The sequence below is a fragment of the Phyllostomus discolor genome, chromosome X (genome assembly GCF_004126475.2).
Source record: "Phyllostomus discolor isolate MPI-MPIP mPhyDis1 chromosome X, mPhyDis1.pri.v3, whole genome shotgun sequence".
NCBI classification, from domain to species: domain Eukaryota; kingdom Metazoa; phylum Chordata; class Mammalia; order Chiroptera; family Phyllostomidae; genus Phyllostomus; species Phyllostomus discolor.
Window position 1 is genome coordinate 84,563,589 of NC_050198.1, and position 72,089 is coordinate 84,635,677.

At 36.6% G+C, this 72,089-nt stretch overlaps 1 protein-coding gene, 1 long non-coding RNA gene and 1 pseudogene across 12 annotated transcripts; 2 read left to right on the top strand and 1 right to left on the bottom strand.

Moving 5' to 3' along the window:
• Positions 1-2,634: 2,634 nt before the first annotated feature.
• Positions 2,635-25,809, bottom strand: FAM122B (family with sequence similarity 122B). 11 transcript variants are annotated; one of them, XM_036017137.1, is made up of 12 exons: positions 24,793-25,809; positions 22,589-22,667; positions 18,477-18,533; positions 17,900-17,943; positions 17,762-17,816; positions 17,389-17,490; positions 16,989-17,074; positions 16,142-16,203; positions 12,947-13,043; positions 5,274-5,423; positions 4,563-4,719; positions 2,635-4,474 (listed from the first exon to the last, which is right to left on the bottom strand). In XM_036017137.1, exons 1-11 carry the CDS (start codon positions 24,888-24,890, stop codon positions 4,572-4,574), a joined length of 978 nt encoding a protein of 325 aa, XP_035873030.1. In that variant the 5' UTR covers positions 24,891-25,809; the 3' UTR covers positions 2,635-4,474; positions 4,563-4,571. The 11 variants fall into 11 exon arrangements, with proteins under 11 accessions (XP_035873030.1, XP_035873029.1, XP_035873027.1 ...); XM_036017136.1 differs by having other exon boundaries at positions 16,142-16,200; positions 22,577-22,667; XM_036017134.1 differs by having other exon boundaries at positions 22,577-22,667.
• Positions 25,810-30,146: 4,337 nt separating this feature from the next.
• Positions 30,147-54,828, top strand: LOC114505490 (annotated as a pseudogene).
• LOC118498488 lies at positions 33,150-49,702 on the top strand. Its single transcript, XR_004900973.1, has 3 exons — positions 33,150-33,161; positions 34,038-34,040; positions 49,597-49,702. It is a non-coding gene; the product is annotated as an uncharacterized LOC118498488 (long non-coding RNA).
• Positions 54,829-72,089: the final 17,261 nt, after the last annotated feature.

The following is a 72,089-nucleotide window of genomic DNA, read 5'->3' on the forward strand; positions in this document are numbered from 1 at the left end:
GTGGGCACTTTGTGAAGTATATGACTGCCTGACCACCGTGTTGTACACCTGAAACTAATACAAAGTAATACTGAATGTAAAAAAAAAAATGCCCCCCCAAAAAGGAAAAGAAACCCCTGAGCTGTGAATAGTTGAACACAAAGAAAGAGCTCAGAGGTATTATAAGCCAAGGATATTTAAAACTTTAGTATTTAGATCATCTTTTCTTTCCATTCATAGAGGCAGCCAGGGCTGGTGGGGTTGGAGGGGCATGAGGGTCGAAGCCAAAAAGATGGGTGGGCTAATGAGGCAGCCAGGGTGGCAGAGCTGGAAATAGGTTACCTACAAGAGAAATGAGCAATTGTTTGGAGGATAAGGGGAACCAGGTTTTCCATTTTCCAAGAATGGAATTATAAATCTGGATAGGGTAGATGCTGGAATTAACTCTGTGCTGTTGAACTGGAATTGGAGGTATGAGTTTGAATTCATGATTGTTAAGCAGATGAACAGATATAAATATGTAGAGTCTGTACATCTGTGCTTAGAAGTCCTTTAAACCATGATGCCTAGAGGCAATGATTATACCTAGTGTTTAGCCTATACCTTGATTTTGAAATATCATTCTTCATTAAAAGGAATCAGGGCTCCTTAAAGACATGGCTGATCCTAAGGTTGGGGCAAAGAATGTATGAATCTGGGACACCTTATGCCAGAAAGTAAAATTCTGCTAAAAAAATTATAGGGACATCTCAACAGAACATAGGAGCTGGTTTGGAGGGGCTCTCACTGTCCAAATCTGATAGGTGAATATCAAAATAATCATGGTAATTGATTAAAACCCATTGACTAAAATAGGAAGGAGTCCATGAGTCCACACTGATATTAATGACAGACAGGAATTTTTTTTTCCTTATAGTAGAATGCCAATTAATAAATGTAATAGAAATGATAGAATTAGAATCACCATTAGGTATCCATAATACCATGAGGGAAGAAAGATCAGTGGATACTAATAATACTGAGTGAAAGTCTGATGAAGAAACAGAATATTTATATATTTTCAAAGTACCTCCACACAAAATATTTTCTTAATTTCAAAGGGAAAACACTAACTGTTCAGTGGAATAACATGATAGACACCAATTTAACCAAAGAATCTAGGTTACCATAACCAGCAACAAGACAGTGACTCCATGTGCTTCCTGCAATGATACACTGAAAACACAGCATCACTTATGTGGTATTTCTGCCCAAAATGAAAACCTGAATTTAAATAACTAGGAAACACAGTCAAAGCTAAATTTAATGACATTTTTTCAAAATAACTGGCCAGCACTTTTCAGAAATATGAAGGTCACAAAAGACAAAGAAAGACTAGGGGACTTCCAGATTGAGAAAAGGCACAAACTATAGACACATAATGATTAAGTGTAACATATAATAATGGCTTGAAGCCTGGACCAGACAAAAGATTTTTTTCCTTTTACTAAAAGACCATTATTGAGCCCTGGCTGGCATAGCTCAGTAGATTGAGCGCAGGCTGGGAACCAAAGTGTCCCAGGTTCGATTCCCAGCCAGGGTACATTCCTGGGTTGCAGGCCAGAACCCCCAGCAACCACACATTGAACCTCTCTCTCTCTCTCTCTCCCCCCCCCTCTAAAAATAAATAAATAAATAAAATCTTTAAAAAAATAAATAAAAGACCATTATTGAGACCATAGGCAAAATTTGAATGGTGTCTGTTGATTAAATGGTATCAAAGTTAATTTCCTAATTTTAATAGTTGTAATGTAGTTAAGTAGAATGTCCAGGTCTTGAGAAAAATTTCACTGACACATTTAAAGATAATGGGGTATATCATGTCTGCAGCTTAGATGGTTCAGAAAAATGGGTGTGTGTATATATATGTATATACACACATATACAAAAAATACACATATATATGAGAGACAGAGAATGATGAAGCAAATGTGCTTAAATGTCCACAATTGGGAAACCTGGGTGAAGGATATGTGGGAGTTCTTTGGGCTATTTAAACAATTTTTCTGTAAGTATGAAATAAAATAGTTCATATATATTTTTATGTTTGTTTCCTTTTTATTGAATTTATTGGGGTGGCACTGGTTAACAAAATTCTGCAGGTTTCAGGTGCACACAATTCTACAGCACATCACCTGTACACTGTACTCTGTTCATCACCCCAAGTCAAGTCTCCTTCTGTCACCATTTATCCCCCCATACCCTTCTGAAAATAAATTCGAGTTTTTGTAACCTAAGTAATGTATAAAAGGCTTATATTTGTTTGCCTATCTACCCCTCCATCTAGTTCTAAAAACAATTTAGTTATATTACTATATAAAAAACAAACAAGATACAATAAATTAAAAACAAGTAAATACATGTGGTCCTGGCAAGAATCTTCTAAATTGTAAAATTCTACAAAATGCTTTTGAAAATTTGACAGATTATGAGGCGAGGTTTCTCTTTGTTTTGGGAAACAGCCCAAACTTCAATATAGCTATTAGTTCCTCTGTGTCCCTGATACCTTTTTATTCAAAACTTGACTGCAGTTAGACACAGAGAATGCAATACTGGGCAATAGAGGCAGAAAATCATTATTAAAAAGAACAAAAGAAATACACATTGAAAATTTCACAGAATTTTATGCATGTATACACACTTTATTAAATTTGTATTGTAAGATATACACAAAGTCAGCATTTCACAAAACTTCCTATTATTCCAAAAGCAGTTATCTTGAAATACAGTGTTTATATAAATCAGTTCAGCAAAAAGAGCATCATCTATAGGATTTTGTTAGCATATCATCTCATGTACTTGTTTTCAAATATCAGTCTGAAATATGATATAATATAGAATAGAAAGAGAATTTTAATTTATACCAATGATTGCTTTTAAATATTAAACTTTATATAAAAATAAAGGGGTACTGTCAATCAAGCTCATCTGAAGATTAGCATCCCTATCTTTCATTTATCTCAAAACAATGCCTGCACAAACTTAACTTTCTAGTCCATTTAAACAATAAATACAAACCTTGGTTTAAACAGTAAAGTGAACCATCTTGCTTGCTAGTTCTCTTCTCATATCATTGGAACAATTTCATTTTCCTGCCCTAATTCTACCCCACCACTGAATTTCAAAAATAAATATCACTTTCCAAAGGTTATTTCTTAAGAGTTCTAAATCACAGCCAAAAATGGCCAAAAGTGTCCCTTTAAGGCAAAAAGACAATAGAATGAAGGTGGATAAGTATCCTATAATATAAAACCATCTCTCTGTATGATATAGGTAGAAACATCTCAACATGGTCCTTTCACAAACAGAATAAATCCTCTAAATACCATCAAAGTAACGTTTCTTTAAAATTGCATACTAGGATCACTTCTTGGCTTTTTAGCTAAGGTCAAGTGTAGTAAACTGGCATACTAGGGAACGATCTTCATAATATACCCATTTATGTTAGGTTTGAAGGAGTATGGCCTTTGCACAGCTGAAGGCAATATGAAAAATTATGACTTTAATGGGCACTATGGTGGTCATTACAATTTAAAATAAACAATACACCTGATGTTATTACAGAACTACTTATGGCTAGGTAAGTGATGCTCTCTTACAATTCAAGGAGAATACATTTTCCTTCAAGCCATACAGTATTACTAGTTTGTGAGTACTGGCAAATGCAACATCTTCCTTTAAGAGTCAAGGATCTTTGTCTCCGAAAGACAAGTGCAGTAGTCTTCATTTCTCACATACATTCAAAACTGGAATACTATGATCCTAGCGGGCAAATTTACATATTGAATACAGACATTCCACCCACGATATCTGAACATTAAGAGGAATCTATCATGACAGACATTTTTACACAGCCTTAAATAATAAATAACACAACAAAAGACTGCACTCATTTTTAAATAGCTTAGCCCAGGATTTTCCCTTTAAATATTAACTCCTGGTACCTCATACTTATTATCATGTAGAATGTTCACAGATCAAATACCTTCTTAAAAGCTGAACTCACAATAACATTGGTTTCTTTTTTGACTCCGGAAAGCTTCCTCATAGATATTAAGCTGCCCTTGCTATAAGACAGCATGCACAAGAACTGAACTCTGATTCCAGTGGCAACACGACAACCAAAACAGTCAGCAGCATCACCCACCACGTGAGAAAACCAATGAATCCAATGACAAAACAATAATCAGAAAAAAAAAAAGCAGCAATCGAGACAGTATGTGGCAACCAGTCACATAAGGACCCTTTTCCTACTCTACCTTATGATATACATGTTTATAGCACAGCACTGCATCTCAAGGCACCTCAGGCCTCCTAATACCATGCAAAACAAGCTGTCAAGCTTCACATATGCTTTTCTAGACAGTGGTTTGTGTGTAAATAGCATTATTCATTCATTTGTAGATGCTCCACACATCTGGTCAAAGCAGGAATTTCTTCTCCTTGACAACACCACCTAGAAACATTAACAATATTTTATATATTCCTTAGGGTAAGAGATTTGGAGAGAAAAATATCAACTATGGTAGCTAAGTCATAAGAACCTGTGGCAACTACTCCAGGTGTCCTGTAAGTACATTTATATTCTCCGCACTAAAATCAATCCTCATGTCATACATTCCAACAGCAAAGAAGCAATATGGGTAGTAACAAAAGCAACTACATGCTTTTTCTGCTCTGTAAGAAATGGCAAGTAAGCAGCTGAAACAGGAAAGGGAAACAAAATAATGTAGTTTAAGCTGATGCAGAAAAATAAAAAATAATATAATCAAAACCAATTCATCTACTGTGAAATAAAGAGATTTGAAACTATGTAGTCAACAGAGGACAAAAAAAAAATCTCTCAAGCAAGAGAATTTCTGATCAACTCTAGCTGTCATACTACTGCTGCAAAAAGGAACCATTCTCAAAAATACCTATCAGGGCTTTCCTTAAACATATAGACTCTAAAATAGGGGCTCTTTGAAGCACTGAGAAATATGTATATATTTGTATTTATATATACATACTCTATGCAATTAAAAATGAGTATTTGAGGTTTAGTCACTAGATCCAAAATGTGATCAGCAAAAAGAGACACAAGTAAGGTCACTGTATTTGTAAAATTGAACTTTAGAGAAGAGAGATGCCAAACAAACAAAAAAGAATGGTGATACTTTAATCCTCATCATGGATCAAAGTTCTCTGCATTCCTCACTGAATGCTTTATGTAGGAAACAGCAGTTAAAACACTGAATCAGAAATAGATGAATCACTTGGGTGAGAGATCATCCACCAAGATGAGCAGAGGGCATGAATTGGAGCATGCTACTGGAGACTCTGCAGTTGTGCTGCCTTTAGCCAGTGAGTCTGAGGATAAGCCATGGTTGCTACTGCCACCACTACTGTCACCCAAAATATCTGAACTGAGGACAAAGCGAAAAGAAATTATAAGCAGGATGCATCTATTAGGGTAAAAGTAAACATAACATGCAACGAGTTTCAAGAATTCACAAGTCAGTAAAGTGTTTGTAAATAATAAAAAGTATAAAAGCAATAGCAATGAACTACATCATGTACTAGATTCAGATACCTGCAAAAGCACAAAGTCATGCCAATGAAAAGTAAAACACTCAGGGTTCTGTATCATTTTAGTGTTCTCCCAGAGGTACCAGAACGTCCAACATATAATAAACAGTCTTCTTGACAGATCATGGTTTTCGTGAGGTAGTTCCCTTACCTTCAGCTCAAGACATTTCTATCCTTCTATTTATCGTCTTACCTTCCCATCAGCCTTATACAGTAAAAGGAATGGTTACTCATTGAGGTAGCTACCCTGAATTCTACGAAGTAGTCTATCAAGTCCATTGCTTCATGGTCCTTCTATTCCAGAACAAAGTATTTCAATTGCCCTAGATTTTACCACTTCCCCACTCCCAAGAGGCTTTCGATTCTAACATGTTTTTCTAATTTCCTTCATTATTTGCCATTTATATTCTTCTCATTTTATGAACTTCTTACACCTCTCCCTTTCCTCTTGCTTTCAAAACCCAAAAGTCTCCCTACCATCTCTAAAAGACTATTTTCTTTGATTCCTTCTATGACTACCCAGTTAAGCTTCTAAAAGGAATGCTTTTTTTTAAAGGATTTTTAAAAAAGATTTATTTATTTATTTATTTTTAGAGAGAGAAAGGAGGGGAGAGAGAGAGAGCGAGGGAGAGAAACATCAATGTGCAGTTGCTGGGGTTCTGCCCTGCAACCCAGGAATGTACCCTGGCTGGGAATCGAACCTGGGACACTTTGGTTCCCAGCCTGCGCTCAATCCACTGAGCTACGCCAGCCAGGGCTTAAGGAATGCTTTTTATATCCACAGACCCAATACCCCCACAGTCCACTCACCTCTTTAATCCTAACAATGGGCTTCTGCTCCTACCCTTCCACTAAAACTCCTGGCCTGGGCATCAAGATCCTCTATAGCCCAGCACAGGAATACCTTACCAATTCAGCCCAAACTCTCGTGGCTCCCAACAACCAATCTGGTTTGCCCCATAAATCTTCCTTTATGCTTCACCACTCACAACCAAGAGCCTTCACAATTTGGCATCAGGACGCCTTTCTGACTTTGATTCCCATCAATCCCACATATTAGCTCTATGCTCTATATTTGGCCCAAATTCACTCATTCATTTATTCTAATACTATTGATTTCCTGCCAAGTAAAGGAAGTATGCTAGATATTAGAAAAACAATAGTGTATAAGATGAACATGGTCCCTGCCCCCATCAAATTTACAGGAGTTCAGTTCACATACACTGAAATAATTATGCTAATAAACATATAATTATAATCTGTGATCAAAGCAATAAAGGAAAGATACAAGGGGCTCTGAAAGTATATAACATGGGTGACCTTATCTACTTTGGAGGAACAGGGAGGAACAAGGCTCCTTAAAAGCGGTATTTGAGCTGTCATCTGAAAAATGAGTAGGCATGAACTAGATAAGGTTTGGGAAGAAGCAAGGGTAGTTCTAGAAGCCAAAAGCAGGCCAGTGTGGCTGTAGTACAGACAGTAAGAACATGATGAGAAACAAAGCTGGAGAGGTGGTCAGGCAGTTTCAGGATTTACACAGACATGCCTTTTATTTTTGAAAAATAAATAAAATGTAAAATTGGAGAAGCAATTATGAATCAGGAAACATAGGTTCTAAGTTTAAGTCTAGTTGCTAGCTCCTTTGCAAATGCCCATCCTAATCTAATGTGCTCTAAGGCTAAGTATTGTGAGTCTTTAATATCATCATTTTTATGAATTTCTAAGTTAACAGATTTCCAGAGTTATGCAACCTGTGGTACATTTGGAAGTTTATGGGCCCTATACCACCCTCAATGAAATATAACTCCCCCCCCACCCGCTTCCTCTACTCTTCTTTTTCCTTCAAAATGTCATTTCTTTCTATTGCCACTTATTTGTTTTTAGGTGGAGACAGAATACAAAGAGGCTTCGGAAAAGTAAAAATAAAAATGGAAACAGTATGTTCTACAGTACCCCTACTCTATGCTCACTGCTTTCAAGTGCATCATTAATAAGCCACTTTTAAGAAAGAAGTTTGGATAATTTAGCTGGCTCAGATATTTTTTGAACCAAAAGGCAAAATGGGTCCAAAGTATGAATTATTCAAACTACTGAAAGAAAGTTGCACAGATAATCTGAGACATTGGAAAATCAAAATATATGTGATGTTTTTTCCTCCTGAAGCATTTGGCCTAGACTAATATTAAAATGAATTTACTTTGCTAAAACACATATTGGCTGGGCAGCCGAAGGACATTCTCTGTGCTAGCTGGCAGGAAGAAAAGGGTTTGGATTAAAATTTGGCCACCAAGAAGATAATCTGAATATAAATAAAGATTTTATTATTCTAACCACCAAACTTACGGTGAGCCCTGGGTTAAAATATTCCCTTTGTAACAAGACCTGCTTGCTTAGGTGAATCTTGTATTCATTCAAAAACATAGAGCATGAGGGTGGTGAACACAATGCAGTATAAGGATGATGTATTATAGAACTGTACACTTGAAACCTATATAATTTTATGAACCAACGTCACCCCAATAAATTTAACTTAAAAACACACCGAACGTGACTCATGCAGAGAAATCTGTCATTTAACACTGCTGATTACTTTAAGAGAAACAAGCTAATGGGGAAGTTACCAAGAAAAAAATAAATCTGAACATTTCATTTCATATCTTTTCAAAAATTTCTTCTCTATTATTAAATATAAACATATATAAAATTTTGTTCATTAACAGAGAAATAGCATACTTACATTTAGTCACCAGTGCAATTCATATTCTGAACTTAGTAAACCTTTAACCAGATATTTTCACTAAACTAAAATCTACTTTTTGTTCTAATTAATCTGGCACTACTACCCATCGTCTGGAAGTACGGACCACAAGTCACAAATTACCCACTGTTAGTAGATCTGCATAAAGCAAGACTTACATATTTTAATCAGATCAATAAACAAAAGTGATTTTCACAGTGTCCACTATTAAACATTCTACCAGGGTTTCTAAAAGCAACAAAATATGGTTCAATTTGAGTTTCTCTCCTTTCCTTCCTAGCTTAAGCTCTGATGGAGATGTTAATGAGCCTTAGACTAATAGCCAAAAGCCAGACAGTGGCAGGAAAGCAAAGGACCTACACAATTCAGACTGAACATAGGAGAACATTTATGCATGACTCATGGACACGGACAACAATAGGGGATGGACTGTGGGAGGAGAGAGGGTGGGGCTTGGTGGAGGTCAGCAAAGGGAGAAAAAGTGTGGACAACTGAAATAGTATAAACAATAAAGTTAAAAAAATGAAAAAAAGGAAAAAAGTGAACTATTTCTTTCCAGTCATTGAATGTACATATTGAGGCAATATCTGAACCACTCAACCAAAAATACTTATGACTGTTAAAGTAGTGCCCTCTGTTTAAAAACAAACAAACAAACAAACAAACAAACAAAACTAAGGGTAAGATTGTAACAGAATCATTAAAACATTCAAACAACAAAACCAGGATGTCCGGTGTCATTCATATTCTCACCCCATCCAGTTGAGCCACTTTGCCTTGTCTATTCAACAAACTGGGTTCTATCAGGTTAATGGCAGACAGGTAAGTGCACTAAAAATTAGTCACAGCCCTATAAAGCCAGCAGATTTTGGTATAAGGTAAGACTATGGGGCGTCCCTTATCCCTTGATGTGGGTTAAACTGGCCCATAGGGCATGTTCTCTGGTCTCTATTTTACCTTAAGAAGGACCATATCTTCCCATATAACTTTTATGTTTTAAGATCACACATTTAAATATGATCATTTCCACAGTCACCTTGGGGATAAGAGTTTAAAAGCATCTGCACAGATGTCTAAACTGCTCACATAAATATTTTCAAAGTGTATACATACATTTCTATTATTAAATAAATCATGATTAAATCTTATTCTTTGTATGTCACATATTCACTATGAAATTTTTTTGCCATGACACATATATTAAAAATAATGTTAAAATCACTAAGATTAATCTAATTATAATGTTAACATAAAACTATAAAGGCTAAATTAGCAGTCATGTTAACACTGATGCAATGGGCGAAAAAAATCACAGAAGACTTTTTCCTTTTCTGTAGGCAAAACAGACTGCCACTTAATCTTCACTACATGGCTAGAGGCCCTGAAAATTCCCAGGGCCTCTAATACGATAATCTTATTCCCAAAAGAATAAGGAGCATACCATGAAATGCCATGAATTAAAAGAGTCAAAGCACCATGCAAAGGTGTACTTCCAAGCTGTGATCAAATTCTTGATGTTCATGAAGACTAAATGGAGAGTGACAAAATTCTTCCCTTGTGGTGACATTGTTCCCCAGATATGATTGGCAGAGGTTTCAGAATTTTCAGTTCGTAAAAAAATATAATATTCAGAACAGGCTTACTATTTCTTTGGGCAGCAGTGGGCATACTGGACAGTGATTCCAAATGGGTCCGCACTCAAACTTCACACTTAATTTATACTTCAAAGATGTCAAATTTTAAAGGCTATTCTCTAGTATATAAATTTTAATTTAAAGTGTTAAAACCCCTCTTTTCTTTGCAGAGCAGTACAAGGAACGAACTATAACAATTTAAATGATCATTTACTAATGATCTGATACCTTTTCTACTCCCTAAAAGGTATAAAGATTGCTTCCTTAGTTTTGTTATCAAGTAGATGGCTACCTTTGACAATAAAAACCAGAACACAGCTACTTCCTGTCTTTGTCCCCATTTCTAAGAATATGGATGTCTTATCAATGCAAAGGCATTAAAGAGACAGAAAAAAGCCTTTACAAGGGCAGGATACCATTTTTATATATCAGGAATAGCTCATATTTGAAATCTCTTAGTTATAGACATCAATGTCTACATTATTAGTATACAAGGTGTCCCAAAAATCTTAGTGCAAACTTGTTTTAATATCCTTGGGACTCCAGATGCTACAAACTCACTAAAACATCACTTAAAATTTTAATTACCTAAATATTTTTGATACTTAATTTTGTGAATTTTGAGTAATACATTTGTTTTTAACATATTATTTGAGCCATATGTTGGCTTCTTAGTGCTCTATGAGGGGCCGTGAATGAAGCAAATCTTTCCAGTGTGAGGGAATACTTTTTGTGTTTATGGATCAAAAGTGCCCTTCATCACCAATGTCCATGTTCCCAGGGCTCTCATAGCCAGTTACAGGTCTTTGGAGAATGGGAGTAGCAAGAGAAATAGAAACCTCATAACAGTCACCATTGTCTACAGCTTAGGTTGTGCTGTCTGGAGGAATAAATGGCTGGATAAGGGGAGAGGGCTTGGTAAATACCATATCTTGTTTTTTTCTTCTTTATTTGCATGAACTTGTTTGACGGCATCCTACACAGCAAGCCTATGACAATTTTTTAAATAAATCCCCTCACCCTATCTAATGTTTTTTAGCTTGGTGAAAAGCTTTTACCTAACTTGGTTACTTGGTTAGTAACTGGGTAAGCAAATCTATTTATAATGTCATGTGCCTATATTAAAACACACTTTACCAACAAAGTGATATGCAGATTCCACTGAGTATAGAGTTTTATCCACTAGTCATCTTGAGAAACTTTAGAGGTTTTCTCTTTGTGACCATGTACACACCTGGAAAGGCACTCTGTACCAAAATTAGCACACTGAGCTACCAAGGGCAGACAGAGATGAGAGAGAAGAAAAATTGTGGCGCTGAAAGTAGCTAGAAAAATCTAAAAGGTATCTATTCCAAGGTTAGAACAGTACTGATCAATGAGTCTAATAAACGAGAATAATCTGACTTCTTGGTCAACTAGAAGTACAGGTTATTTTTTTTAAAAATATATTTTATTGATTATGCTATTACAGTTGTCCCATTACCCCCCGTCACTCCCCTCCACCCTGCACACCCTCTCCCACCCACATTCCCCCCTTTAGTTCATGTCCATGTGTCATAAGTTCTTTAGCTTCTACATTTCCCATACTATTCTTGCCCTCCCCCTATTTCTACCTACCATCTAGGCTACTTATTCTCTGTACCTTTTCCCCCTCTCTCCTCCTCCCACTTCCCTGTTGCCAGCTCTCCATGTGATCTCCATTTCTGTGGTTCTGTTCCTGTTCCAGTTGTTTGCTTAGTTTCTTTTTGTTTTTGTTTTAGGTGTGGTTGTTAATAATTGTGAGTTTGCTGTCATTTTACTGTACATGTTTTTATCTTATTTTTCTTAGATAAGTCCCTTAAACATTTCATAAAATAAGGGCTTGGTGATGATGAACTCCTTGAACTTGACCTTATCTGGGAAGCACTTTATCTGCCCTTCCATTCTAAATGAAAGCTTTGCTGGATAGAGCAATCTGGGATGTAGGTCCTTGCCTTTCATGACTTGAAATACTTCTTTCCAGCCCCTTCTTGCCTAGTACAGGTTATCTTCTATAAAACATGGAGTAAGTGGTTTGGAAAAAAGGGAATTCTTGATCCTTATACCTTGTAAGTGGCTTACACGAATCTTTAAAGAACACCATCCTTTTACATTGAATTCCCTTGTGGGCTCTTTATAAAAGATTCTTAGCCATAAACTTTGTGGAACAGAAAGCCTGAAAGGCAATACACAATCGTGTCTAGAATAAGATTATGTATTGTGTGTTGATTAGAAGGTACTTAAAAATTTCAAATTATTACCTGACTACTGCTACTATTCCTTCCCTTTCCCTCCAATAAGTCCATCAGTATCCAAGGGCTCAACTTCAGGTACAGGAAAATAAGTTAATTTTAGCACAAAAACATTAAAGGGCCTTAAGTTAGACATCTAAACTAGAATTAGTAAGGCTAAAAAATATGTGAGTGGGCCATAGGTATCAGGATGTGTTACTATAAAAATGAAACCTTAGTTAGCATTGGGATGAAATACCCCAAACCTTGAAAAATATTTTATAACAACAGATAATGCTATTTAGAAAATGCCATGCTGAAGAGAATACTGGCATTCTCTGCTAAGGCAAAAGGATATAATACAAAATGCAGGCAGAACAGTTACAATCAGTGGACCATTACCCAGAGCAACCCAGAAATGCTCACACCATCCAGGTGCTGACACTTCTCCACACCATTAGCACCTACTGAAAGAGGATGACTTAACAACAGGAGCTAGGGATGAAGGTGTAGGTGCCAAGAAGATACACGCTTCCAAAAAAGTACTCATGATTTTTAAATGATCTGCTTTTCCACATTATCTACACCTCTAGATTTCCCCTCTATGGAGCATGGATAAAAAGCTGAATACATTTTAAATGATCCCAATATACTTTTGATGTGGCTCTTTTTAAATAGATTATACCCTAATATCCTTTTGCTTTTATTTCATTTTTTACCATGAACTGAGATCAGACAATTGTGCAGTCTCTGGAGACAGCATATTAGTAGTGCCTTGGAAGAGCCTCTTGGGCTGGCTTTCGGTCTCCATTTCACCTAAAACAAAAAGAGATAATGCCACTGTAAAACAATTATACAGGCTCAATGCTAAAATAGGCTGATCATTATTTAAACAAAGCTCAGCATACTTCTTGAAGCTGTTACTTGAAAGATATTTTTTCTATGTGTTTAACATACAAGAAATATACTTTCTCATAACCTTAACCAAAAAGTCAGCAGCCCTAAAAAGAAAAACACCTTCTCATTTATTAAATGTATCACACTACAGGTAGTCACATTCCTTTTTTAAATATACTTTATCGATTATGCTATTACAGTTGTTCCCATTTCCCCGCCTTTGCTTCCCTCCATCCAGTATGCCCATTCTCTCTGGCTAGCCCCACTTTACCTTATGTCCATGGGTCATACATACAAGTTCTGTGGCTTCTCCATCTCCTATACTGTTCTTAACATCCTCCTGTCTATTCTACCTACCAATTTGTACTTCTTAATCCCCCATGCTGGTATAAACAAACCTACTATACTGCTAGTTGTATAAAAGTATAGCACACACAATTATATACAGTACATAAAACTTGAAAATGATTATGTTACTGTTTTATGTATTTGTATACAATAATGTTTATCATTATTTTAGAGTGTCTTCTTTGTACTTACAAAAAATGTTTGCCATAAAACAGTATGTTGTGTTATACCAGTGGCAGCCTTATACATCTCGTGTTTACCATGTGTCTTGATTGCATCATTTCCCCTTGTGCTTGATTTGATCTCATGCTGTTTTTCAGAGTAACATGCAGTACAGGATTGTACACTAGGAGCAATAGGCTGCACCATATGGCCTAGGTGTATAATAGGCTACACCACCTAGGTTCATCTCAGTGCACTCTGAGTTGTTCATACAGTGATGAAATCGCCTGATGCTGCATTTCTCAGAAAACACCTCCATTGTTAAGGGATGCATGACTGTGTAAGTTCAAAAGCACACTTGTATCCGAAAGCAATTATTAATTCACAAAAATGGTATTGTACTGGCTACCTCAATCCTACAGATTTTCTCACAACTGGTAACAGAAAAACTTTGCATCAAAGGAGTAGTGTTTAACATTTTGCCATTAGGAGTGCAAACACTAATGACCCTAAGTTATGCAGAAAAAGCCCCTTCCCAAATAAGCTATGATTTAAAACATGCATATAGCCCTAGCTGGTATGGCTCAGTGGATTGACTGCCGGCCTACAAAGCAAGGGGTGCCTGGTTCAATTCCCAGTCAGGGCACATGCCTGGGTTGCAGGCCAGGTCCCCAGTAAGGGGCATATGAGACACAACCACACACTGATGTTTCTTTCCCTTTCTTTCTCCCTCCCTTCCTGTCTCTAAAAATAAATAAATAAATAAATAAATAAATAAATAAATAAATAAAACATGCACATAAATTTGGTTTTGAAGCTTTTTATCTGAGCTTTAAAATGGAATAGTATGAAAAATTTAAATCATGTGTCTATCTATGCTCCAGTAGAAAATTAGTAACTATAAACTTAAACCTGTGCAAGATTCTTTTAAGAAAAAGAGCAAGCAAAAACAAATACAATATTCAAATCTCATATTTATCAATTAATTCATATTATCCTTCCTCTGGAGCTATTCTGATTATTACTAAAATGGAAGAAAGGTTGTATTTTTATTTGCTTTTTCCATACCTTGTTTATATTTATTTATTGGTTTTAGAGAAAGAGAAAGAAAAGAGAGAGAAACATCAATTTGTTGTTCCACTTATTTATGCATCCATTGTCTGATTCTTGTATGTGCCCTTACCAAGGACCTTGGCGTAAGGTGGGATACTCTAACCAATTGAGTTACCAGACCAGGGCGCTTTTTCCATACTTTAATATGCAGTTTTTAAAAGCTACTGCCTGGCTTTCAACACCTCTTTAGCAAAACACTTGAGCCCTTTTTAGCAAAGAATTCCTCCATCTGCTGGTTTATTTTGGAATAGCTTTGAAACTAAACAACCCTACTAACTCCATCTATTTCCCACAACAAATTTAAAATTAATAACAACAACAACAATAGCTTTAATTTCTACATGTTATTTTCACATAATAACTCCTGAGAAGATTCTTCAGATTGTAAATAATTCCTTAAAGAATTAAGGAAAAAAAACTATTCATTTATAAAATAAATTTTATTCACTAACACAAATATTGTCCCTGTATCAGGCTCTATTTTTCAGAACATTACCCTCTTTAATTTTAAGTTGTCTGAAATATAGCACTTTTTGAATCTGTGTGTGATGCTCTAACTGGAAAATTTTCACCAAAGCTGGTAAGTATCATTTACTTACCATGAGGAGAATTGATTTGTTTACTGGCCTTGAAGGTAATCTGCACAAAGAAACCACTTACCAAATTGTTTTATTAAATTGCTGCTAAAACTCTTGTTTAAAATGACATCTAACCCTTGCAATCATGTGGTCATATCCCTGTGAATAATGACTAAAACTGTGTTAAATTTCTTTGCTTTTTTTTAATAGACTCCATCAGGGGCCCATAAGCATCTAAAACTAACATTGAGTGCGATCATTTTAGTTTAGTGCTCAGTGGTTCAAAATAAGGTAATTAAGAGAGCACCCCAATTACAGCAAAAACCCTAAAGGCCTGAATATGAGGCAATAATTCTCCCTTTGCCATTGCCAAGGTATAACTTGGTGGTGGATTATATCTGAGAATACATCTTGTTTACAGACCTATTTGCTGTGACATAAGCATATATTTCTGCAATGTATCAATTTGTACCTTTTATATTCAGATCACTGAAAGGCAAAAATTTTGGAATATATATTGGTAATATGAATATATGAATAAGATTCTGTTATGAAATATAAAACTATAGACAGTATCAAAATAACTAATTTATAAAAGAATTAGTAAAGCATATACGGGGAAGAGTATTGCATATTTTTATTTTTACTGTTGTTCAAATATGGTTATCTGCATTTTCCCTCCACCACCTTCCCCCACTCCACCAACCTATTGCATATTTCTTTAGAAAAAAGGAGCCCTTGAAACTAATTTAAGACAAAAGTTCTAATATGTAGTTTAAGTTCAACTAGGTTTCATATCAGAAATGTGACACTTACCTTTTCTCTTAAGAGGACCAAGAGCACTGGGCCTAATGCACTTGACTGGACTCTGACTCCTGCTTCAAAGAATAAATAAACTGGATGAAGTGTAAGTACTTCTAAGACGCAAGATAAACATTACAGCCCAACAACTAAGTCAAAAAAATTGACATTCATAGAGGGAGAAATAGAAAAATGCCTGTGTTGTAGGTTGAGTAACTCAAACACCAGTACATGATCTAACCTGGCATATGGCAATCTGGTGTTTTAAGCTATCTTTTAAAATCATTCTGCAACACAAAATATCCATAATAGTTTCTTTTAAAAATAGAAACCACCCTGGCTGGTGTAGCTCAGTGGATTGAGTGCAGGCTGCAAACCAAAGGGTCGCTGGTTCAATTCCTAGTCAGGGCACATGCCTGGACTGTGGGCCAGGTCCCCAGTTGGGAGTGCATGAGGGGCAACCACACATTGATGTTTCTCTCCTTCTCTTTCTCCCTCTCTTCCCCTCTCTCTAAAAATAAATAAATAAAATCTATTTAAAAATAGAAACTTTATTAAAAAGTTATTTGAATTTAACTAATCTACAATCTTAAACAAAATCTTTCATTATAAAAGACATTGCCCTATACACACGTCTGTCCACTGAATATAAACTGGTACTAAATCTCAAAAAAAAAAGAATCTGGTAAAATGTTAATAGTAGAATATAGATAATAGGTATATGGCTTTTCACTTTGTAATTATTTCAATTTTCCTTTCACTTGGAAATTTTCCATAATAAAATGTTTGGGGAAAAATGTCATCAGACAGACAATTTTAAAAAGTAGCACTTCACCCACATTTAAAAAGTAGGTTCACCTACCTGGAAAAGTGTCTCGGACTAGGAACAGGACTTGGTGGTAGCCCACTGCTGCTCACAAACATTTGTAAGGATGGTGAAAAACATTGCTAGAAAACACATATTTAATATAAAAATAGTTAGTTGTAATGCTCCAGTTTTCAAGAGATTCTTCTCACAATGACAGAAACAATAGCCTTAGAATTGTTTAGTTGTCTATGTATCTCTCTCTATATATAAATGAGAATACTTGTGTGTGTGTGTGTGTGTGTGTGTGTGTATTTCCAAATTACTACCATAGACTTTCTTGATCTTTCTTCCAGTCATTGGACTTTTTAAAAGTGAGGCAATTTGTGCATACGTGTTATAGACAGTAAACAGCTCAGCGTGTCAAAGAGAGTTAACATGTTGTCAGTGGGCCTACCTTTCCAAATCCTCTGGTGGGTGATGGTGCTGGAGAAACTGGCATGAAGTCAATCCTTTTAGGAGAATATAATTTCTCTGGCTTGTCAAAATCACTATCACTCTGTAAACATAAAGTGTTATTTCATCATAATTCACAGTTCTGCACATCACAGTTCTTCCTTACTGCATACACATGCCTGCATTTTTTAGGGTAGAAATGTATGCTAAAAAGTTGCAATATGATATTTCAGTGGAAAAGCAGAGATCAAAAATGAATCCAAATTTGCAAACAGAAGGGACAGAAATGTATGGAAAATTAATAAAGCCAATGAACAATACAAAGGATTCTATAAAACAAAAATAAATAAAGAAAACAAACACAAAAACTTTACCAGGCTCAAGCGTTCGTCCCATGATTGGCTTATCTGCATTGCTGTTTGCACTTCCCTAAAACAAACAAAAATGAAAGGCCATCAGTGCTCAGACATAAGCATACACTAGGCTGTGCCCTATTCCTGTGAAGCACTAACCTTTCATGGGCAGTTTCTCTATTGATCATATCCATGCCTTCTTCCTGCAAAGATAAACATGAGCTGAAAACATTGTATTTATCCATACAATGCTTTATTTGAAAGAAAGAAAAAAAGACTTTTCTACCTTATCTGACATAATTTACAGTACAGCAGAAATAACATTCTAAGACCATCACCCATGCCACATCTGTATTTTATCTGAACACATAGAAGAATTTTAATCTGCCTACAACTAAACAGTTGCAGCCTGTGGCAGTTTTGATATCTAAATTTTCAAAATGAAAATAAAATCAAAATGTAAAATTCAGCCCTGGCTGGTATGGCTCAGTTGGCTGGGTACTGTGCTGCAAAGCAAAAGGTCGCTGGTTCAATTCCTGGTCAGGGCACATGCCTGGGTTGTGGGCCAGGTCTCTGGTTGCAGGGCATGAGAAGGCAACCGATAGGTGTATCTCTCACACGTGGATGTGTCTCTTCCTCTCCTTCTCCCTCCCTTCCCCTCTAAGAAATAAATAAATATTTTTTTAAAAAGTAAAATTCAGAAAATTGTAGATCTGTGCTAAAAGGTAAAATTTACCCTTTTGATTTGATGCAGTCTGCTACTACAAATCCGATTAGGTGAGGATGACAGCAACTGGAAAGAAAAAGTAAACGTTTGCTAATTTTTGAATCACAAAGAAATCTGCTGTCAGTGTAAAACCTCTTCCTAGATAATGTTTCATATTCTCCTTAGAAAACTAGTTCTTTAAGTTACTGAACATTAATGCACGAAAGGCAGTACATTCAATCTTTAGAAAGTACACCAGGTATCCATCCTCAAAGCACCATCTGTCATCCGACAGGCACCAAATTTAACACTTTTCCCAAATAAATGCAGAGCTGTGTACATTTGTGTAAAAAAAAAAAAAAAAGACTCCAAGCCTTGGAAATATCCATTACTTCACTAATCTAAAGTAAAGAGCTATAAGAGAAGGGAAAAAACCTGCTTTTATTCATTTTTATTACCAATTCTCCAATGGAGAAAGACAGACTAAGAAGGCCAGTATAATATTGTGTCTATGATAAATGTTTATCAAAAGCACTTTGAAACTGCAATAAGGAGATTTTGTTTGCATGATCTAAATCAATTCTAAAATTTGATCACTAATGCTATCACTACAAACCTTACTAAGAAAATCAATGCAGAAGGCAAGGTGTATTTTTAAAATAACTGTTGTTTTCCCCTACCTCACCATTTTATAATAACACAAAACTGAATTGATTTGGGGCCAAATTGTGTTCCATCAAAATAATCACAATCTGATTACAAAATGTAAGATACAATTCATATTTTACAGGGTCCTAATAGCCATAACATAAACAACTACTATGTATCCCCTAATGAAATGTAAATAAAATTATAATACTATAAAACCAAACAAGACACTTATCCTGTTACAAGAAGCCCTATCCTATTAAAACTTTTTTGAATACTAATGTAGTGATTGAGTAATACAAAATGGTGATAAACTGCTCTAAGTTGTTTAGGCAAAAGCTAATTCAGGTAAAATTTTTAAAAGTTACCCACTGAAATATGATTTTACCTCGAAAGATATCTCTTTATTACCCACTCTTTTCTTTTACTTTTTCCTCTCCTGGGCTTTGAAAAGAAAAAAAAAAACTTCACCAGTAAAATCTTTTTAAAAAGTACTTTTTTTTCCATTATGAAAGCGATGCATATTTACTGTTGAAATCTTAATAAGGTCATTTGAAAAACACTAAGCTACTAGGCAAGTAAATAAGGCAAGAAAAACTCTAACAGGATAATATGAAGAAGAGCACAGATGTGTCTGTCCATCAGAGAACAAAAGAAACCTCAAAGGCAGGGAAATAATCAGGAAAGCCAAAGTGATGACTGCCAAACACAATTGTGGAGAAAAGTCAGAAATTTAGATGCTGTATCTATGTGATGTACAACTTGTCAATTTTAGACAGAACTGCAAAGTAGACCTGAAAGAGGAAGAGAGGAGCAAAGCCATGTCTAGTGCCAGAAACAGAGTAAGGTATAGGCTGAGAAAAAAGCCAGGAACTTCAAGGAGGTGCTGGTTAATGGTGTTAAGTCAAGCAAAGAGCTCAAGTGGGATAAGAAAAGAGGCCCCTGACTTGGGCAATCAAATGGGTGTTGGTGACTTTTGCAAGAACAGGTTTTTAACAGAGTTGTGGTAGGAATGATGAGATTACAAACTGGCTGAATAGTTAACAAGAAATTAGGAGACAAGGAATCAAAAGACAGTGGAATATAGATTAAACTTTGAAAAAGATTCCTTAGGTAAATGAAAAAAGGGAAGGAGAGACCTATGAAAAAAAGAAAACAGTCTGCTTTCCAGATATTTGGGGTATGAGTCAGGAGAAGAAAGTGGAAGAGACTGTGAGGAAGACACTGAGGACAAAAGATAGAGAGAAGATGACAGACCAAGCAAAGTGATAGAGACTCATAAAATGTATAAACCATTTGGAGAAAACACTCCATGTGAAGGTTGAAGGTAAAGATATTCTAAGGAGAAGAAAGCGGACATGTGTACAAGGTAGGTGTCTGCCTTCTCTGTGAAGAAGGGCTGTCTGCTGAAAGTGAATGGTGGTGAAGCTTACAGAGGTTTTATTTTAAAGATTTAGAATATTTCTTTGGAAAAGAGCATGGGGCCAGTGGCACCTTGAACCCAACATGCCCAGAAAGAATTTATCTTCTGTCCCTTCAAATGACCAATTCCTTTCATTTTCTTGACTCATAATAAAGGCAGCACTATTCCCTTGGTCACCAAGAAATAAAATTGCAGTCACTTTTGAGTCCTCTTCCCTGCCTTTATATCTAACCAGCTGTCAAATCATGAAGCTCCTACTTCTTCATGTTTCCTACATCAGTCCCCTTCTTTTGAATTCATTCACAAATACTTTACTTTTTGCACACATAGCTAAGTGTATTAAGATTTATAGAGTACACTGTGATATACTATATATGGTGTAACTAATATTATGATAGAAGTATCCAAAGAACAATGTGGAATGAATCCCACACCAGATAGCTAGAAAGGAAAAGGGGATGGGGTGAAGGGTAGCATAAGGATCAACAGAAAACCAGTGAATCAACAAAACTCCTTCAGCATACTAGGTATTTTAGTGCAGCCAAAGCCTAGGGTGGGTATTTGTCAGGAAGCAGTGAGAACTGAGCCTACACAGAGTTGATAAGAATCTTCGCATCTTAGAAAAGAGGAAAGTGAAGCATAGAGAGGCGAGTTCATTTTCCCTTCTTTGCTATGCTATTGATGCAGAAACATTTTTTCATATATACAGCAAAAAAAGTACTTATATTTTCTAGTATCTTCAGGGAAGGAGGTAAAGTGAATCAAGCTTCCAGAAAGCTGACATTTTCCCCTTTAAGTATTTTTAGCCACTTCAGCAGAAAATCTTTCTTAAAAGTGTGATGTTTCCCCCACTTATGAAACAGATTATACCAAATGGAATGGCACTGGAGGATCTCTATTCTAATCCCAGCTCTGCCACTTACTAATTGTCTGATTCTGAGCAAGTCACTTATATCAGCTGAGTCTTGGCTGCTGCCCCTTTCAATTGGGAAAAAAACATCTTCTATCCTGCTTACTTCATTGGGGTTGCTAGGAGATTAAATGTGTGAAGGTACTTTGTAGCATTTAAAATGTCTTTAAAAATAAATAAAATATCAAAAAGGGTAAGTACTACTGTAATTTAAGAAAAGGTGGAAGACCCAGGTATCCTTAAGAACATCCATTATTTGACGGTTCTATGCTACTGGCACCTCAACATCCATTAATAGGTTCTTAGCCCTTACACTCAGCCACAGGCGTTTTTTTTTTTTTTTTAGAAAACCTCTGTCTGCTTTTCAGCTTTCTCCTCTCTTCCTTTGCTCAGTTATCAGCATGCCTTTAAGGCAAATACAATGTACCTCTTCTCATTTCCTGCTTCTCACACACTACTGGGCTGGAAACTTATTATAATTGTGCATAAATTTTAGATGATTCAGAGGTCAGAGAGGCTCTCCTATAAATAAACCAATGAACCTTTGTGCATAGACTATGGAAATCTAGTTCAGTCATTCAGAGGTCTGTTTGCTTACATCCTAGATGTCTTCCAGAGCACTGCATCTACAAGATAAGTGGGCTCCGCACATGAAGTGCTACTATGTAAAAACTCTGCCATAATTTCTCCCAACACAACAAACTAATAAGATGATCCCCAATAGCTCTGGTTATATAGATCAGCAACTCTACTAAGAATACAAATACAAGCATTTTAAAGGAGTCTTTCTTTGGCTAAACAGCACTGACCAACAGAAATAAACACCCTGCAACCATTTAGGTGATTTTTGCATCCTAGGACAAATAAAGACCATTGCTCTCAGTTATAGTTAGAAGTTACTCGTGACTTACCTAACAACCATGATGAAAGTAATAGCACACACACAAAAAGAACAATGCTTAAAAATACAAAGTCCTACAGCTAAGAAATATTTTTAATCAGATTTCCTATTTTGCATCAAAAGCTGAAAATGGCCAAAGCATTAAGCAGCAAACAAGATAGGTAAAATACTGTTTTCTTTTGTAAATAAACTGTGCACATCACATAATTTTAAGAAGGAACTACATTTGAACCACTAAGTATACGTACTTCTATACTCACCAGACTGTTACGGCTCATAACTGTTGTACTATTCCTCCGAGTTCTAAATGTGTAAGGCTGAAAAACCTGTGAAAGGTCACTAAAAATAAAAGTAAAAATTATTAATGGATTCTCATCTAAAATATCCTTCAACTGTATTAATGCCAATTCGCTACTTAATGAAATTTTGAATGGCTCCTCATTTGGTACAATGAGTAAGCTCCTCACCGTCCTCTTCAGAGCTTTCTGACTGCTGTGCTGTGGGTTACAGGTTAGCGGAGATATTGATCTCCTCAGTGGCTGGGAGGCAGATAGGATAAATATGGGGTGGAGCTCCAGACTGGTTGCCTCCAGTTGCTTCTGCTCAGAACTCACCACCTCCCAAACCAGTTACTGCCAGATTCAAACTAGTAGCCTCATCTGCTTACCCAGAGGACCTACAATCAGTACTGCTTTCTCTGTGTGCCATGATATGACAAGGACTGGAGAGCCCTATTCTATAATCTGAGCCCAATCAGCATCTCCCACTATTCACCTAAACATGTGTTCTACCTTTGAACCCCAGGGTCCAACTAAATAAACATACCTGGAGTTTTGCTGATGGTGCCCCTTCTGACTCAAATGCCCTCCCTCCCACCACCACCTGTCAAAATCCTTCATTTCCTCCAACACCCACCTCAAACACCATGCCCTACACGAAGCCTCTTCATTCCACAAACACAATGAAATCCTTCCCTTCTTTGAACCCAAAAAGCACAATGGGGAATTTGATGTCTACTAAGACACCAACTTTAACTTTTATTAATGAAAATTTTGCATGTGTCTTAATTCCCTTGTTGGAGGTGTTTTGCTCATCTCTGTACAATATCTTGCAGTGCCCAGCAGAGTGCCACACCCGTGTTAAGAGGCGAAGAAGGATTTTCAGGATTGAGGATATGGGTATCACCTAATCCAGCTCTCCTACATTTTAAGTGAAAAAACAAAAACAAAAACAAAAACCAGAGATTCAGAAAGGCTAAGTGACTCATTAATAATCATAGCCAATCAGGGAGAAAATTGAGACTAGGCCTGGTCTCCTCACCCTTCTTCTGTCATCATTCTACTTTTCAAGTAATTGCTTCAATCGTGATTCAGAAAAAAGTATGTTATTTCTACAGCAGACTAACTTCAGGTCAACAGGATTGCCCTAGTCCCTAGTAATTGCTTGCCTACTAAATTTTAAGATAACCAAAAAAAGTCCAGTTTATTCCTATAGTATTAAAAATAAATGTAGAACTGAGGAAAGATTTAGGGCAGAGTTTCAAAATTTAACTAAAAAAACAATTTTTTCCCAAAATGAGGCTATTACAATCAGTTTGATACACATAAATGTTTGCCTTCCCTGTGCTTGATTACTGTTTTTGGCTAACTACCCCCATCCCCTTTTTTGGACTAATTCCATTTCTATGGGGCCTTGCAAATAGGCTCTCTACCTAAGATGAATTGTCTACTTACAAAAGTGAAATGTAATAGGTTCAGGAGGTCTGCCAACCTAAACTTCAATCACAATATTCTACCTTAAAACAGACCCTCTAATGACTTTTTCACATGAGCACAACACCCTACCACTGAAATTCAAGGGGAGGGGGTCCTCTCCATTCTTTTCTAAAACCTGTGTTTTCACTAATGTAAGGTACATGCTACCCTTCTTTTTTATTCACTGGAATGCATTTCAGGCAGTTTTATGATCTGAAAACGTTACAACAAATCCAAATCACTTAACATGACGTGAACATGCCATTTAATGTCAAGTTATTAGATAAACTGTGATTTATAAAAGTAAACAACTGTTAATACCAGGATTCCTAGACTAGGCTTAGAAATACCAGCTCCTAGAGACAGGTGTCAAATTGCAAGTTTAATTCCAGGGGCTTCAGTCTGACATTCACTGGTGTAAGTTAGGCAGGGAAGGCAACCTGTTACAAGAGCCGACTTCTTGTAGTTCCTTTCTGAGTGAGCTAACAGAGCCTCAGGTAGAGAAGGTCCCATTGTCCCCACACTGTCCAGAGTTTGGAGGTCAAACTTTCACTCCATTATGGGACACCAGTCACTATTAAGCAAACAAGTCATCACCCCTTCAGTTTGGAGAGCTCAAATGAGCTCCAACTCTCACTTTAGGGAAGGAAGACTGCAAGGGCTCGAAGAACCCCCAAACCCTGCAGTCCATCCTCCCCAGCACAGCTCACCTAGGCCCATGGATCAGGGGAGCGCTGTTGGATCTCCTCAGGCTGCCCCCATCAGATGTGCCAGGCTCAGAGTCCAGCTCCATTTTCTCCTGAGCCATGTCTGGATACTTGCAGGCAGGCACAGCGGACAGTGCTCAGCTCCTGGTGCTTAGGTATGGACTCCCAACATTCTCACCGCGGGACTGAGCTACAGCGGACAGGCAGCTGGGGGCGGGGGCTAAGGGGCGGAGGCTGGGGCGGAGAAAGCAGGAGAGGAGCCGGAGGGAAGGACGATAAGGAGGACGGATGATAGGGAGGGGAGAATGGAGGTTGTAATGGAGGGTGACAGAATAAAGGAGGAGGATGGAAGAAAGAAAGGGATGAAAGGAGGATGGAAAAGAACAGGAGGGAGAGGAAAGGATAGATGGAAAACAGTGTAAAAAGAAGAGGACAAAAGGGAGACTCGAAAGATAGGGGGAAAGAAGGAGGGCAGCGTGGGGAGGGCAAAGAGGAGCAGGGGGTAGGAAAAGAAGGACGAGGTATGCAGGAGAGGAAAGAGAAGAGGGGGAGGAAACTAGGCAGAGGCAGAACTCATGCTAATCTTCTGACCAATGACCTCAAGCTGGGCCGGGCTACAGACATTGCAGCTGCCTGGGCAGTGATATCACCAAGGAGCTGACAGTCCGGCATAGCCCAGCTGAGCAGCCTCTGCGGCTCCAGCTCCCCATGCTTAGGGACTGGGTCCGGCCCGCCAAGCTCCGGAACCCGGTCCCAGAGGATCCTCAGCCCTGTGATAGCTTCTTCTCCCCTCTCTGCCCCCTCCCGCCTGGAGGACAAGGGGGTGGGGGGTTCGGCCCCCTCAGCCACTGCTTGACGCGGTGCCTTCAGTTCCTCTCTTGGTTTCTAATAGCCCGAGGGAACCCCTTGGGGTCAAAACCAAAACCTAAACCTGCCGCTTCTTACTCCTCCCACTCTTCCGAAGCGGGAACCTCTGTGGGACCGGATCTTCCGTGTTTAGGCACCTAAAGGGTCCTGCGCACGCGCCAGGCGGCCTTGCCAATGAACCGGCGGGCAAGGAGCATGCGTGGGAGCCCTGCCCCTCAAACCTCCTCCAAAGAGGAGGAGCATTTCCTGGGGGCCCGGCACTTTCCTTGATGGCATTGGTGTGGGGCCGCTGGCGCCTGATTTTGAATGGAATCAATAGCTTAGAGATGCTGGAGCATCATCTTTCAGGAGGAGTTTGAGCCAATATTCAAGGGAAACAGAAACTGTCATTCCCAATTTGTGTACTATGACTTCTGTGATCCCTGCTTGTTTTTTTGTTTTTTTTTTTTTTTTTAATTTTTTATTGTTGTTTTTTAAACCCTTCAATTTTGATGGTCTTGGTCAGGAGGGGCCGATCGATATCTTTTTCAGATGATTTATTGGGTGCACTAGACTAACGGAAGTGAAAAAACAAAGACAATGGTGTAAAAACAAAGATCTAAATGACCGTTCACAGTGAGGAGCACCCATCTCCATTTTACAAGTGCCATTAGCTTCAATGGCATTAATAAAACTGAAGGACAAGTAGCAGAAACATTTTTCTTTCTAGGATTTATGCAGACCCTAACGATCATGATCCTGCATGTGTGAGACCTGGAATTATTTATTTTATTTAACAAAGCTCTACATAGCAGTTACTGTGTGCTAGGCACTATTTTAGAGCTTTAGAAATATTAAATTATTTAATCCTCACCACTTGAACGACCCTGAGAGGAAGGTGGTCATTGTATTATGTTAATCATACATATCTAGAAAGTACAGGAAATTTAGTAACTATGAAGTTGGTTTCAAAATTTAGCAAAACTATTTGCGTGCCCCTTAATTCACTTGTTTCATATTAAACTTTTCAAGCCCGGTCACCATTTTATCCCTCATTGTTTATGTTTTCTAATATGAGAGTTTTTAAAAGCAATTTTGCAAAGTTCCCTTTAAATTGCCGATATTTTCCTGCCAGCTGGATGAGAAATGCAAACTATGCCTTTAACCTATTTATGTATCTCTTTATCGCAAGGTCTCAGCAATTCCCCCACGCAATCCAATAAAAAAATATGGTATATTCTACTGTTCACCATAACAACTAAACAATCATTTTTGACTGCATGCACAGTCCCTAACTCTGAGAAGTCAAACAATTTAGTAGAATACCTAATTTTCAGGAGCATAACAGTTAAGAGGAACTCAAGGATTCATATCCCTGGATGGATAGCTCAGATGGTTAGAGCATCATCCCGCTATGCCAAGTTTGCAGGTTCAAACCCTAGTCAGGGCACAACATACAAGAGTCAACCAATGAATGCATAAATAAGTGGAACAACAAATCAATGTTTCTCTCTCTCAAAAATCAATCAATAAAAATCAATTAGAAAAAGAGATATATAGGAAGATGGATGCTACCTTGGCCATCATTTCCAGATTTTATTCATATTACTGTTGCCTACCTAGTTTCTTTTACTCTTCATGTAAACTTTTGGGAGTTTTGGGCTTGGGGTCCACTTGCTCTTGTGAGTTAACATATTGTTTAAAAGTTACCATGATAACTGGTAAAATAAAGAGCTAATTATAACGTAGTTGTGGGACAACTTTTATAAATAAGAGGTCTGGGGCAGATGGCAGGAGACTGGGGCATAAAGAGAAGAACAGCATAAGTGTCAAGGTATATCTAAACAAACCATGATCTGAGATCATGGCATGTTACCATGGAAAAGCAAGAGCTGATCATGAAACACAGCTACATTGGTATAATAATATGTAGGTAGAAATAGGAAATAGTAAAAATAATTTATTTAAATGATGTACTTGCCACTATAGCATTTAGAATTCTTTGTTTTTACAGTACTTGTTCCTTTTGACATTCCAACCTGTGTATGTATTATGAGTCCTGTCTATATCTTTACAAGTTTTGGGTTCTTACAAGCTGCATTTAAGTTAAAGAGAATTCCTCCTCTTTGGTAATAGGTGGAAACTTACTGCCAACTCATGTATTTAGTTATTTCATATTACTACCCTTTTATACAAAGTCTCTTAGCTGCTCTTTCCTTGTTATATTATACCTATTCTCTTTGTATTATGATACTTAGATTTTCTAAAATTAGATATCTATAATATTTAGGCATGGTGAGATTTTTGTTTATTCATTCAAAATATATCCATTAAGCCTTATTATCTGCCAAGAATGTTAACAAACTCTTTTAAAAGTATAACGAGCAGTACAGTGGAGGTAAGATCTTGTTCTCTGGTGTAATTCATATTTTCCTGCTATTTAGACAGTTTCTGACCCTCTCTTCTGTATTTAACCACTGCCTCCTACATGTACCCTGACTTTACTCACATTTAGTTGTCATCTTTCATAAACTTTCCGTGTTCTGGAAACTTTAACATTGGCTCTTAGGAAATCTTGGTACTAGCTGAGATTCTACTACTACTTAATTATGTGACATTATTCTCTCTGGAATTTTATCAACTGTAAAATAGAAATTATCTACTTACTTTACAAAATATAGCTGTAAAGAAAGCCCTGGCTGGTGTAGCTCAGTGGATTGAGCACGGGCTGGGAACCAAAGTGCCCCAGGTTTGATTCCCAGCCAAGGGTACATTCCTGGGTTGCAGGCCATAACCCCCAGCAACCACACATTGATGTTTCTCTCCCTCTCTCTCTCTCTCTCTCTCTCTCTCTCTCTCTCTCCCTCTCTCTCTCTCCCTCCCTCCCTTCCCTCTCTAAAAATAAATAAATAAAATCTTAAAAAAATAGCTGTAAAGAACAAGATTATTTATACCTGCATTTATTCATGAAACAATTTAATAAGTAGCTATCAAATGCTTATGAGTACAGAATGACCAGAGAAACATCCAGAGGCACCTTGCACATCTTTTCATTTAAATAGAAGGGCAGAGGAATCTAAGCTTTGCCACTTAGTAGTTATAATTTGAGTAACATCTCTTGGCTTTGGTTTCCTCCTTTGAAAAATGGGTATTGTGAAGGTACCTACCTCACAGTTTATTGTAAGCACAAAATGCAATCACATACTTAAAGTGTTTGGGAGTAAGTGCTCAGAAAATGGTAGCAATTGTTAACCTGTCTTATATCAGGAACAATGACTCCAAATTGTCCTCCTGTCTGGGATTTAGGTAGTATAGTTCTGCCTAATATAATTAACCTTTTCTTGTTCTATTCTCAGAATGAATAAAGAATGAACATGATCTTTCATGTCATAACTTGTCTTGAACTGTTTCAAGATAATCTCATTATTTTAAGTTCACCACTGATTAGTTGAGCAGTGTTAATGATTGAACCAATTGAGACAAGTATGTGAAACCATTTTTTAAACTGTAAAGTGCTATATCATGTATGACTATTTCAATTAATAACTCCTATGTCACCAGTTGCACTTGTTCTCTCTGACAGTTTTCTAAATGATTCCTAAAATTTGTGGTTTTATAAAATTGTTAGCATGGAGTTAAGATTTCAGTACTCAAAATTCTAAACGAGCAGTTCTTAAAATGTTTTCAGCCATGACAGCATCATTAAATGGAAACACTGATTTGGATGAATACTAAATTATCAGATATTTAAGAAATAAGCCTCCTTACTTTAACTCAAATCTTTTTTCTTAGATGAACAGTTTTAAAGAGTTAGATTTTATTTAGTGTAAAAACAAGTACTGCATGAATATGGTAAAAAATAATGAAACTACATGGAAAACAATGATTTGTCTGCGCAATTGATTCATTTGGGTTAGTGCCTTGGACCCTTTGGGAGCAGGTGGCCTCTAAGCACTTAGGAGTGGTTTTGCTTTTTTTTTTTTCCTGCCAGGCTTCATTATTTTTTTAATTACAAAGATGCAGTGTGTCTGCTGCTCACAGGATGGAAAAATTCGTAATGGGCGTTAACAGCCTTGTGGGCCTCAGTCATAAGGGGTTAATGGGTTAACCAAAACTGAGAAAATTGTTAACGAAACCATTCCAGAGTTAACAGAGGAGTAAAGGAACAACCATGATGAAACCGCACTAGAAAGAAAGAAGAGAGGACCAAGCTTCACACACACACACACACACACACGCACGCACACGCACACGCGCGCACACACGCACACGCGCGCGCGCACACACACACACACACACACACACACAAAAGGAGGGGCGGCTCCCTGAGTGCGCCTGCGCCCCTTAGTAAACTGCCAAACGCGCCAGCTACAATACTCATTGCTTGCGTAGTAAGCAAACTCCGAACGGACACACGCGCGCGCGCACACACACACACACACACACACACACACACACACACCGAGCGCATGCGCAAAGGGACGGTACCCATCTGACGCACTAGGATAGCAGGTTGTAGTCTGCTTTAGCCCGAAAGATATACCTGGTTTTTCTTTGGCTGAGAGAAATAAAAGAGAAGGATTTGTGGCCGTAATTAAGAGAAATTCCTCATTTTCATTATAGGCTTGGAGATGGAAGATCCCAGCGTTAGTGGCCCCCAGCTTGGGGAAGAGGGGAGGGAGTTGGTTTCGGAGCCGGTCCTGCCCCTCTTAGTTCCTGCTGGTGTAAGGGCTCATAGGGCTGCAAAAATGAGCTCTTCTCTCATCTAATAGCTTCCTGGTCTCTTCTATTTCTTCCCCTTTCTCCCTGTGTGAACTGGAAACAGAAAACCTTGACATCATAGAACTAAGCAGCAGCTTCTTCCTCAACATGGATATGGCACAGGAGAAAATGGAACTAGATGTAGAAATTATGCCAAGCTTGATCATCACAGATGACAACATCCTGAGAAGATCCAACAGCGCCCCTTTGATCAGTGAACTTGGGTGAGCAGGATTGAGATATTGGAGGAGGCAGGCAGAGGGGTGGGTAGCAAGAGTTGGAGAAAGTGAGTTCTGAAAATATTCTCGTCCACTTATCCATAGAGGTTCTGCAACTATTCCCTTTGTTCTTGGTGTCCAAGGATCCCACCTGCGCACACCCACCATGACCTTGACACACATATGAACCTGAACCTTCTCTTCTGACAGTCCACCAGCATCTGAAAGCAGCAACCAGTTGATATAGAGCACGACTTTTTTTAACTTCACCTCATCTTTTTTTCACTCCTTTGAAGAGACAGTACTTCCCATCGTTGCCTCCACTTCTGGAATAAGTGTAATTTTTATCATTCTCTCAGCTGCTTTTTCACCTCTGATCTTCACCTCCAGTAGATGGAAATGGTTGGCAGGGAAATAAGCTTGGGCCTTTTTTATACCTAGCTAGTTTTTGTTGGAACTAAAAATCTAAGGACCACAGAAAGTTGATGTTCTAAATTTTGCATTCTCAATGGCTGCTATTGCCCCCAAATTGGTTCTTGGGTGTGTGTGAAAAAAACAAACTTTTTATGTGTAAAGCACAGATATACATACATATGGAAATTTCGCGGGGATTTTTGAGGGAGTGCAATGGGGGAGGGATGTATAAAAAGGTTCCTTAGAGGGCTGATAGTGAAAAAAATATGATTTAGAAACACTGCTTTAACTGTTAACTGCATATCCAAAGATCTGGCATTGCTCAAGCTTATGTCTTAAAATAGAATTTTAAAGTGAAATCTACATCTCACATCTTAGTGTCACAAAGTTATCACTATTGTAAAAATGTCCAAAATGTGTTCACTACATGTGTTGTTAACTTTGCTCCTCACTTTTTGCTGGTATCATACTGATAGTTGTAAATTGCAGCTGTTAGACTTGAACTCAGAGACCAGATCTACCTTCCTTGTTTAACATATGAAGAAACTGAGGCCTATAAATCTCCAAAATGGCATAGTAATAGAACCAGTACTAGAAGCCTGTGTCTCCTGACTCCTAAGCTAATGCTTTGTTCACTACTAATCAACATCTAAGCTGATTAAGCCTAAACAAATGCAGCTTTCTGGTCATTTGAGGTAAGGGAGAATATATTGTTCTAATATGAAAAGCAAACTAAGACTGACTAAATATAACAGAGTACCATTTTTAATAAGCAGATAGAAAAATAAAGGATGAGGGCAGCTCTGCATGTTATGCTGAAAACAAGAACATCCTATAAATTCAGAATTTTATTCTAACCCTGTTGTGTGAATAAATTAATTGTTATGGACCCACTCTGCTAGTAGAAGGAAGCACTTGGGGAGAATGTTGGTTTTCCTGGAAGTTCTTATGAAATGAAAAAAAAACAACATGTAAATAGGTGATGGAGGATATATGCTTGAAGAAACATGTGGGTTCTGTTTAATGTATTAAATGCTGGAGCGGTGCTGGGGAGGTGTGGGCAGGACCCTTCTCCATCTCCCAAAGTCCTGGAAACAAAGAGAGTGATCTTAGTTATCCCTTCATACTTTGTTCTGAAAAAGATTTGAAACTTTTTTATTTTTATCATAATGAGAGCATAGTTGCAGTGTCAAATTCCATAGCTTACGATCTTGATGCATGAAATGAAATTTGTATGGAAGGGTGTTTGGCAATTGCATCTTTATCTAGAAAGAGTTAAAGGTAAAGAAACCACAAAGTGGACCAAGTCCAGAGCCTCTTGCTTATGAAACATTACAAGTGAGATAGGAATGACATATGGCATGTCTGAGGTCAGGAAACATGTCCAGTGGTCTATGGGCATATTTCGTTCATGCCATTGTGGCAAGTTTAGGGTGTGGTCAGTGAAATTACACTGAAGGAAGAAAAGGTTAGAGTAGACTTACACTGAGCCTTAGTTGAATTCATTTTCACCTCAGTTCTTTTCAGTTGCACATGTACACTGCTTACTTTTCTCACCTTCCCTTAATTGCGCCTCTAATTCTTGTTGCCTTGCCTGTTTCACAAATTGCTAAATATTGTTGAATTTCTTTCAGTTAATTTTCCAATTTCGCTTGACATTTCCTGTGTATAAAGACTCAGTGTCTCTTTTACCAGCATTTGCAGGACTTGTTCTATAAATGTCCACTCTTTAATACATACGTTACTGTTTTTAAGACGCCCCTGTACTGTTTTGTGTACACCTTGTACTAATAGAAATACCAATGTCAAAAGTTTTGAATCTCTTGGTTCTTTATACTCTTTAGCCCCCTAGTTGGCTAAGTTCACTACAGTGTCAATAACTTTATTAAAAGGTAGTAGTTTTTTCTTCTACTTCTCTGGCTCTTATTAGAATTAGAGAATAAGTTCTTGGATTTCTGGCAGTACATTCTCACTTTAAATACCATATTTTGCCACACCCACATTTTGGCCCAAACTTTCAGGAAAAAATCTTTTATTTTATTTTTTAATTCAATTTTTCATTTGTATATATAAAACTGATTATCATATTCCAGGGTATTATTTTGCATATGGATATTGTTACTGCTTTCTAGAGTTACACTTTTAATGCATAAGCATAAGTAAAATAATTAAAAACATTGATATAGTTACAGAATTAGTAATACCCATGTATAATGTGCATCTTTATTTCCTTATTTTTCCCTTGGGCAGAAAACTGCGCATTATGCATGGCAAAATATGATACCTCTAGCTTTAAATACTCCTGCATTTAAATTTTCACTACATCAATTCTGTTTGAAAGTTAAACTACTGCCCTTGGGCCAAGTTCACCCTGCCACTTGGTTTTGTAAGTAAAGTTTTATTGGAATTTAGCCATGCCCAAATGTTTACTTATTGCCACTTTCCCACTACAATGGCAGAGTTGAGTAGTTGCAACAGAGATTGTATAGTCCACAAAGCCCAAAGTACTTACTATCTGGCTCTTTGTATAAAAACTTTGCCAACCATCTGGTTTAGTAAACTTTTACAAACCTGGAAGAAGACTAGTGGCCATGAGGAATCACTGGGGAATATAATTGACATAAATATATTATGATTTAGACAGAGTTGCTTACTCATCATTTGATGTGGAGCATTAACATCTATCTAGTTATATTATCTTGACTTTTTCCAAGTTGTAAGTAGCATAGCACTTAATTCAGTTGTAGATATCACCTAAGATTTTTTGAATTCATATTCAGTGACTTGCGCCATTTGAGTATATGCTGCCTCAATTTCTTTCAGTTATAGTCTTATTAAATAAAATTAGCAGAAAAAATTTAGAGGAGACTATAATTGCCAACTTTAAGAATTACTTCCTCCCCTACAGAAAAGATAGTTGAAATATGTAACCCATTAGTGTCCTCCAACTTCCTTATAAGTGACTGCTAGAATATATTCCTGTTCTTATAGGGAACATGACTGCGAAAGGAAGTAAAAATTTGTGTGTGTGTGTGTGTGTGTGTGTATTCATAAAATATTGAGTTACTGCCTGTTATATGCAAATTACCATGATGCAAAAATGCATCTCAAGGCTCAACCAGCTTTTAATTTAATAGGAAAAATAAATGTGCAAGGGACTTAAACGTATGGTAGAGTTAGACCTGTGCTTACAGAGGGAAAGACGGTGCTAGAGAAATTCAAAGAAAGAAATGAGAAATTACAGCAGAATTGATGAAGGGTAAGGAAAAGGTTCTCAGAGAGATGGAGCCTAATGGATAGACAGGGTGCAGACTGGAAGAGAGGGGTCCAGAGAACTAGAAAGAAGTTCAAGTATATGAAATAGGCTTCAGGCAGAAAAGCATTGGTGTATTCTAGATAGCTGGCCAACTCTGCCTGTATTACTGGCTCCCAAATGTTCATCTACTGATTATTGCTGATCCCAGGTGATGTTTTCAGCAATCCATGTTTTTTAAAAATTAAGTAGAGCATAATTAAATATGTTCTTATGTAATTGCCAATCGTCCTTTCCTGGACAGTTACTATATTTCACTCTGATATTGTTAGTCCTATTTTTATTTTTTTTAACTATGAAGATATTGTTTTTTAAATGAAATTAAAAATTAATTTTGGTGCTGGTAGCTGGTGATTTTTTAAAAATAACCTTATTTGGAAAAAGAAAATGGTAGGAACTATATGTTTGTGCCAAGATTTTGTATGGAATTTTGTTAGTCCATGAAATCCAAAAGTCTCAAGCTAAATTATGGAAGGCTTTGAATGTCATAGTAAAAAAGGTAACTGAATTTGGCAGGTGATGCTGAGAATCACTGAAAGTTTTGAGCAGGAGAACAAGGTGTTCTTTAGGAAGGTGATCTTGTAGTCTGTTAAAGAGATGATGGTAGGGAAAGAACAGAGGTGAGATGACCAATTAGACTATTACAGGGCCTGTAGAAAAGTAAAATGGCTTTGAATTGGTTTTTGGCAGGAGACTGAAAAGAATAAGATGGATATAAGTGAGATCATAGAGGTGAAACCAAAAAGACCTGGCACATGATTGGATTTAGGGGGCAAAAAAGAAAATGATAGAGATGATTTCTTAATAGGGTGGATGAGAGGTACACAAGAAACTTTTATATTCTTTTTATAACTTCTTTGAGTCTTGAACTGTTTGAAAATTACAAGTTATAACAAAAAGAAGAAATAAGAAGGAAAAGACAACTTTTTCAGGATCCCTAATAGGGCTAAGACCAGCAGGGTGGGCACTGTCAAAGCTGAGAACACAAGCACCATTTTCAGTGGGCAGTAGCTTCTTAGCTTCAGTCCATTGTTGCCATGTGGGAATGTGGCCCAGTATGGCAACATCTTGCAAATTTGCAATAGAAGCCAACAATCTGTAATCTTAATTATTTGTGTGAAATCTGTCAGTGTTTGAAATGTGCATAACTAATTTAAAAAAAAAACTAAACACTGAGTAGTCCAAAGGAGACACATTTATGGAAATCTCAGCTCTACCAACCCCTGCTATTGGTTATCTGCCCTGTTCCTGTGAAAATTTGGGAGTTGAGAGGGAATTGGTACTGGCACATTGTAACTCTAATCATAAATTTAAATCAGTTACAGGTTTAAACAGAAAATGATGTATTTCCAAGGCCATTGTAAATTATATTTATTCATAGCAGCATGATTAGAGGTAAAGTGGCATGCTTGAGAATTCCTTACCTTACATAGACACTTGTTTAGGCTCAACCAACTAAGGCTTTGTGTATGTGTGTGTGCATATATGTGTGTTTTAATTTCTACATTTGCATGGCCCTCTTCACAAAGAAGCCACTTAGATTAATGTCATTACTGTTTTAAGTATTTGAAATCTTATTTCTTTAAAAATGTATAATGCATTTTATTTATTTTTTATTAATAGGTACTCAGTATATAATATTTGAATAAACAGAGTAAAGAAGAGAAGGAAGGAATGGCAAGTAGGTGTATAAATATAAATAATGCTCAGCCTAGACAAAGTTTGTAAGAACCAGCTACTCTCCCACTGATGCAGGTACAAATTAATAGTCTTTTGGGCAGGCCTTTTACAGTTCATAAAAATAGCCTTAAAATGTGCCTACCCTTTGCCCAAACAATCTATCTTCTAGAAATTTATCCCAAAACTCATAAATAAATAAAAATGCTCATTACTGTTTATTCATCCAATGGATATTTTTAAAATATATTTTATTGATTATGCTATTACAGTTGCCCCATTTCCCCCCTTTATTCCCCTCTGCCCTGCACAGCCCCTCCCACCCACATTCCCCCCCTTTAGTTCACGTCCATGGGTCATACATATAAGTTCTTTGGCTTCTACATTTCCTATACTATTCTTACCCTCCCCCTGTCTATTTTCTACCTACCATTTATGCTACTTATTCTCTGTACCTTTTCCCCCTCTCTCCCCCTCCCACTCCCCTGTTGATAAGCCTCCATGTGATCTCCATTTCTGTGGTTCTGTTCCTCTTCTAGTTGTTTGCTTAGATTGCTTTTCTTTTTGTTTTAGGTGTGCTTGTTAATGACTGAGTTTGCTGTCATTTTACTCTTCATATTTTTATCTTCTTTTTCTTAGATAAATCTCTTTAACATTTCATATAATAAGGGCTTGGTGATGAACTCCTTTAGCTTGACCTTGTCTGAGAAGCACTTTATTTGTCCTTCCATTCTAAATGAAAGCTTTTCTGGATAGAGTAATCTTGGATGTAGGTCATTGCCTTTCATGACTTTGAATACTTCTTTCCAGCCCCTTCTTGCCTGAAAGGTCTCTTTTGAGAAATCAGCTGACAGTCTTATGGGAACTCCTTTGTAGGTAACTGTCTTCTTTCCTCTTGCTGCTTCTGAGTTTACCCTTATTTTTAATCTTGGGTAATGTATAATGGATTTTAATGACAAATGTTTTCTTTTTCTTTTGAGAGATAATTTACAGGTGTTCTAAGCTGACACATTAAGAACTAGAAGAAGCAGTACAACATTTATGACATTACAGTGTCTGATAAGAAAATTCTCATAGCAGTCTCACTGGCCAAGATTGTGCTCTTGGCCTTAGCCAGAGGTCCTCAAACTTGAGTGTGTACCTGAAAGTCTTGTTAAAATAGACTACTGGCCCTCAACTCCAGAATTTCTTATTCAGGAAGTCTGCAGTGAGGTCTGAGAATTTGAATTTCTGACAAGTTCTCACTTTGAGAAACACTGTTCTAAACATTACTGGAGGACAGATAAACATGTTGACTACAGTTATGTTTGCTTTGCTGAAACTGCAGCAGAATTAACTTTTAAATCTCATATGGATTTAACATGAGATTTTTTTTATATATAAGACCATCTGGCTTCCAATTTTTAAAAGAAAATTCTAATTTTGACAAGAAAACTTGCAGGTTCTAAGAGTAGTTTTCAGGCTTTTAGCTTGAATTTTACCTCAAATTTATCTTGAATTGAAAATAAAGTTTGTTTTTCATGGTGTTATAAGGCAATCTGTAAATTATAACTCTTATCTACTAATTATCCTGTAAATATAGGGAAAATGCTAGTGGATTAGTAAGCCAAAGCGAGTAAATGATTCACTATGGGAATCTTTTTATTGAAATGAAATTCATATAACATACAGTTAACTATTTTAAAGTACATAATTCAGGGCATTTAGTACATTCACAGTGTTGTTCAACCACCTCTCTTGTTTCAAAAAGCACGCATGTTCCTGATCATCGGTGTAACATTTTCAGTCTTTTATCATTGAATATAATGTTAGATGTAGGTTTTGGCAAATGTCCTTCATCTTGTTGGGGAAGTTCCTTTTTAGCAATAAAAAGAATGAGATCTTTCCATTTGCTACTTGCTGTGTATTTTTATCATGAAAGGATGCCAAATTGTGTCAAATACTTTTTCTGCATCTCTTAAGATTATCATGTGTTTTTCCCCTCCATTCTGTTAATATGATGTATTACATTGATTTTCTTATGGTGAACCACCTTTGCATTCCTGAGATAAATCCCTCTTGGTCCTGGTGTATCATCATTTTAATGTACTATCACAGGAATTCCAACCCCTGGGGCTGGGGACCCATCCTAGTCTGCAGCCTGTTAGGAACTGGGCTGCAAGAAAAGCTCACCTAAGCTCCACCTTCTGTCTCCCTTGCCCCACCGTCTTCCACAAATCTGGTCCCTGGTGCCAAAAAGGTTTGGCACCACTGTACTATTGGATTTGGTTTGTTGAGGATTTTTCCATGTATATTTATAAGGGATATTGGTTTGTACTTTTCTCATGGTGACTTTCCTGGCTTTCATGTCTGGGTAATGTTGATCTCTTAGTACATATTAGGAAATGTCCCTCTTCTTCTATTTTAGGAAGAATTTGAGGAGGATTGGTGTTTATTCTTCTTTAAATCTTTGCTAGAACTCACCAGTAAAGTCATCTGATCCTAGACTTTCTTTGTCGGGAGGTTTTGGAAATACTGTATTTTGCCATGTATAATGTGCTCCCATGTATAGTGCACACCCACGTTTTTGGCCCAAACTTTCAGGGAAAAAATCTTTCATTTTAATTTTTTAATTCAATTATTTATTTATTTATATTGAGAAACAAAACTGGCAGGGGTGTCCAAACTTTTGGCGTCTCTGGGCCACACTGGAAGAAGAGTTGTCTTGGACCACACATTAAATACACAAACACTAATGAACAACTGATGAGAAAAAAAAGTTTTAAGTAAATTTACAATTTTGTGTTGGGCCTCATTCATAGCCATCCTAGGCCACATGCAGCCCGCAGGCCGCAGGCTGGACATCCCTGGATTATCATCTTCCAAGGTATTATTTTGCATATGGATATCATTATTGTCCTCTAGAGTTACACATTTAATACATAAGCATAAATTTTTATTTATTTTATTTACTTCTTTTGAATTAAAAACATATATCTAGATATAGAATTCATACTACCCATGTAAAATGTGCATCCTTATTTTTCCCTCAAAAATTTGGGCAAAGAAGTGTGCATTGTATGTGGCAAAATACAGTAGATTTAGATTTTTATGGTACTTGTTACAGGTCTGTTGAGATTCTCTATTTCTTCTTGAGTAAATTTAGTAAATTGTGTGTTTTTAACAAATTTGCCCCATTTCATCTAGATCAGCAAATTTCAACCTTTTTCATCTCATGGCACACATAAACTATTTACTAAAATTCTCTGGCACACCAAAAATATATTTATTGTTGATCTGACAAAAATAGGTATAATTTTTATTCACTCACACTGGATGGCTATTGTTGTGTTAGCTGTTGCCATTTCTTATTTGACAATATAAGGAGAAAGAGGTCAGTGCCCCTGAATAAATAGTCAGGTATTGCATGTTTTAAAAATTCTTGTGGCACACCGGTTTCCATCTTGTGGCACCCCAGTTGAAAATCACTGGTCTAGATTATCTAATTTGTTGACATGCAATTAATTGTTCATAGAGTTCTCTAATGATTTTTTAATATGATGGAACATATAGAACATATTTTAGTGAAATGTTATAAATTTGAACTGATTTTAAAATATTACCTCCTAATCTTAGAACTGAACATTTTTCTCTTTGTAGAGTGATATGCAATTATTTTTCCCACTGTCAATATAAGAAACATCCAAACCTGTAGAGAATTTTAAAAGATTTTATTTGAACCAAACTGATGATGTATGGGGAAGCAAGAGCTCAAATGCTGAGGCAAATGACAGTTTTGCAGTTCTTTTCATACATTTAGAATTAAGGAGGGAAAGAAGGAAGATTAAATAAGATTATGTACTCCCTCGAGGGTGCTTACACTTCTGAGGGTTCTGGAAAAGAGGATTACTCTTGGCATTTCAAAGATGTCTTAACCTAGATGTACAAGAACAATGGACAGGGCTTTCTTAAAGCAAAGATAAACCTATTACAGGCCTGGGGCATGAGTACCCACCATGACCTTCCCAGTTAGGAATTTCTGATTACATCACCCTGTGAGATTACTTTCAGTCACTGAACTTGTCAGATTTATTACAGAGCCCCCTTTTCATTCAAACAACAAATGAACTAATATTATATTGGGAAAAAATTAGAATTGTTCACTAAACAAAACAAACAAGCAAGCAAAATATAACCAAAGACACTGAAATAGAGAACAGGCTGACAGTGACCAGAGGGAAGAGGGGAGAGAATTTCAGGGGAAAAGGAGAAGGGTTTACAGGAACAAATATAAAGGACACATGGACAAAAATTAGTGGAGGGTGGAAATGGGAGGGAGGTGAGGAGGGCTGGGGGGTGGGCTGGGATGGGAGTAAAAGACAGAAAACTGTACTGAACAACAATTAAAATAGAAAAATAAAAATAATAAAAAAGAATTGTTCATTGAATGAATCTCCTTCTATCTACTCATTTACTCATGTCATTGTAATGCAGCTAAAGGGCCATACTTTCTGTATGTTGAATGTATATATGTGTGTGTATATGTGTATGCATATATATATACATGATCAGGTTAGTATGTTTTTTCAATTAGAGATACATCTTATAAACCTTAGTGTTTCACATTTCTGGGCACTTGAATGGTGATGATATGAATATGAGAAATGTGAGTTAACTGTATTAAAATTCTGCTTGTTCAAAGGTGTGTGTGTGTGTGTGTGTGTGTATTTGATGAGTTTTTTAAAAGTAAAACCTAACTTTTTCACATTTGGTGTGTGCCACGGCACATCTCCGTGTTCAGTGCTAATAAAGGAGGGCATTGTAAGAAATTATTCCAAAACTTAATAAACCACAACAGTTTCTGCTCCTTTTGGAAAGTAGACTATCCTTACAGTATGCCTTAAGAATGGGAATACAAATATTTAAAAATTAGCAACAATACCTAATATTGGAGAGTTGCAAAGAAATTGATATTCTCATGCACTACATGAAAATAAATTTGAATAAGCTTTCTGGAGGGCAGTTTGGCAATGTGTATCAACAGCCTGGTGACCCAGAACTTCAACTCTATGAATTTATTCTAAAGAATTCATTAAGAATGTATGCAAAGATTAGCTTAAAGGTTATCCCAGCATTATTTATAAGATCAAGCAAAAAATATGGCAACAGTATTAATGTCCAACAGTAAGAAATAGGTTAAATGACTGAGCCTTCATTATCTGTGTTTGAATCCTAGTTGTAGCAATTATAGCTGTATGACCCTGAGCAAGTCGCTTAAGTTCTCTGGTCCTCAGTTTTCTAATCTTTATTTATTTTATTTTATTTTTATATTCTTTATTTTTTAAAGATTTTATTATTTCAGGGTTCTTGGGGTATAATCCTAGCAGTGGAATTGCTGGGTGAAAAGGCAGTTCCATTTTTTGTTTTCTGAAAAATTCCATACTGTTTTCCACAGTGGCTGCACCAGTCTGCATTCCCACCAACAGTGGGCTAGAGTTCCCTTTTCTCCACAACTTCCCCAGCACTTGTTGTTTGTAGATTTGTTTATGATGGCCATTCTGACTGGTGTGAAGTGGTATCTCATTGTGGTTTTAATTTGCATCTCTCTGATGGCTAGTGATGCTGAGCACCCTTTCATATGTCTCTGGGCCCTCTGTATGCCCTCCTTGGAGAGGCTTCTGTTCAGGTCCTTTGCCTATTTTTGAATTAGGTTGTTTCTCTTCCTGGAGTAGAGTCATGTGAGTTCTTTATATATTTTGGAGATCAAAGCCTTGTCTGAGATATCATTGGCAAATATGTTTTCCCATAAAATTGGTTCCCTTTTCATTTTGCTGATGTTTTCTTTAGCTGTGCAGAAGCTTTTTAACTTGATGTAGTACAATTTGTTTATTCTTTCCTTTATTTCCCTTGCCCTAAGATATTTCAGCAAAAATATTGCTGCATGGGATATCTGAAAATTTTCTGTTTATGTTTTTCTCTAGAACTTCTATGGTGTTATAACTTGTATTTAAGTGTTTTATCTATCTTGAGTTTATTTTGGTGCATGGTGTAAGTTGGTGGTCTAGTTTCATTTTTTTGCATGTAGCTGTCCAGATCTCCCAACACCATTTATTGAAGAGGCTATTTTTACTCCATTTTGTGCTCCTGCCCCATTTGTCAAATATTTATTGACCATGGAGACACGAGTTTATTTCTGGGCTCTCTATTCTGTTCCACTGATATATGTGTCTGTTCTTATGCCAGTACCAGACTGTTTTAATTACAGTGGCCTTGTAATATATTTTTATATCAGGTATTGTGATCCCTCCTGCTTTGTTCTTCTTTCTCAAAATTGCTGAGGCTACTTGGGGTCATTTATGGTTCCATATACATTTTTTAAATATTTGGTCTAAATCTGTGAAATATGTCATTGGTATTTTTTACAAGATTTTATTTATTTATTTTAGACACAGGGGAAGTGAGGGAGAAAGAGAGGGAGAAAAACATCAATGTGTGGTTGCCTCTCATACTCCCCCTACTGGGGATCTGACCTGGCCTGCAACCCAGGCATGTGCCCTGACTGGGAATTGAACTGTTGAACATTTGGTTTGCAGCCCAGCACTCAATCCACTGAGCCACACCAGCCAAGTTCTCATTGCTATGTTAAGAGGGATTGTGTTGAATCTATAGATTGCTGTGGGTAGTATGGATATTTTGATGATGTTAATTCTTCCAGTCCGTGAACACAGTGTATGCTTCCACTAATTTATGTCTTCCTTAATTTCTTTCTTGAGTATTCTGTAGTTTTCTGAGAACAGGTCTTTTACCTCCTTGGGTCAATTTATTCCTAGGTATTTTATTTTTCTTGTTGCTATAGTAAATGGGATTCCCCCCCCCCCTAATATTTCATTGTTGGTGTGCAAAAATACCTTTGGTTTCTGAATATTGACTTCTACCCCTCTATTTTGCCAATTTCACTTATTAGATTGAGTAATTTTTTGGTGTAGTCAATAGGGTTTTCTAAGTACAGTATCATGTGATCTACAAACAATTACAGTTTTACTTCCTCCTTTCCAGTTTGGATGCTTTTTATTTCTTTTTCTGGTCTGATCACTGGGGTAGCAATACTAATATCAGAAAAGATAGATTTCAAGACAAAGGCAATAAAAAGAGATAGAGAATGACACCTCATAATACTTAAGGGAAGAATCCATCAATAAGATATAACCATTGTAAACATATGCACCCAACAAAGAAGCACCCAAATATGTAAAGAAATTTTTGGAGGACTTCAAGAAAGATATAGACAGCAACACACTTATACTAGGGGATTTTAACACCCCACTGTCAACAACGGACAGATATTCCAAATAAAGGATCAATATGAATATGGTGACATTGAACAACACTCTAGATCAGGGGTGTCAAACTCATTTTCACCAGGGCCACATCACCCTTGTTGTTGCCTTCAAAAGGCCAAAATAATTTTAGGACTGTTAAATGTAACTATTCCTTAACTGTTAAGGTGTTGAACTTACATTCAGCCCCTTGAAGGCAACTGGGAAGCTGATGTGGCCCCCGGTGAAAATGAGTTTGACACCCCTGCTCTAGATCAAATGGACTTAACATATAGAGAGAACCTTTCATCACAAAGAAGCAAAATGTACATTCTCTTCAAATGCACATGGGACATTTTCAAAGATAGACCACATGGTAGGACACAAAAGAAGTCTCAACAAATTCAAGAAAATTTAAATCATATCAAGCATTTTCTTGGATCACAATGGCTTGAAACTAGAAACCAACCTCAAGGAAGAAACTCAAAAACATTCAAATTCATGGAGAGTGAATTGCATGTTATTAAATAATGAATGGGTCAACAATAGTTTAAAAGAATAAATCAAACAATTTTCTGGAAACAAATGAAAATGAACACACAGTAGCCCAAAACCTATGGGACACAGTGAAGGCAGTCCTGATATGGAAGTATATAGCAATACAGGCCTACCTGAAAAAGATAGAGAAATTGCTAATAAATGACCTAGCCCTACATCTACAAGAACTAGAGGAACAACAACAAACAAAGCCCAGAGTGAGTATAAGGAAGGAAATAATCAAGATCAGAGCAGAATTACATGACAGAGACTAAAAGAATAATTCAAAGGATCAATAAATCCAAGAGCTGGTTCTTCGAAAAGATAAACAAAATCAACAAGCCTTTAACCAGACACACCCAAGAAAAAAGAGAAAGGGACCAAATAAATAAAATAAGAAAGGAAATAAGAGAAATTACAACCAATACCACAGAAATAAAAATGGGATTGTCAGAAATTACTACGAACAACTTTATGCCAAGAAATTTGAAAACCTAAGTGAAACGGACAAATTTCTAGAAACATATAATCATCCAAAACTGTATCAGGAAGAAGCAGAAAGCCTGAGTAGATGAATAACAGCTAGTGAAATTGAAGCAGTAATAAAAAAACTCCTGACATACAAAAACCCTGGACTGGAAGACTTCACAGGAGAATTTCAGAAAACATTTAGGGAAGAGCTAACCCTTATCCTCCTCAAACTATTCCAAAAATTTCAAGAACATAAGACTTCCAAACTCATTTTAGGCCAGGGTTTTCCTAACTACAAAACCAGGTAAAGACACAACAAAGAAAACTACAGGCCAATATTGCTGATGAACATAGATGCTACAATCCTCAACAAAATATTGGCAAACCAGATCCAGCAAAACATTAAAAAGATCATACACCATGATCAAGTGGGATTCATCCCAGGGATGCAAGAATGGTACAATATTCTTAAATCAGTACATGTAACATGTCACATAAACAAAATGAGGTGACAACTATGAGATCATATCAATAGATGTAGAAAAAGCATTTGATAAAGTACAGCACCCATTTATGATAAAAACACTCAGCAAAGTGGGAGCAGCGGGAGCATACCTCAACATAATAAAGGCCATATATGAGACACCTACAGCCAACATCATACTCAATGGGCAAAAACAAAAGCTTTCCCACTAAGATCAGGAGTAAGACAAGGATGTCCACTTTCACCGCTTCTATTCAACATAGTAATTGGAAAAGAGTGCTTTAAAGTGAACCCCTAATATCTTTTTACCAACACTCAATATGAATTTCTGAAGACTTTTTTTCTTAGATAATCACAATGCCATCATTACATCTAACAAAATTGTCATTTCTTAATGTCATCTAATAACCAGTCCATGTTAAGTATTTTCTGATTCTCAAAAATGACTTTTTTGCACCCTGCCCATGTGGCTCAGTTGGTGAGAACATTGTCTTGAACCCAAAGGTTACGAATTTGATTCCTGGTCAGGGGACATACCTAAGTTGCAGGTTCCATCCCTGGTCTGGGCATGGGTGTGTGCAAACCTCGGTCTAGACACATAAGATCCGCAGTCCAGGCACTGTTCCTGGTCTGGGCACTGATCCCAGTCCAGTAGCATAGAGGAGGAACCAACTGATGCTTCTTTTTTGCATTAATGTTTCTCTCTCTCCCTTCCTCTCTAAAAGCAATGGAAAAAAAATGTCCTGGGGTGAAGATAAAAAAAAAAATACCTTCTTTACTGAGTCATAAATGTTCCAACCATAATCTCTTAGGTCTGTTTTATTTCTAACAGCCTTCACTACTATTTTGGTTCCATGCCACTTATTAACTGAGGGAACAAGGCCATTTGTCCTGTAGAATACTCACATTGTGATTCTGTTTCCATGTGGTGTTACTTAATTTGTTCTTTTATTCCCTGTATTTCCTATAAACTGGTTTGATTAAATTCACTTTTATTTTTAAGTAAGAATACTGTCCCAAGTCAATATTAGGATTCTGGGTCAACATGTAAGTAAGTGTATGGTTAAGTTGACTGTTTCTTATTAGGCAGCTAATGGGCAATTTTTTCTCAACTGGTTGTTAGCTGTTCTAGGTATTAACTTGAGAACATAAAGCTGGGATTTAATTTTCATCTTCCTTTTTGAGGAAGGTTATAATTGATATATAACATTATATGTGTTTAAGGTGTACAATATAGTGATTAGATATGTGTATATATTGTGAAATGATTACCATGGAAGTTAATTTTACAAACACATAGTGATTCCTAAGCATCAGGAATTATACTTTTTATATAATTTTCTTCTCCTAATAACAATTGGGTTAGTATTTCAAGAGGTTTGAAAGCACTCAGCTTTTAGTTGCCTATCTCCCAAAGCTCCAAACATAAATTACCACCATGCAGAAAAATGTTTGTGTATTAGTTTTCTAGGGTTGCCATAACAAAGTACCGCAAACCGGAGGGCTTAAACAAAGGGAGTTTATTTTCTCACAATTCTGGAGGCCAGAAGCCTGAAATGAAGGTGTTGGCAGGGTTGGTTCCTTCTGAAGACCATGAGACATGAATCTGTTCCAGGCCTCTCTCCTTAGTTTGTAGATGGCTGTCTTCATGTTCATGTGGATCATGTCCACATGGTTTTCTCTGTACACGTCTGTCTCCAAATTTCTCCTTTCTATAAGGACATCATCATATTGGATTAGGGCCCACCCTAAGGACTTCATTCTAATTTAATTACCTCTGCAAAGACTCTTTGTCCAAATACAGTCACATTCTGAGGTACTGGGAGTTCAGATTTCAACAGATGGGTTTTGGGGGGAATAATTCAACCCATAACAGTTTGCTCACAGTATATCGTTCTATGACTTTACATTTATCTCCTGACTTGTTGTATAGGATATAAAATTATCGGTACCCAGTAAGAACTTGACTTTCACTCTAGTGTCTTAAATAAAACTGACTATAAAAATTATCTAATTATATATTGCTTCAGTATTTTTAGCATTTCTTATATTTATATCTTCACAAATGTGAACTTTAGCAACACATACAGTGGTGGGCAAGTAGGTTTACAGTTGTGAGTACACAAAACAGTGTTTATGTTTGTATTATTATTTATCAATTATATGATTTATTTGTATTACAACTGTAAACCTACTTTTGTCTACCCTTGTATTGCCATATTTTTTTTTATCTTGCTTGGTTTGGGTAAATTAAACTGGGTTTAGACACAAATTTATGAGACCTTTGTGAGATGATACCATTTAAAATAGATTATACCAGTTGGAGTACAGGGCATGATAGGGACAATTTAGATATCATCTGTTAGAGAAGGTGAGCTTTTTCTTCTGCTGTCCAGGTTTCATAATTAGTCTGTCTTTTGGACTTTGCTACCATTTTCTAGTCTAGTAAAGCAATGATATTAAAGTTCTGTTATAAGTTTTTGAGTTTTCCTTGGAACCTACTAAGTACTTAATCTGTTTTTTGAAGAAAAGTTCTTTAAGGGAATAATCTAGCTTTTTAAAAAAATAATTTTAATTTGATCTTAGTTTATAGATGGCTTCATTCTCTCAACAAGCATTTATTGAGAACTCTGCTGACTTACTGTTTCCATTTTTACCTTGGATACTAAAAAGTCAAAGCCAAGTTTTGTGCTCTAGTGCAGCAACTCTCCTTAAGCTAGGTTTCTGGCATCCAGTACTCTTTGCCCTTGACAGTAATATGGCTCTTGACTTTTTATCCTTATTTTAACAATCTTATTTCATTATAAACCATCTCATATGCATTTTGGAAATAAGCAAGATATACATGATAAAAGAGTCAACCCACTTTTACTAACAACCCACAAAATAAATGATGTTAGCAAATCTTCCAACTTTCAATTGGAAGGAAAAAAAAACAAAATTCTATCCTAGTTCTGGGAAAATTGTTCCTTTACTTGTTGATTGAATAAATTACAAGATACTTAGAGCTTCTCACTAGAGGAAAACATCTACATAAATATTAAATGGAAGAACTATACTAACAATTACATTTTGCTGAAAAGACTTACTATTATCCCATTGTTTTAAAAGACTGATTGGATGTTCCTCAAAAAAATTAAAAATAGAGCTACCATATGACCCAGTAAGCCCTCTTTTGGGTATCAACACAAAAGGTTTGAAAACACTTATTCATGAAGCTATCTGTAACCCTATGTTCATTGGAGCATTATTCACAATAGCCAAGACATGGAAACAATCTAAGTGCCCTTTGACAGATGATTGGATAAAGAAGATGTAGGATATATATACAGTGGATACTACTCAGCCATAAAAGGTATGAAATGTTGCCATTTGTAACAACACAGATGGATCTTAATATCATTCTAAGTAAAGTGTCAGATGGAAAAGAACAAGAACTATATGATTTCACTCATATGTGTGATATAAAATAGAAAGCAACAACAAACACACAAAACAAACAAACAAATAAACTCATAGACACAGACAACAGTATGGTGGTTACCAGAGGGGAAGGGAGTGTGGAGAGATTTAAGAGGGTGAAGGGGGTCAAATGTATATGGTGACAGGAGACTAGACTTTGAGAGGTGAGCACACAATGCAGTACACAGATGTTGTATTATAGAACTGTACACCTGAAACATATCAATGCAATGTTATTAACTGATGTTACCCCAATACATTTAATTTTCTAAAAAGTGATTAACTTCTTTAAGTATTTTTCCTGATTTCCCTCATTTTCTGTAATGGCATCAAAATAATCACAGTCACACAGCTTTAAGACTCAAAGCTCTAGGTTCATCTTCACTTCTTCCTTATTTTTCTACTATACCTAATTAGGCAGCTAATCCTATTAATTCTTCCATGGGAACATCTTCTCTGTTCCTACTGCTACTTCCTCATGTCTCTTGGGTCCAGATTACTCTAATAATCTTCTAACAGATTTCCTATCTCTGCCAGTTTAATCTGACTTTCATAAGAAACACCAAGATAACTTTTCTAAAACATCATTTTCACCTCTTTCTCTCCTGTGCAAAAAGTTACAATGACTTCCCATTACCTATTATATAAGAATAACTGTGTTACACTGAGCACTTACTTACCGTATTTTGCTGTTTATAACACACTCCTATGTATAACATGCACTCTCGTTTTTGGCCCAAGCTTTCAGGGAAAAAGATCTTTCATTTTAATTTTTTAATTTAATTTTTATGTATTTATATTTGGAGACAAAACTGATTATCATATTCCAGGGTAATATTTTGCATGTCGATATCATTATTGCTTTCTAGAGTTACACTTTTAATGCATAAATAAAAGAATTAAAAACATTTATATAGATACAGAATTAGTACTACCCATGTATAATGTGTATTTTTATTTTTCCCTGAAAAATTTGGGCAAAAAAATGCACATTATACATGACAAAATATGGTAATAGATTACCAAACACTCTGATGAGAACTCTGCAACCACCTCATTGTCCTGTATTAACATAATCTACATATGGATGAGGAAACTGAGGCTTGGGTTAAGTCACTTGCCTAAGGTTGCACAGATAATGAGTTGCAGAACTGAGATTTAACTCAATTGTGTTTGGCTGCAGAGCCCATCTTTATTTCCTTCCCTCCTTCCTTCCTCCCTTCCTTCCTTCCTTCCTTCCTTCCTTCCTTCCTTCCTTCCTTCCTTCCCTCCCTCCTTCTCTCTCTTTCATCTTCACCCAAGTACATTTTTTACATTGTACACAGAAAGAGAGGAAGGGAGAAAGAAAGAAACATCAATGTGAGAGAGAAATTTCGATTGGTTGTCTTCTTGTAAGTGCTCTGACCAGGGATCAAACCTGAAACCTGAGTATGTTCCCTGACCAGGAATCTAACCCATGACCTTTTGGCCTATGGGACAACACTCCAACCAAGCCACACCAACCAGGGCCAAAGCCTGTGTTTATAACAACTGTGCCATTATTTAAGATCCTATAAATCTGACCCTATTTTACCTCTCCAGTTTTACCTCTCATTACTTCATAGCACAAATTCTGTTCCAGTCAAGCTAGTCACTACCCTCATACCTGCCATATACTTTCTCTCCTCTAAACTTGTTTGTATGGTTCCTTCTGCTTGAAATACTCTCCCCTCCATCCTTTGCTTGTTCAGATTTTAAACATCTTTAAAACCTAGGTCACATTCATCCCACACAACTCACACCATTCTTCTGTTACAGACTACCCACAAAATTTATTGTCTATACTATAGGTAATAATATTTAAACTCTTTTGATCACATCAGCAAAAAATACTTGAGCACATGCCTCCAATATAGGTATACTGTATTTACAGTAGGAACATATACTACTGTGCTAATATATAATATGAATCATAGAATATATGCAAAATAGAAATATAGAAAGGATGAATTAAAGATGACATTTTAAAAAGAAAATTTTACATTTCACTTTATTAACTATAGGTTTTTTTAAGATTTTATTTATTTATTTTTAGAGAGGGAAGGGAGGGAGAGAGAGAGAGAGAGAGAGAGAGAGAAACATCAATGTGCGGTTGCTGGGGGTTATGGCCTTCAACCCAGGAATGTACCCTGGCTGGGAATCGAACCTGGGACACTTTGGTTCCCAGCCCGTGCTCAATCCACTGAGCTACACCAGCCAGGGCCTTATTAACTATAGGTTATTATTGAGAACAAATGTGATTTCATGTTTCCAATAGACTTTATGATTTAAAATTGTTTTAGCTAGCTCCATGACAGAGCAGATTTGCTCAGCATTGTGTTTTCACAGTATTATAGCAGATGATGAGCTGTGCTAGGAGTAGCACAAATTTTACCTTTGCCATTTCCCTGTTATTTGCTTAGACTTGTATTATTAATCTTCTCTTCAAGGCTTGTTTTTCTAAGAATCTTGTTAAGGCAGTTATCAATTTTGTGAAACTTAGTTTAGTTAAAACTAGATAATATATGCATATGTCCACCTAACTCAGCTCAGGTGAGCTACAATTAGTTGTAATTTAATAAAGGATATATATATCTTTGTAGCTAAGTTAAAATGTCATTGGTTTGGTTTTTCATTTTGTGTATTGAAAAGAATCAACTCACTGAGAATATGTGAACATATGAAAAATCAGTAATTCATCAACCCTGTTTGAAAATAGTTTTCCTGTCCTGGCTGATGTGACTCAGTGGATTGAGTGCTGGCCTGTGAACCAAAGGGTCATGGGTTTGATTCCCAGTCAGGGCACATGCCTGGTTTGTGGGTCAGGTCCCCAGTGGGGGGCGTGAAAGAGGGAACCACACTCTGATGTTTCTCTCCCTCTCTTTCTCCCTCCCTTCCACTCTCTCTAAAAATAAATAAAATCTTTAACAAATAAAGAAAAAGAAAATAGTCTTCCTATGAACCAAGCTTGTTGATAAGAATCAGAACTAACTCTCAAATTTTAAACAACCATACCTGTTCATTCACCCATGATTCTCACTTAATTCAAGGCAAGTCAAGGCCAAGACTGCAGGCTCTTCTACATTTTTCCTCCACAACTCAGGAAAACCCTGAATCCTTACAAATTATAAGATAGTTTTCTATCCTGTGGCATTTCTATTTTTATCCAGATTTAGAGAAAAGCAGCAAAATGATGTGACATAGGGTACTACATAGAGTCTCTTTTTAAAATCTATGTCCTTAGATCTGTTATAACAAAATAGTCATAGCTGATTTTGTTCAAAATTTTTCTTATAATGATTGTGATAATTTTATTTTAGAATAAGTCAAAATTCCACCAACACTATTCAACCAAGTACACTTGGATCATTAAAAAGAAAAGATATTTTATCTACTAGCAGAAGTAAGTATAACTTTAAATTATTTTTATAAAATATTATATAAAATCAAGTGTTACACAAACATTTGCCTTAAAGGATTTGTTTATTTAAAATATATTTGAAAAAATGAAAATAAAATATATTTGATAAGTTACAAAATGTGTTTTATTTTATTCAAAACTATATGTAAAGATATTTTGAACGCTATAAAGTAGTATATAAATGTGAATTGAGAAATTCAGATTTGTGTCAACTGTTTAGTCAACTGTTATGATTTTCACAATATAAGTATAATTCTCCAAGTTAGCTGCCTTAAATACTTTCTGAAATAAGGTGGGGGATGAACAATGGAAAAAAGAGTAAATGAGTTATCAAGTAGTCTGCTGAATGCCAATCCTTGCCCTACCCTATCACCACACATACATGTTGATATCGCATGAATAAGTTGACACTAATTAGATCCACTTACAACACTAAAAATATATGCTATTGTTCATTGGTGTTTCATTTCTTTATGGGGGTTACTTTGTGTTAGATATGTGGAAAATGACCACCTATTCAGTAATAAAAGGACAATGGAAATCACAGAAGCTTTTTTAAAGATTTTATTTCTTTATATTTAGAGAGATGGGAAGGGAGGGGAAAAGAGAGCGGGAGAAACATCAGTGTGTGGTTGTCTCTTATGTGCCCCCCGCACTGGGTATTGGCCCACAACCCAGGCATGTGCCCTGACTGAGAATCAAACTGGTGACCCTTTAGTTTGCAGACCAGCACTCAATCCACTGAGCCACACCAGCCAAGGCAGAAGTAGGTTTTTTTAAACTCCCACAATCTTAGATCCCATTTCTAAATGCTGCCTCACTAAGCTATGTTCATATTCCTTTTTTGTTGGTACCTCTACTGGATTTTAGGCATGGTATCAAGTTTAACTATAATAGGGATAGAAAATGATAGAGAAAAGAGATTAAACTTTTAAAATGTATATTTGTAAAAAAGTCATTAAGATGGGAAAGGAGGAGGAGAAGGGGAAGGGAAAGAAGAGGAGCAAAACTATGGGGAAAGAAATTGAACTCAACCACCAACTTACACCACACATAAAAATAAATTCAAGATGGATAAAAGACTTAAATATAAGTCATGACACCATAAAAGTCCTGCAGGAAAGTCTTGGACATTCCATGCAGCAATATTTTCACTAATATATCCCCTAGAGCAAGGGACAGAAAGGAAAGACTAAATAAATGGGACTTCATCAAAATAAAAAGCTTCTGCATGGCTAAAGAAACATCAGAAAAATGAAAAGGGAACAAACTGTATGGGAAAATATATTTGCAAATGATCCTTCAGACAAGGGTTTGATCTCCAAAATATATAAAGAACTCACACAACTCCACACCAGGAAGACAACCCAATTTTAAAAAATAGCCATAGGACCTGAACAGACACTTCTCCAAGGAGGATGTACAGAAGGCCCATGGACATATTAAAGGATGCTCAACATCACTAGCCATCAGAGAAATGCAAATTAAAACCACAATGAGATACCACTTCACACTGCTCAGAATGGCCATCATAAACAAAGCAACAGAAAACAAGTGCTGATGGGGTTGTGGAGAAAAGGGGACCCTAGTACACTGTTGGTGGGAATACAGACTGGTGCAGCCACTGTGGAAACCATGTGGAATTTTCTCAGAAAACTAAAAATGGAACTGCATTTTGACTTGGCTGTTCCACTGCTGGGGTTATACCCTAAGAATCCTGAAACACCAATCCAAAAGAACCTATACACCCCAATGTTCATAGAAGCACAATTTACAATAGCCAAGTGCTGAAAGAAACCTAAGTGCTCATCAGTAAATGAGTGGATCAAAAAAGTATAGTACATTTACATGATGGAATACTACCCAGCAGAAAGAAAGAAGGAGCTCCTACCCTTCGTGACAGCATGGATGGGACTGGAGAACATTATCCTAAGTGAAATAAGCGAGGCAATGAAAGACAAATACCATATGATCTCACCTTTAACAGGAACCTAAACAACAAAACAAACAAGCAAGCAAAATAGAACCAGAGACATGGAAATTAAAAACAAACTGACAGTAACCAGAAGGGAAGTGGGAGGGGGATAATAGGGGAAAGAAGGGGAAGGGTTGTCAACTTACATGTATAAAGGATACATGAACAAAGCCAAAGAGGGGTAGAATTGAGGGTGGGAAGTGGGGATGGGTGGGGTGGGGGGAGTGGTGGGAGGAAAATGGAGACAACTGTATTTGAATAACAATTAAAAAAGGAAAAAAAGAGAAAAAGTACACATTTTAGATGAAACATATATAGCTTGATCTGCACTTGTTTTTTATCATAGGTGTAATGGCATTTGAAGATCAGCCAAAGAGATTTTTCCAAGATACAACCAATGTGTTTTCTTCTGATGCTACCCAGCTGTCTGATATAAGTGTGTCGTGAGTCTTAGCATGAGGTTTTATACATTTATTCACCATTTTTCACTTAGTTTTTAAGCCTACTTTGGCTATTGTATGTATTCACAAGTATGGTATATTATTAAATATTTTTAGAAGTTATCCCAATATCCCAAATGGATACTATTTTAAAAAGAACTTTAGTTTTCCTCCCCAGCACTTATGTGCAACCTTAATATACGGTGGATACATTTTTAGAAGTGGGATTTGGCACTAGATTAAGAAGTATTAGAGAAATACATAAAAATGTAAACTTGGAAAAAATTCATATTCTGCCCATCTTTTCTACCCTGGACTTTTTTTGTGCTTATTAGGCTGAGCATATTATTGAAAAGAGTGCAAAAAAAGCACGTTTTAATCATGAAAATGGGAAATGCAGTGAATGGATTTTCATTTATTGTTGCTGTTAGTTTGTTTTACTGCTGTTGTGAAACTGTTCTTGTTTAGTGCCAGTTCCTTTATTCAAATATCTTGCATTCATTTTTAAACAAGGCAGAGTGCACAGAGATCTCTTGAATTCTGTTATTCAGTAAGTGACATTTTCTTCTCCTAGTCCATCATCTGTTCAGAATTTCTTGATGGAAACAACAGCAGTATAGGATCTCCTTGTAATATACTGGCTAATATCAGCACTGTCACAAACTTCCCTATGTTGCCTTCTGTTTCTGGTTCTCCATTTATTATAATAGATGAACTTTCAACTAAGTGATTTGCCCATCCCAAGATTTTTTCACCAATGGAGAAGCACACATGGGCAATCTTTCACTCATGTATTCCATCTCTCTCTTCTCTCTCTCTGTCTCTCTATCACACACACACACACACACACACACACACACACACACACAAGTTAGGGCAATAACGGAATTGTATGGTATAATTTAGACTATTTCCTATTTATCTCTTTTCCTAAGAGTGTGTTTATCTAGAGAACTTGAATGTCTAATTCCTGTGTACGCCCTTTAAAATAATGCAATATTTTCTTTTCATTATGTGTACAACAATCCTTTTATTTATAAAATGTATGTCTAATTTTATAAAGATGATTGATGATAACACAATTTGTAAGAAATGCCTTTTACCCATAAATTATCATACAAGTGCAAATTTTGACAAAGTCACTTTAAAGATTAAAAACAGATTGATGAAAGATGATAAGCATATCAACATGTAAACTAAGAAAATAAAAAATACAAGTAAATCCATTGGAATATTTTAGAACATATTCTGAACTCAAATGTCCAAAATGAGAATACGAAGAAAATATGTCTGGTAAAAGAAAATAATGTAATATTTTCAAAGATGTTTTTAAAATATCAACTATTTTGAAGATACAATTACATATCTTCAAGCTGATAATATATAGAAACATGTTGCACCTTGACTTTTTAAATAAAACAATTGAGGGCTCTATTTATTTATGTTAATAAAGAAATAGAATTATAAGTTCTGATGGAATATAATTGTTCTGTTAATCAACAGGTAAAATTATTTTTAAGGTTATATACTGAATACCTGTGTTAGTTTTTAATATTTTCAGTAATTTTTAGTTTCCACTTAGTAAGGAAAAATCACCTATTACAGGAAGTTTTTAAAACTAAGCTACTTATAGCATACAGATCCAAGGACTGCCTATTTTACACATGGATCCTTGGATATTTAATTTGTTGGGAAGCAATAGGGGAAGCAAGATGCATTCATCTTGCAAAGTAATTGAATAGGAAGAAAATAATATGTAATTGAGGCTTCACTCAGTTTGTACTTAACCTGATTATCCCTGGTTAATTTTGTAGTGTACTTATGGGGGAAAAACACAACGTTGATAAACTGTGGTCTTTTGAATTTCTATGAATTACCTTTTGATTTGATTAAATACAGACTTAATATGTTAGGACTTTTCTGAAAGAATTATGTGCTTTCAGTTGTTCCATAAGGGCTATAAATATTTGTTTAAACCCTAATTTTCTATTTTAAATTCTGAAAGGTTTTTAAATAAGAAAAATCATGTGTTAAAATTTTTGAATCTAAAGTGCTTTAAGTAATTGAGGGTAGTTTTAGCATTTTGAAAAATAGAAATGTATCTTCATGAAATGAAGTTTATAATTGGTTTATATTTCCTCACTAATAAGAATAGTTATCTAAAATGTTTATAAAAGTGTTTCTTTGTCATTGCAAATAGTTGTAATCATGAAAATTTGATGTATGTATTCCCCACATGGGAAAAAGACTGTGGCACCAAGAATTTTTTTGAGCCCTAGCTGGTGTGGTTCAGTGGATTGAGTGCGGGCTTGAGAACCAAAGGGTCACTGGTTCCATCCCCAGTCAGGGCACATGTCTAGGTTGCAGTCTAGGTCCTCAGTAGGGGGTGCACAAGACGCAACCACACATTGATGTTTGTCCCCCTCTCTTTCTCCCTCCTTTCCCATGTCTAAAAATAAATAAAATCTAAAGAAAAAAATTGTTTGACAATGGCCCTGATGAAATTGATTAGAATGGATATATATATATATATATATATATATATATATATATGACAATTCTATTCACCTGTGAAAAAATGAAACTGAATATTTATCAGATGACTGGAATCACTATGGTCTCCTGAAACTGGGACAGGATTCTACTTGGCTAACAACAAGTGAACTATTAATATTGCCTTTTTTACCTAGCATCTTTACTTGTCAAACCTTTAGTGGGCCAATCATACACTTATAACAAGACTCTCATGGAATTAGATGTGCTTACAGTGATGTTCCTTGCCGAAATGTTGGCCATTGAGAGACAAAAAGTCCTCATGCATTATTGACATTTTAACAAAAAAAGTTTTGTAGAATGTACAAAGATTAAAGATGGAGAAAGTGAACAATGAGGGTGAAACTACTACTCAGGTGTATGAGGAACATTGATCAATGAAGCATGGTAATCCTGACTATCTCAATATACCTTTTTGAACTCTGACAATTTTTTTTCACTTTATTCAATCAATTTTAGTTGTACCCTAGGATGCCACCACTCACTATAATATGCTCAGAATCAAGGATTTTCCATTCTGTTGCCTTTTGAATGTGCGTATTAGCAGGACCATTTCTTCAATGATTTTCCATTTAATGATTTTCAGACCAAAGCAAATGTAACTTTTACATGATATTTTGTGGTTGACTTTTCAAAATTATGGTAAGACATCTTTTGTCATCCTAAACATACCAAGGAATTATCATGTAAGTTTTCCATAGTGAAGGGTATATATTAGCTTCCTGTGGATTCCATAACAAAGTACCACAAACTGGTAGCCTAAAACAATGGAAACAGATTATCTCACAGTTCTGAAGGCTAAAACTCAAAAAGAAAGGTATCAGCAGAGTCTAGAGGCTCTGAGAGAGAACCTGTTGATATGTCTGTCCTAGTTTCTGGTGGTTGCTGGAAATCCTTGCTTTGCAGACGTATCACTCCAATTTCTGTCTTCATCATCATATGGGATTCTCCCTGTGTCTCTGTCTTTTCACGTGGCCTTCTTTTTTCAGAAAATTTATTTTTTTAATGTTTCAATTCAGCTGACATTCAATATTATATTAGTTTCCAGTGTACAGCACAGTGGTTAGACATTTATTTATATAAATTACAAAATGATCCCCTGGATAAGTGTAGTACCCCCACCTGACACCATAGTTATTACTATATTATTGACTATATTCCCTATGCTGTACTTTATATACTCGTGACTATTATGTACCTAACAATTCCCCCCATCTGGCAAACATCAGTTTGTTCTCTATATCCATGAGTCTATTTCTGTTTTGTTTGTGCTATAAAAGTTGGAGAGAAAGACAATATTGGAATCACAGAATCTTTGAATTTAAGAAATCTTTTAATCTACCACTCAATGCAAGAATCCTTTTAAGAATTGCAAATTATGTTTAAGCCTTAGTTTTAAATCTTGTAGTAATGAACCAACTCTCACATGACAGTTCATTCTATTGTTGGATAATCTCTGTTAGAAAAGCTCTTACATTAAAAAGGGAGAGTAGGTATAGAATTTGTATCTAGGTAGCCTGTTTTATCGGCTCTTTAGAATTCAAGCAAATCAAATGAGTTATTAAAAGCTCATGAGTTAAGATTCTAATTCTTCATTAATCTTTGTCTCTAATGTGTGAATTATTAGTACTCTCACTACAGGGTATTTTTCATCTCATCTACTGAATGAATTTTTAAAATTCAACTAGAAGCAACTATATATAAATATCAATGATGAAAATGCATGTATGGTACATTGGATATCTATAGAGAAACAGATTACAATTTGCCTGAAGTGTTTTTAAATATTTTAGATCTTAAAAGTTGAGCTTGAAAAATAGATCATATAAGTACATTTCACTGTCAAGTAGTTGAAACTGTGCATTTAGAAAAGGCCAGAGAACAAGTAATATGAAAAAAGGTCACTTTGTTTCCTTTAAATACCATGATACCAAAATATGGTTCTTTTTTATTAAATTTTATTGATTATGCCATTACAGTTGTCCTGATTTTTCCCCCTTTGCTCCCCTCCACCCATCACCCACCACTCCCTCAGACAATGCCCCCATCATTGTTCATGTCCATGGGTCATGCCTATAAGTACTTTGGCTTCTCCATTTCCTATACTGTACTTTACATCCCTATGGCTATTCAGTTACTACTAATTTGTACTTCTAAATCCCCTCACCTCTTCACCCATTCCCTCACCTGCCTCCCATTTGGCAACCATCAAAATGCTTTCCATATCCATGATTCTGTTTCTGTCCTTCTTGTTTGCTTAGTTTGTGTTTTAGGTTCCATTGTTGACAGGTATCTATTTATCACCATTTTATTGTTCATAGTTTTGATCTTCTTTTCTTAAATAATTCCCTTTAACATCTCATATAATAATGGTTTAGTGACGATGAACTCCTTCAGTTTTTTCTTGTCTGGGAAGTTCATTATCTGCCCTTCTAATGATAGCTTTGCTGGATAGAGCAATCTTGGCTGTAAGTCTGTGTTCTTCATGACTTTGAATATTTCTTGCCAATCCCTTCTAACCTGCAGAGTTTCCTTAGACAAATCAGCTGACAATTTTGTGGGGACTCCCCTGTAGGTAATTGTCTTTCTCTCGCTGCTTTTAAGATTCTCTCTTTATGTCTAACCTTTGACATTTTAATTATGATGTGTCTTGGAGTGGGCCTCTTGACATCATCTTGTTTGTAACTCTCTGTGCTTCCTGGACTTGCATGTCTATTTCCTTCACCAAATTAGGGAAGTTTTCTTTCATTATTTTTTCAAATAGATTTCCAGTTTCTTACACTTTCTCTCCTTTGGCACCCCTATGATACAAATGTTGGAATGCTTGAAGTTGTCCCAGAGGCTGCTTATACTATCTTCATTTTTTAAATTCTTTTTTCTTCTTGTTTTTTTTTCTGATTGGTTGTTCTTTGCTTCTTATGTTCCAAATCGTTTATTTCATTCTCAGCTTTATTCACCCTATTGTTGTTTTCCTGTAAATTGTTCCTTTTTTCAATTAGTGTATCCTTCATTTCTGACTGGATATTTTATGCTGTTGAGGTCCACAGTAAGTTCCTCGAGCATCCCTATAAACAGTGTTTTGAACTCTGCATCTGACAGATTTCTTATCTCCATTTTGTTTAGTTCTTTTTCAGGAGTTTTGATCTGTTCTTTCACTGGGGCCATGTTTCTTTATCTCCTCATTTCAGCAGCCTTCCTGTGTTTGTTTCTATGTATTAGGTAGAGCTGCTCTGACTCCCTATCTTATATCATGGCCTAATGTAGTAGGTGTTCTATAGAGTCCAGTGGCACAGCCTCCCCTATCACCTAGTCTAGGTACTTGAGGTGTGCCCTTTGTGTGAGTTGAGTACACACCCTCCTCTTGTAGTTGAGCTTTGATTGCCATTGGCAGATCAATGAGAGGAATTTACCCAGGCCCATAAGCTGCAAGGATTGGCTGTGACTACTGATGCCCAACCTTCACTCTCTGTGAAAGATCAGCTGTGTGGGGGCAGTGTGGTGGTGTTCCAACATGGTCTGTAGTTGTCCACTGGGTGTGCAGGTTCAGTGGTTTCCCAGGTGTGCAGGCCAAGGTCAGCCCCTACCTGTGTTTTGCCTGGGGCCACCCTTCCTGAGCTGTAAAGCAAACTGAGATGGCTACTACTTGTGCTGGACTTGGAGATTCCTAGGCAAAGCTGAGCTGTGAATCTAGGCTGGCTACTGCTGGTGCTGGGCTTGGGGCCACTTAGCAAGTGGTATGGGGCCTGGAGGCTCACTGAGGCCACCTCTTTTTTGCTTGATAGGATTTAGGAAGTTGTGAAGCATGAGCTAAGACCAGCCATTCATATGTAAAAGTGAGGGTTAAAAGTTTGGATGGGCACATAAGTTAGGTCAGACAAAGTCTCAGGGGATCTCCAGGGTGGGACAAACAGTGTTAGCCAGGTTGGTGAAGTCTCAGATATGTCACCCGCCTGCCAGCTCTGTGGTTCTGTCGGGGGAAGGCTTAGAAAAGGGACAATGGCTTCTGCCCACCTTTCTGTCTAGGAGAAAACTGTCCTCCAGCTACTACCTTGATGGCAAATACTTCAGCTCCTCCCTGTATGCCACTGGGGCCTTTCAAGCTGTTATGCTGGTGCTGGAGTTCAGAGGGAGTGAGCCTGAGTAAGTCCGTTTGTGGATTCTTTTAAGGGGAGTTGCTTGGGACTCTAAAAGTTTCTTTCACCAACTTAATCCCTGTTGGGTTCTGCAGCCAGAAGTTATAGGAATTTATCTTCCTGGCACTGGAACCCTCAGCCAGGGAGCCTGGCATGGGGCTGGGACTTTTCGCTTCTGAGATATCCCTCCCAAATTTTTGTCCACCACACATGGGTATGGGACCAGCCTGTTCTACACCTGTGCCCCTCCTACCACTCTGGATGGATGTGGTTTCTTTTATTCCATAGTTGTCAGACTTCTATTCCACTCAATTTCTGATGGTTTTGAGTGTGGTTGTTCTATATTTTAGTTGTAATTTTGATGTGATTGTGTGAGGAGGTGAGCAATGTTTCAAAATACGATTTTTATCCCAAGAGTGAATAAGATTGATTTTTCAAATGTGTATAATGTATAGGTGGAGAGAGTTATATAAGAAGCTTAGAAACTTGCTCAACTTTTTTAACAGTAGCACACTTAATGACCATGGTCTCTCAAAAGAAATGCATTAAATTAATACAGTTATTAACTTAGTCTTATACATTGAACAATAAGATAGATGAATGAAATTGGAGATCTCTGTGTAATACTGACAACAAAGTAAGTTAACCAACCTTTTAGGGGAGTGGCCATGCTACATTATAGTAATAGTGAGTATAGGAGTCAGAAGACTGAACTGATAACTCCAGCTCTATCATTAGCTAGCTCTGTAGAGAGGTGACTTTGGGCATATCACTTCACTTCTCTGGGCTTCAGATTTCCGACCTGTAAAAGTATAGTTGGACTAGGTATTTATAAGCTCCATTCTGTCCCTTAAAATTTTGATTCTGTAAAAAACATCTGCCTTAATCTTTGCTAGCATGACAGGGAAAGCCATGGTAGCATTAAGCTTCAGAAGTGTTTAAGAAAATATTTATGAAATTAGAGAGCTTTATACCTAATACATTTGTTCTCTCTGGCAACAAGAAACTCATTTTGTTCAGCCTCACCAATTGTTTCCTCCCTTCTATGAATTATTCATGCTTTATGGTGAAATGTGGAAAGCTAATTTCCCCCTGGTTTCTTGTTTAGTGTGGATAAATGATCCTCTCAGGATTTCCATATTAATAACAACTTCCCACTGACAAATGACTAACCATAAAATTTTCCTTCTACTGTAACTACAGCTTGAGACAAAATTAAATAAAGACACACCTGATATGTTTGTTTCAGAGAAGTGAATGAGACAGGGCCAAAAGCTATGTCAACTATAAAAACTCTGTCCCAATATGCATTTGAAAATACTCAACTAGTACTGAAAAGCAGAGTACCAGCAAAATAGCTTTTTTTTCTTTTTCTTTTTCTTCGGTAATTAGCAACTGGCTATAACAAAAACACTGACTTCAGTTTAGCTGATTTCTTGGAATGGCTCTTGTGCTTGGTAATTCCCCATTGAACACAAAAGAAAAAGGACACATTTGAAAGTCACAAAGAGCTGGTTTGTGATTTTGCACTGAGGAAGAATATACTTTGAAATTACATTATCCAGCAGTGAAACCTAATTATACTTTGCATTTATAGTCTCTCTCTTCTAAGAGGAAGGGTTTAGATTGCTTCCTTAGCTAAACTTATATTAAACTCTTCAGTGGCTTACATTGAGTCCTATTCTTGGATAATCTTTTCATAAGTGTGAGGTCTTTGGAAAGGAAGGTGCAGAGGCTAGGATGTTGGGGCTGTTGAGGAAAGTTCACTAAAAATCCCTTAAGCTTGATTTGGAATACATTCTGATGTCACATGGATTAGCCGAGATTTAAAAAGTTTTTGTGATATACAAGGCTGTCAAGAAAGTGGTATTTGAATTCACTGTGGTGGATTCCGAATGTACTTTCTGAAGGAAGTGTGGTGGTATATATCAAAAGCCTTCAAAATGTGCACATTTTTGATATAGCAGTGCTTCTAGGAATTTTTCTTAGTGAAAAATATGGAACAGGTAGAAAAGGATGTTTACAATAATGTTATTTATAATTGTGAAAACCCTAATGTTTTCAACAAATGCTGGGACAACTGAATGCAAACTTGGTCTCCTGCCTCACTCCTTATATACAAATTAACTCAAAATAGATCAATGACCTAAATATTAAGAGCTCAAATCACTAAAGTCTTAGGAAAAAAACAGGGGTAAATTTTATGATCTTTGATTTAGCAATAGATTCTTAGATATAGCACCAAAAGCATGAGCAACAAAAGGAAAAATTGATAAATTAGGCTTTATCAAAATTAAGAACTTTTGTGCATTAAAGGATGTTAAAAAGAGAGTCAAAGGACAACCTATAAAATGATAAAAATATTTTTAAATCATATCTGATAAGGGTTTAATCCAAAATATATAAAGAACTCTTATAACTCAGCAACAAAAAGACAAACAATTCAATTAAAATGTAAGCAAAAGACTTGGTGAATAGACATTTCTCCAAAGAAGATATACAAATGCCCAATAAGTACATGAAAAGATGTTCAACATCATTAGTCTTTAGAGAAATGAAAATCAAAACCAGAAAGATACCATTTTATACCACTAGGATGGCTGTAATCAGAAAGATTAAAAATAACAAGTGTTGGTGAGGATATGGAGAAATTAACACCATTGTACATTGCTGGTTGGAATGTAAAATGGTGCAGTAACTGGAGAAGAGTTTGGCAGTTCCTCAAAATATTAAACAGATTTATAATGTGACCCAACACTTCTACTCTTGAAAACAAGGACTTAAACAGATAATGGTACGTCAATGTTCCTTGCTGCATCTAATGTCTATCACCAGGTTAAAGGATAAAAATATGGTATAGTCATACAATGGAATATTATTTAGCTATAAAAGGAATGAAATTCTGTTACATGACACAGTATGGATGAACCTTGAAAACATATGCTAAGTGAAATAAGTCAGACACAAAAGGAAAGATAACACATGACTCCAGTTATATGAAATATTTAGAATAGACAAAGGTATAGAAACAGAAAGTAAATTACAAGTTACTAGGGGCTGGTGGGAGGGAAGAGTGGAAGTTAGAGAGTTTCTGTTTGTGATGATGAAAAGGTCTTAGAAACAGTGCAAATGGTTCAACAATATTGTGAATATAATTAATGCCACTGAACTGCCATTTTAAACTTTAAAATGGCTAAAATGCAAGTTTTGTGGGGAAAAAAACTAGTCTCTAACACTAAAGGATCAGGTAAGCCAGCATTTCTCAAAGCATTTTATAAAATGTAAATAAGTGTCCTGAAGAATTAAAGAAGGGGAGACCACAGGTAATATATAGTCAACTAAGTTTGGAAAACTCAGTTAGATCTGTTTCTTTAACATTGTGAAAACCCAAGAAAGGGGATATGGTATGGATCATTTTAAAACTGTTTAATCTAAGTTCTCCTTTTTGAGAGTCATTTTATTGGATTGCCATTATGTAGAATATCTTTTGAGAAACATTGGGTTAAATAAATTACAGTATGTTCATTCCATGGGAATCTGCGCCCATTAAGAATGATGACACAGACATATATCACTTGACATGGAAGGATGTTTACACTATAATGTAAACTAAAAATGCAATTTCATTGATGGGATCTGGTTTTTGTTTTTAAAAATCACACACACACACACACACACACACACATGTGTATGTATAAAGGTGTGTCTGGAAAAAGTCCAGCCATTATTAATATATCAAGAATGGTTTGCATGACATCCATATAACCTGGCAGCCAAGGAGAGTGGACTGGAATGTGTATGCGTGAACAATGACAACTTTACTGTATTAGTCAGTAGGAGTGGTAGACACCATTGAGTAAGCATGGGTACCATGTGCCTATCTCATTCATAAGAGCTGAGTGAGTAGAGCAACGAATCTGCATCAAATTTTGTGTTAAGCTTGAACATTCCTCCACAAAAACTATTTGGATAATTCAGAAGGCTGCAGCTATGGGCAACTTGTGATTGGCAGCTTCATCACAACAACGCACCCACTCATGCATCACATCTTATGAAAAGTATTTTGGTGAAACATCAAATCACCCAGGTGACTCAGCCCCCCTACAGCCCAGATTTGGTGCCCTGCGACTTCTGTTTTTTCCTAAAACTAAAATCACCTTTGAAAGGGAAGAGATTTCAGACTGTCAATGAGATTCAGGAAAATATAATGGCGCAGATGATGGCAATTGGGAGAACTATGTAAGGTCCCAAGGTGCCTACTTTGAAGGGGATAGAGATGTCATTGTCCTATGTACAATGTTTCTTGTATCTTCTATCTTCTTCAATAAATATCTCTATTTTTCATATTCCATGGCTGGATACCTTCTGGACAGATATTATATTATATTATATTATATTATATTATATTATATTAATAAATAACAGAAAGTCTGTAAAGCAAAATCCATCTCCTCTCCCATAGGTACAGACTTTCAGATATTTGGCAACAGCTACCATGTCCCCATAAATCTTTACTCCTCTAGGTTTCCATTCTAGTCTTTTTCTGAGATGGTTTCCAGAATTTATTACCATCCTGGCCATTGGCCTTCCATCATTTACCAGTTTGCCAATATCCTTCAAGTGTGGCACCCATAAGTGACCACAATACTCTACACTCTCTTTTTTTACATCTCATCAGTTCCTAAAAATTGTGATATTATTAGATTCCTCTGGATAAAAAAGTAATTTCAGGATACTTCCCACTTAAATGTAACTGTACTCTGAATCTTATCCTAAAGTTATATATGAGAGATACTCTATTATATATTTCCCTCATCTTTAAATGTCTAAAGCTATATCGGTGAATAAAATATTCCACATTAATCCTCATCCAATCTCCTGCATTTATTAAAACCTTAGTATAACTTTTTACCAAATACTTAAAGGAGAACGATAGAGCTTCCATTCTGATAGGGATAGCAAGGGATTCCTTGCAGTCTGGCCAAAGAATCTGAAGTCTCTCTTGTCCTTTAACATTTTCTATGTTTTTGTCCCAGTTATTGCTACCACTTCTTAGACAAAATCAAGTTGCTTCCAGATTGATTGGCCTGTCTATTGCAAGGCACCCCACAAGATGACAGTGACAAGACAGGGTTCGTGGTCTTATAGAGTACATTTCTTGTCCTTGATCTGATCCCAGTTCTGACTAACCTAGTATACACATTGGTCTTCTTTCCAGCCTAATCAAGCCTTTAGCTTTTACTTATTTTACCATTCTTCAAACATGGTAGACACTATTTAGAAGAGGCTCTTCTAAATAGAAGAGCTAACTTGTATACAGGGTTTGCCACAAACAATACCCCTTTTTATTACAAAATCTCTTATTACAAAATCATAAGCATGTAATTCTTTAACACAACAACATCACACTCAAGCACACTCAAAGTATGACATTTTAGGTGAAATGTTTAAGTTAAAACTATAAATTATTATACCCATATTATTACACTACCAACCATACTCAAGCAGGCCTCACTTCTTCTGGACACTGTATACTAGTTCCGTATAGAATCAAATCCAATGCTTTTCAGCATGCATATATGCCTGTGTGATTTTTCAAGACAGTAGTTTTCTGATTGTAGGGACTGCATCTTGGTACAAAACTTACACAGCATACTTCATGCTTATACTTGCTAAGCATAAATAACTTTAAATTTTCAAGTTTGGAAGAGTTTTCCATTTGTGGTATTTTCAAAATCAACTTATTGAGATATAATTTACATACTTATAAATTGTACCCTTTATAAACTTGCAATCAAAATATAGGCCACCTCTATTATCACAGAAAGTGTCCATTGCCCCTTTGTAGTTTATCTTGTTCACCCCCACCACTGGCTCCAGGTTATACTGATCTCCTTTTCTTCATCATGGTACCAGTGTGGGCAAAAGTAGGTTTACAGTTGTTCATATGTAAAAAGGCATGCAGATTATGATTTTAATGATACAAGAATAAACTCTGTGTTTCACATACTCACAACTGTAAATCTACATTTTTCCATACCTGTCAATTAGATCTCTCTCTCTCTTTTTTAAAGATTTTATTTACTCATTTTTAGAGAGGGAAGGGAGGGAGAAAGAGAGAGAGAAAGAAACATCAATGTGCTGGGGGCCATGGCCTGCAACCCAGGCATATGCCCTGACTGGGAATCAAACCTACGACACTTTGGTTTGCAGCCCGTGCTCAATCCACTGAGCTATGCCAACCAGGGCAGATGTCTCTTTTATACAAAATCATGCAATACACATCTTTTGGTGTCTGGTTGCTTTTACTTAGAATGTCCTTGAGATCCATCCATGTTGCTTCCTGTGTCAGTAGTTCATTATTCTTAATTGCTGAGTTGTATTTCATTGTATGTATATCACAAAATTTATCCATTCATCTTTTGATGGACATTTGGGTTTCCAATTGGGGACCATTATGAATAATCCTGCTATGAATATTTATGTTTAAGCTTTTGTGTTGATGTGTTTTCATTTTTCTTGAGTAAAATACCTAGTAGAATTACTGTATTATATGGTGAATGCATATTTAACTTTATAAGAAATTGTCAGTCTGTTACCCAAAGTGATTTTAACATTTTGTATTCCCACCAGCAATACATGTTCATTTACGTAGTTTACGTACACTAGTTTGTTTAAGCAATGGTTTGAATTTTTATTCCTTCATTTTAAAATTATTTGTTGTATTAAATGTTTCTTGAGATAAGAAACCCATCAATGAGGAAACATGTTTAAACATGTTTATTTTATAAAAATATTCATCAGATTATATTTCTATTCAAATAATTGATGCTATATTTTGTGGATTTTAGTATTTGGTGAAATTATTCATTACCGTTTAAAATGATAGACTAGAGGACTACCAGTAAAGATGTTGGCATAGGCAGCCATGGTTTGCATCCTGCCCAACCACATCAAAATTACAACTAAAATATAGACAGCCATTATTCAGAACCATCAGAAGCCAAGTTGAATGGAAGTCTGACAACTACGAAATAAAAGAAACCACATCCATCCAGACTGGTAGGAGGGGCACAGACATGGAATGGGCTGGTCCCACACCCACGTGTGGTGGATAAAAATTCCTGAGCAATATCTTGGGAGCCAGGAGTCCCAATGCCACAGCAGGCCCCCAACCCAGGGCTCGAGTGCCAAGAAGATAAGTCCTCACAACTTCTGGTTGCAAAAACCAGTGGGGACTGAGTTGGTGGTACAAACTTCTAGAGCCCCAAGCAGTTTTTCTTAAGGAACTCAAACACAGACTCACCTACTCAGACTTGTCCCTCTGAGCCCCAGTACCAGAATAGCAACTTGAAAAGCACCAGTGGCATACTAGGATAAACTGGGGTCCTGGCATCAAGGAGAGCAGAACCCATTGTCTCTTTTCTGAGCCCTGCCCACCACAGAGCCACAGAACTGGCAAGCTCCTGTCATGTCTAAGGCTCCATCAACCTGGCTAGCACTGTTTGACCTACCTTGGAGATCCCCAGAGACACTGCCCACCCAAGTTATGGGCCCATCCAACCTGCGATTCCATATGAATGGCTGGTCTTGGCTCATACTGCACAACTTCCTAAGTCCTATCAAGCAAGAAATAGCTGGCCTCAGTGAGCCCCAGGCCCAGCACTAGCAGCAGCCAGCCTAGATTCAAACTAGGCAATCAAGAAGAACAGAGACAGAATCATGGATATGGAAAGCATTTGATAGTTGCCAAATGGGAGGCAGGTGAGGGAATGGGTGAAGAGGTGAGGGGATTTAGAAGTACAAATTAGTAGTAACTGTATAGCCATAGGGATGTAAAGTACAGTATACGGAATGGAGTAGCCAAAGCACTTATAGGCATATGACCCATGGACATGAACAATGGTGAGTGGTGGGTGCAGACTGAGGGAGTGGTGGGTGATGGGTGGAGGGGGGAAAGGAGGGGGAATCAGGCCCACTGTAATAGCATAATTGATAAAATATAATTAAACAAATAAAATAATCCCTGGCTGGTGTGGCTCAGTGGATTGAGTACTGGCCTGTGAACTGAATGGTGGCCTAGTCGATTCCCAGTCAGAGCACAAGCCTAGGTTGTGGGCCTGGTCCCTGGTAGGGGGGTACCTGAGAGAACCACTCATTAATGTTTCTCTCCCTCTCTCCCTCCCTTCCCCTCTCTCTAAAATAAATAAATCAAATCTTAAAAAAAGTAAAATTATTGGAAAAAGTGCATGCTTCCTTCAAAGATAATCCTATTTGATTTAGAAAATAAACTGACCATTCTCCAGAGGCTCCTAAAATCTTAGGAACAGCTTCATATGACTTTCTACTTCCTTTAGTTAACTTCAAGATAAACTCATAGATAAATCATGCTCAGATAAAGAGAATCTGTGTGCATGTAGCCCCCAAACTCCCTCACTTACTGGCAGGAGAAGAATCTGACTATACACAATTTTGTCAGTGCCCTGTTGGTTAGAGACTGTGAGTACCTGGAATGGTATCAGCCTTTGGATCTTGGTGACAAGAATGCCATTTTTTAAAAAAGTGAAACAAAACAGTGGATGTACTTTGTCTATTTCACCATACCCAAAATATAAGGGCTTATGGAGCAGTTGTTAGCAAGCAACAAGCTTTGTTAATGTCACTTTACCAAATAAGAACTCCAGCATAAGTGCCAACATGGCTGAGTCTGGGAGTTTTCAAATGTTGGGCAGGAGAAGGAAGCCATTTGTGTACTAGAAAATGTAGTGCTATTAACTAGGCTATCAACTGAAGGATTTTTTGCCTCGTTTCCTTCCTTCATTGTGTAACCAGGGGTTGTATGCTTGCCTTTGGGGACTTCTTTGATGGTCTGCACTAAACAGATTCAATACCGTTTTCCTCTGTGACATAGGACCCACATAACACATTACACTGTGGGCTACATGGGGTCATTGGGCAATGCTCACTCTGCACCAGAGACTCTAACTCCTACTGCTCCTAGATTTTTTGTTTTCATGAGTTTACTCTAGTCTCCAATTTTCTCTAAGTCATTTTAAAATATCATTTACTCTCTACAAGGGTTTACCTTATTTTTATAAATCAAATAGTGAAGGACAGTATCAGTGTTCACATTCCAGGGTTACTACATTATATTAAACTTTTCTTGGTTGTAAGCCTTTCATGGAACCTGGGTTCATGTGTGTGACTTGTAGAATTCTCATTATTCAGTGCTAACTTAAACTAGGGAAAGATATATTCCTGTTTCAGATTTCTTCAGTTGAGTGGTCAAAGTCCCACATTATTTCCTATGAATGAGAATGTCTTTTTTTAAGAAACAAAGCACACTTCTCAGGAAGTTGAATAACAGTAGTATGCTTTGAGAGACTAAGCACATTAACAGAGCCTAGGCACTCTCTCTCTACCAATGTATTACTTATTGTACTTATATTCTGCTTCTTTCACCCAAAGAACTTGAATTACAGACAACTGAAGTTGATAGTTTGTCTTTCATTTCTTCCCTCCTTGTTTTCTTTTGCCTCTTTCCCTCTAGCTGCCCAAGTGCTAACCCTCCCTCCCCCCACTGGAATCTGGCCAGGTCTTCCCTCTTCTAAAAGATGCCAGGGCCAATGATCCAAAGGTATATTTTCTTCCCTTCTTCTAATCAAAACTCCTCTCCTAGAAAGTCTGAAATCAATTTGAACATTCTGATTAAAGTTCACAGGAGAATTAAAGTGACCAATAACTTGAACAACGAAGCAGTGATTGACTGTGGGAATGGTGGGTGAAATGGTGGGAGCAGGACAAAGGGGAGGAATTGGAACAAGTATAATAGCATAAACAATAAAAATGTTTAACTTTCAAAACTAAAGCTAATGAGGAAAAATAAAAATTTAACTCTAGAGGAAGTGTTTCATTTTAAAGCAGCAATTTAGTTCTAATCTCGATTGTTGGAATTTGGGAGTTAGTGGTCAGAGGATGAACTAATTGGGAACTTCTGTCCCTTTCTTGTCCTCCAAGAATGACATGGAGTGGGCAGAAGCTATGGACACTTCTCTCCTATATCCCCATTATTGTCCCCATTTATTTAGGAGGGAAGTTGGGCTTGGGAGGGTTAATCCCTTGGTCAATTTCCTCCTAAACAAATAGGGACAATAATGGTACTTATATAATAGAGTTGTTGTAAAGATAAAATTATCTGCTGCATGTAAAATGTTAAATTGCTTTGGAAATAATAAGGACAGAATTCTAAAAGGGCTTGCTGTTATTGTGTTTATTTACAAGCTGGTTTCTGAAAGGAAGAGGCCAGTCCTAGGTATCCTCCTGTGTTCCTTTCTAGACCTTCATTGCATGCAGTACCAGGTTTCCATTTATGTTGGTGTTATAAAGCTTCCTTTAAAATAAATGTAAGTAGGGCAGAGTAACTTGATTTAAAGAAAATCATTAGATATCAGGTATCAGGTGGTATGTAGATATGGCAAAGATGATGATGATATAAGTGGATGCCCACTCCAGTAATACCTCATTGTTAGAATAAGTTCAAACTCCATAATGGAGTGGCCACTCTATTTAATGTACTGTGTAATATTAATATTAGTTATTAATATTAATATCCCCACTCCCAGCCTTCCTGCTCCCTTTTTGCCTGCTTTACTATTTATTTTTTCTATAGCACTTATCACCTCCTAACATTTTTAATAGTTTATTTATTTTTATTGTTTGTTGCTCTTTACTAGGAGAACCCCCAAACAGAAACCTTTTTGTGTTGTTAGTTCAGTAAGTGAACTAAATAGTGCCTAGTATTATTTAGGTGGTCACTAAATATTTGGTGATTGACAGAGTGAAAGACCAAGGCATTCACAGTCCTTCGGAATCTGGTCCCATTGTCTTTTTCAGCATCACCTTTTATCATTCTCCCCTCTGAGTGTCAGTGATGCTAGGGGTTTCCCATGCACATCATTTGCTCCCCCATCTCTGCCCTGATAAATAATCACAGCTCCATGAAAAGATTTAGTTTGTAAGATTGTTCTTCACAGTCTAGGTTTGTATCGGTGAAAAATTTGGAACAGCCTTACTGGATAGGTTAGAGAAATCATGAAGGTATATGGCAACATCTATGAAAATTATAAATGCACACAGCCTTTAAAGCAGTGGTTCTGCTTTCAGGAGTTTATTTTACAGATAAACTTGCTTGTGTGCCAGATGAGTATGTGTTGGTGAGTCACTGCAGTGCTTTAGTCACTCATATTAGACACAGCAGTGACAGAACTCATTAAATTATTATG

Coding starts and splice junctions, on each gene's coding strand:
- FAM122B (XM_036017134.1), bottom strand. CDS start 24,890: ATGGCTCAGGAGAAAATGGAGCTGGACTCTGAGCCTGGCACATCTGAT. Junction 17,944..18,476: donor GACTGCATCAAATCAAAAGG/GTAAATTTTACC, acceptor TTATCTTTGCAG/GAAGAAGGCATGGATATGAT. Junction 17,817..17,899: donor AGAGAAACTGCCCATGAAAG/GTTAGTGCTTCA, acceptor TGTTTGTTTTAG/GGAAGTGCAAACAGCAATGC.